The 66024-nt window shown below is 52.7% G+C and overlaps 6 protein-coding genes across 11 annotated transcripts in view; 4 read left to right on the top strand and 2 right to left on the bottom strand.

Annotated features, from left to right (window-relative positions):
• APOC3 (apolipoprotein C3) overlaps nt 1–1656 on the bottom strand; it is a 3797-nt gene extending 2141 nt beyond the window's left edge. The window contains exons 1-2 of the mRNA XM_027822882.3: nt 1575–1656; nt 309–374 (exon numbers count right to left, since the gene is read on the bottom strand). Of these exons, the coding sequence (XP_027678683.1) occupies nt 309–366 (58 nt within the window). The 5' untranslated portion in view covers nt 367–374; nt 1575–1656. The remainder of the gene's footprint in view (nt 1–308; nt 375–1574) is intronic.
• Nucleotides 1657–9916: 8260 nt separating this feature from the next.
• Nucleotides 9917–12849, top strand: APOA4 (apolipoprotein A4). Its single transcript, XM_007060463.3, has 4 exons — nt 9917–10028; nt 10493–10587; nt 10903–11029; nt 11648–12849. The coding sequence occupies exons 2-4, from the start codon at nt 10539–10541 to the stop codon at nt 12573–12575; spliced, it is 1104 nt and encodes a 367-aa protein (XP_007060525.2). The 5' UTR covers nt 9917–10028; nt 10493–10538; the 3' UTR covers nt 12576–12849.
• A 5269-nt stretch (nt 12850–18118) lies between these two features.
• On the top strand, nt 18119–22221 carry APOA5 (apolipoprotein A5). Its single transcript, XM_043533862.1, has 4 exons — nt 18119–18175; nt 19420–19495; nt 20220–20331; nt 21279–22221. The coding sequence occupies exons 1-4, from the start codon at nt 18119–18121 to the stop codon at nt 22213–22215; spliced, it is 1182 nt and encodes a 393-aa protein (XP_043389797.1). The 3' UTR covers nt 22216–22221.
• Nucleotides 22222–25050: 2829 nt separating this feature from the next.
• On the top strand, nt 25051–33897 carry ZPR1 (ZPR1 zinc finger). 3 transcript variants are annotated; one of them, XM_037882380.2, is made up of 14 exons: nt 25051–25325; nt 25496–25657; nt 26884–26974; nt 27635–27705; nt 27921–28007; nt 28108–28230; nt 28555–28608; nt 28903–28969; nt 29429–29499; nt 29989–30078; nt 30333–30443; nt 31407–31493; nt 32717–32782; nt 33297–33897. In XM_037882380.2, exons 1-14 carry the CDS (start codon nt 25203–25205, stop codon nt 33429–33431), a joined length of 1338 nt encoding a protein of 445 aa, XP_037738308.1. In that variant the 5' UTR covers nt 25051–25202; the 3' UTR covers nt 33432–33897. The 3 variants fall into 3 exon arrangements, with proteins under 3 accessions (XP_037738308.1, XP_037738309.1, XP_037738310.1); XM_037882382.2 differs by having other exon boundaries at nt 25315–25325; nt 25537–25657; XM_037882381.2 differs by lacking the exon at nt 26884–26974 and having other exon boundaries at nt 25154–25325; nt 25537–25657.
• A 1107-nt stretch (nt 33898–35004) lies between these two features.
• BUD13 (BUD13 homolog) lies at nt 35005–49172 on the top strand. Of its 3 annotated transcripts, XM_037882345.2 has the most exons (12): nt 35005–35202; nt 37454–37547; nt 39369–39453; nt 40836–40893; nt 41605–42194; nt 42997–43352; nt 43646–43754; nt 45210–45348; nt 45769–45953; nt 46373–46454; nt 46666–46735; nt 47465–49172. In XM_037882345.2, the coding sequence occupies exons 1-12, from the start codon at nt 35081–35083 to the stop codon at nt 47477–47479; spliced, it is 1905 nt and encodes a 634-aa protein (XP_037738273.1). In that variant the 5' UTR covers nt 35005–35080; the 3' UTR covers nt 47480–49172. The 3 variants fall into 3 exon arrangements, with proteins under 3 accessions (XP_037738273.1, XP_037738272.1, XP_037738274.1); XM_037882344.2 differs by lacking the exon at nt 46666–46735 and having other exon boundaries at nt 35007–35202; XM_037882346.2 differs by lacking the exons at nt 35005–35202; nt 46666–46735 and adding an exon at nt 36258–36411.
• A 33-nt stretch (nt 49173–49205) lies between these two features.
• Nucleotides 49206–58143, bottom strand: LOC102930637 (stabilizer of axonemal microtubules 1). 2 transcript variants are annotated; one of them, XM_037882347.2, is made up of 10 exons: nt 57934–58143; nt 57049–57155; nt 56824–56960; nt 56226–56442; nt 55795–55917; nt 53699–53924; nt 53009–53156; nt 51846–52031; nt 50530–50672; nt 49206–50402 (listed from the first exon to the last, which is right to left on the bottom strand). In XM_037882347.2, the coding sequence occupies exons 1-10, from the start codon at nt 57978–57980 to the stop codon at nt 50303–50305; spliced, it is 1434 nt and encodes a 477-aa protein (XP_037738275.1). In that variant the 5' UTR covers nt 57981–58143; the 3' UTR covers nt 49206–50302. The 2 variants fall into 2 exon arrangements, with proteins under 2 accessions (XP_037738275.1, XP_043389838.1); XM_043533903.1 differs by lacking the exon at nt 57049–57155 and having other exon boundaries at nt 57934–58135.
• Nucleotides 58144–66024: the final 7881 nt, after the last annotated feature.

The following is a 66024-nucleotide window of genomic DNA, read 5'->3' as shown; positions in this document are numbered from 1 at the left end:
GACAAACACCTGGCAGAGACGGTCTAGGTTCTCTGGTCCTGCCTCAGCACAGGGGGATGGGCTAGGTGGCCTCTCGAGGCCCCTTCCAGCCCCACATTTCTGTGAGTCCCTCTCTGTCTCCTGCTGCCTTGTAACTAACAGCACTTCCATGGGGCTTTCCTCCAACTCATGGGCTGCGTGATGCCCCTTCCCTCGTCCCCACCTCACCCCGCAACCTGCTCCCTCCCCCGACTCTTCCCATCTCTTGCTTATACCCGATTCCTTCCTCCCTCCCTTCCCCTCGCCCCTAGATGGGGGGCGGCTCTTACGTGCCACAGCAGCGAGCAGTGCCAGGCCCAGGAGCGTGAGGAGGAGCTGGGCCTTCATGGTGCGGGCTGAGGAGAGAGCAGCAGAGAGTGAAGGGCTGCAGGGGCCATCCCAGTGACAGCCCCCCCACCTGGCGTAATGGCACCTCCCTCCCATGCCCCCTGCCCCAACGCCCCCGGGATCCAAAGCCAGCCAGCTCCCTGCTGGGTATGGTGCAGCGAGCCCCCCTGGCTTCAGGGCACGTGCCCGCCCCCAGGCCTCTTGCTGTGCCCCTCTGGACACGTAGGCACAGCCTGCCCCGGGAGCCAGGGGCTGTACGGTGTCAGGGCCGGCGCTCACGCCCCAGCCCCACTCCAGCCTGGCACGTGGAGAGCCAGGAAGCGAGCGGCTGTCGCGAGTTGAGCTAGGGGGCAGAGCGGCCAACAGGGCTCAAGGAGGCTCAGAATAGACAGGCACCCCCTTCGGTCCCCCCACGCAGGCCCCAGCCCAGCACCACCAACCTGGGGAAGGACACTGTCTCCCCACATGCACACTGGCTCTGCTAAGCTGGGCTGGGGCTAGCCCACAGCCTGGGGTCTCTGCCTGCAGCAGCTCCCGCCAGCGCCCTGATCTCTGAGTCCACAGGCTGCAGCGTGTGTGTGCCAGGGAGAAAGGCCGGCAGCTTCCCCGGCAGAGGGGCTGACGGCCCCAGCCAGGCACAGCAGGCAGAACATACAGTCCCTTCAGGCAGACTGGGTCCCATCCTGCTCGCCCCAGCATCGCTGCTTGGAGCCGGTGACGTGGGCTGTTCCCACCGCCCCTGCCCTGCTGCCAGCCTCAGCCTGGCCGGGCACGCAGGCCCCGGAGCAGCGCTTTGCAGCTGGCTCGGAACCCACCCAGGAAGGTTTGATGGTCCTGTCTGCGGGGGCGGGGGCGGGGGTCGTGCCATTAAGCTGCACACACCTCCCGGGGGTGCAGAGTGCCCCTGCCCAGGGCAGACCAGGCAGCCGCCTGCACCCGCTGCACATGGGTCTGCACAGAGCTTAGCGCGAGGCAGCAGCTGCTGCCCAGTGGCATTGCCAGAGCATCCGACTAGGACTCTGGAGGCAGGTTCACCGATGGCAGGACTGGCTTTTCCCTGTTATCTCCTGCCCCGTTGCAGCCGGGCCTGCTTTTCCTTTGCAGTGATGCTCTGCGGCTTGAAATGCAGCTGACTCACCTCCGGTGGGTGCGAGCCCCAGCCATGGCCCCCCAGCCCCAGAATCTACCGTGTCAAACTCCAGGCTTACCTGGCTGCGTTGCTTCCTGGGCTTTGCTAACCAGCTAGTGCCCCAGCTTCACGCTTTTATACCCGCCCCAGGAAGCGGCCTCCAAGGGACTTTTGGGCAAAGGTCAGTGGGGTGGCTTGGCCAGACAGAAGAGGGGGGTTGCATTTATGGCTCACTTGCTTGCTGCCAGGCATACTCAGGGTCAGGCTGCCTCAGGGAGTTGAGAAATCCCTCAGCGAACTGGGGCCAAGGCTGTACACACACCCACACCCACACTGCAGCGCGAGGCCCTGTGGTGATCAGTGCAGAGCAGTGACAGGGCTCCCACCCCTGCTTTGCAGAGAGCCTAACTCCCTGCAGCCGCTGCCTCATCTGGCTCTCCCCTCCTGGGGGTGGGCCCCAGGTGAGTGCTGCCAACAGAGATGCTCCACTCCCCAGCCTGTCCTCAGCTCCCTGACCAGCCGGGCCCAGGGGAGGCTGCAAATCTCTATGTGGCACAAGAGTGACCTCCAGTGGCCTGCGTCCAGCTTGCATCGGCGGGCAGGGCACTGGGGCCAGCCACCGTCTGCCCTGGCTCTGGGGGCAGGCAGCGTCCGGGCTAGCTGCCCCGAGGGCCTGGGGCAGGACTGCCCTGCCGGGTGGCGTGCTAGCCCTGTGCTCAGCAGAGCGGCTCCTGAAGGCACCAAGAGCTGTGGGAGGCCTGGGCTGCTCCCCCATTGTCCTGGCTGGCGGGAGGGGCGGCACCAGCTCCTCAGCAGCGGGGAGAGGGCAGCAGGGCCCACGTGGGAAGCTGGATTGCTTGGTTACTGACGAGTTTTCTGGGCCTGGGCCAGCTACTCCCCCACGGAGAGTGGAGACCCAAGTCCAACCTGCTTCCTCCCAGGGCGGGAGAGGAGGAGCAGGGTGACTCTGTTCGGATGACCCTCTGGCTCTGGCCCAGGTGACAGCCCCCAGGGCTCCAGGCCAGTCATGCCCCAGCCACACTCACCCCCATAAGCACCAGCTACAGCCCTGCTAGCTTCCAGGCAGGGCCCCACTGCTGGAGCACGCCCAGCGGAAAGGAGCCCAGGCTCCAGCAGAGCTGAGATGGGTCGAGGTTTGGAGGGGAGGCCCCTGAGGCATATTACAGCAGCAAACAGATGTCCCAGATGTCACAGTCCCTGCCCCAGGAGCTGGCAGTTTAAGCAGATAGGCTGGCCCAGGAAGTTCCCCCTTTTCACAAGTGGGGAGCAGAGAGACTTGCCCACAGGGGGAATAATTGGTAGCTCTGGGCATTGAACCAGGACACCTGGGTTCCCCACCAGCACTGTAACAAGCAGCTCATCCTTTCTGTGTCTCCAGGCTTGCTGGGTTTGGCAGGGGAGGGATGGTATGAGCCACTTGCACAGACCAGCCCTGCCAGCCTCCCACTCCTCAGTGCAGGTTTGCATTTGCTTTGCTCTCAGCATGAGCCGGGACATCCTGCTGCTGCTGGCACCTTCCTCCCCGAGGTCTCCTGGTTCACAGCTACCTGGTGTCGTGCAGACGGGCCTTCTACAGCCAGGGCAGCAGCCGGGGCTCTTTGGACTCTGGTGGTGTCATCCCTCCTGAGCCCTGCCACGAGCCCGTCACCCCAGTCACCTTGTACTGTGAACCGGTGATAACACATCACAGGGGAGCTTCAGCCTGAGCCAGGGAGGTCAGCGGGGTGCATCTCTGGGGAAGCTCTGGGTTGCAACCGGCTGGGGGACAAGCTGTGGGGAGACATTTAAATGTGAACTAGGCAAAACTTGGGGGGAGGGCTCGCGCTGACGCCTGCAGCTGTGCCCATCTGGCGCTCTCCAGGTCTCCCTCGGCACTTCGGTCGCTTGTCTTACACTCAGGCTCCATCGCCTGCTTCTCAGGGCCTAACCACACCCTGTGACATCATAAGCGGCCGCCATGGAAACAGCTGTGATGTCACAAAGAGAGGGCTATGATGTCAGGTGGGGATACGCCTCGGGGGGAGAGTGGGGGAGCCCATTCCAAGCCCTGTCTCAGCGCTGAGCAGCTACTCTCATCCCGCAGCCCTGAGCCAAGTCTCCGACAAGGCGGGGTGCTCTACAGCACAGGGTGGGGGAGGGGAAACTCAGCAACGCAAGCAGGCAACAGCAGGACAGCGAGTGCCATCCAGGGGGTGGGAAATAGCTCTCCCCCCAGCCCACAGGCCCCCCATGCATGCTGGTCACGAAGGAGACCCATGGCTGCAGCCCCCGGGACGAGGGGCAAGCTGGATGTGTGGCCAGGGGAACGGGGCTAGTCTTGCCCCGTACACTAGCTAACTGGCCCCACAACTGGGGAAGCTCCCAGAGGGCTAAAGGCACATTTGCCCCCAGTCTCGGGTCTGAGGCCGGGGCGGCCTGTCTGTTTGCAGAAGCTCGTTTTGCCAGGTGCCCAGGGCGGTGGCGGCAGGAGGAATGCTTAGCCAGGGCACTGGCTGTGTCCCAGCCCAACGGGGACTCTGTGCTGGGTGAGGGGACCCTGTTAGCCAGGCCCGGTTGGGATCCTGCTTCTGAGCCTGGTCACTGGTGGTTGTATCCACCTTACCAACAGGAGGGGGCTCGCCCGCTCAGAGAGGGCAGAAGGGCTGTGGCCAGCAGCCACGTCACAGACATGCATGTCCAGCCTGGACTCACCTTCCCAGTGGGGGGTTGGGACAGGCCCTCAGCCTTGCAATGAGCAAGAGAGGAAAGACTCGGCACGCTCTCCGTGCTGCCCTGGGAGGGGCCCTATGGGAGCGTTGTGTGCAATTGCCGCTCTCTAGGGCTGCATTGGGTGCCCCAATGCCGGCCAGGATTCCCGGGGGCTGGGGCTGTGCTGAGACCGAGCTGCAGAGCAGCGGGTGTGTTCCTGCAGCGCCTGGCTGCGTGGAGCAATGAGGATGCTCTGGGCTGGCAGCGTGCAGGGCGCTGTGGGGAGTGCTGGGCTGGAGATGCTGTCCCAGGGGCTCGCCACTCTCCGCTGGCTGAGCCGGTGGAACTGCAGGTGAGATGGTGCCGCTCTTTCCCTGGCCCACTGATGGTTTCTCCAGGCAGATATATTTTTAGCTTTTCCTTTTTCTGGGTCCAGTTTGTTTCCAGAGAGGGGCAATTCCAGGGGTAAAATTGAGCCTCTGGCAGCTGGCTGCACAGCACCTTAGCGCACAAGGAGAATGAACTTCCTGAAGCTCAGTCTGTTCCCTGGTGCAGATTTGGACACATCACAAAAGCAAACTTTGATTTCATACAATGGTCCATAATTGTCAAGAAGAGGATGGGAGACTGGGGAGGCGGCAGGTCAAGACTTGACGTGCATCAGCAGATCCAGAGTGCAGGGGAAGGGCTGGAGAGGGGGGTGCTTTGGGTGAGGGGTGAGGTGCGTTGGCAGAGCTGGGCACAGAGAAGGGCTGGAGACGGGGGTGCTATGGGTGAGGGGTGAGGTGTGTTGGCAGAGCTGGGCACAGGGAAGGGCTGGAGACGGGGGTGCTATGGGTGAGGGGTGAGGTGTGTTGGCTGAGCTGGGCACAGGGAAGGGCTGGAGACGGGGGTGCTATGGGTGAGGGGTGAGGTGCGTTGGCAGAGCTGGGCACAGGGAAGGGCTGGAGAGGGGGGTGCTATGGGTGAAGGGTGAGGTGCATTGGCAGAGCCGGGCACAGGGAAGGGCTGGAGACGGGGGTGCTATGGGTGAGGGGTGAGGTGCGTTGGCAGAGCCGGGCACAGGGAAGGGCTGGAGAGGGGGGTGCTATGGGTGAGGGGTGAGGTGTGTTGGCAGAGCTGGGCACAGGGAAGGGCTGGAGACGGGGGTGCTATGGGTGAAGGGTGAGGTGCATTGGCAGAGCTGGGCACAGGGAAGGGCTGGAGACGGGGGGTGCTATGGGTGAGGGGTGAGGTGTGTTGGCAGAGCTGGGCACAGGGAAGGGCTGGAGACGGGGGTGCTATGGGTGAAGGGTGAGGTGTGTTGGCAGAGCTGGGCACAGGGAAGGGCTGGAGACGGGGGTGCTATGGGTGAAGGGTGAGGTGCATTGGCAGAGCTGGGCGCAGGGAAGGGCTGGAGAGGGGGGTGCTATGGGTGAGGGGTGAGGTGTGTTTGCAGAGCTGGGCACAGGGAAGGCTGGCAGAGATGGGGTGCTATGGGTGAGGGGTGAGGTGTGTCGGCAGAGCTGGGCACAGGGAAGGGCTGGAGGGGGGGTGCTATGGGTGAGGGGTGAGGTGTGTTGGCAGAGCTGAGCACAGAGAAGGGCTGGAGACGGGGGTGCTATGGGTGAAGGGTGAGGTGCATTGGCAGAGCTGGGCACAGGGAAGGGCTGGAGACGGGGGTGCTTTGGGTGAGGGGTGAGGTGTGTTGGCAGAGCTGGGCACAGGGAAGGGCTGGAGACGGGGGTGCTATGGGTGAAGGGTGAGGTGCATTGGCAGAGCTGGGCGCAGGGAAGGGCTGGAGAGGGGGGTGCTATGGGTGAAGGGTGAGGTGCATTGGCAGAGCTGGGCACAGGGAAGGGCTGGAGAGGGGGGTGCTTTGGGTGAGGGGTGAGGTGTGTTGGCAGAGCTGGGCACAGGGAAGGCTGGCAGAGATGGGGTGCTATGGGTGAGGGGTGAGGTGCATTGGCAGAGCTGGGCACAGGGAAGGGCTGGAGACGGGGGTGCTGTGGTTCAGGGCTGAGGTGCGTTGGCAGAGCTGGGCACAGGGAAGGGCTGGAGACGGGGGTGCTATGGGTGAAGGGTGAGGTGCATTGGCAGAGCTGGGCGCAGGGAAGGGCTGGAGAGGGGGGTGCTATGGGTGAGGGGTGAGGTGCATTGGCAGAGCTGGGCGCAGGGAAGGGCTGGAGAGGGGGGTGCTATGGGTGAGGGGTGAGGTGCATTGGCAGAGCTGGGCACAGGGAAGGGCTGGAGACGGGGGTGCTATGGGTGAGGGGTGAGGTGTGTTGGCAGAGCTGGGCACAGGGAAGGGCTGGAGACGGGGGGTGCTATGGGTGAGGGGTGAGGTGTGTTGGCAGAGCTGGGCACAGGGAAGGGCTGGAGACGGGGGTGCTGTGGTTCAGGGCTGAGGTGCGTTGGCAGAGCTGGGCACAGGGAAGGGCTGGAGACGGGGGTGCTATGGGTGAAGGGTGAGGTGCATTGGCAGAGCTGGGCGCAGGGAAGGGCTGGAGAGGGGGGTGCTATGGGTGAGGGGTGAGGTGCATTGGCAGAGCTGGGCGCAGGGAAGGGCTGGAGAGGGGGGTGCTATGGGTGAGGGGTGAGGTGCATTGGCAGAGCTGGGCACAGGGAAGGGCTGGAGACGGGGGTGCTATGGGTGAGGGGTGAGGTGTGTTGGCAGAGCTGGGCACAGGGAAGGGCTGGAGACGGGGGGTGCTATGGGTGAGGGGTGAGGTGTGTTGGCAGAGCTGGGCACAGGGAAGGGCTGGAGACGGGGGTGCTATGGGTGAAGGGTGAGGTGCATTGGCAGAGCTGGGCACAGGGAAGGGCTGGAGACGGGGGTGCTATGGGTGAGGGGTGAGGTGTGTTGGCAGAGCTGGGCACAGAGAAGGGCTGGAGACGGGGGTGCTATGGGTGAAGGGTGAGGTGCATTGGCAGAGCTGGGCACAGGGAAGGGCTGGAGAGGGGGGTGCTGTGGTTCAGGGCTGAGGTGCATCGGCAGAGCTGTCTGGGAAACATGGGACAGACCAGACGGTGCTTTCCGTAAATCAGGACTGAAGTGCGTGAGCAGGGCCAGGTGGTAGCCGTGTGCGCAGTGCCCCTCTGCTCTGGCTTGCTCTGGTTCCGTCACACCGCACACACCTAGGCCCCCTGCCCTCATTAAGTGACAGTCTGAGAGGCAGGAGTGGAGCAGAGCTGAGCCTTGGTGCATCCAAACTCAGACTTTGCCTCCCGCCCAGCCTTGGCAGCACCACGCTGGAAGCCAGGACTTTGACACCAGTGTCTGGTTAGCAAACACCCACAGACCATGTTGCTCAATCCAGCCCTTCCCAAAGCCAGCAGAGCAGTGGGGCATGGCCATGGGAGACTGACCCTGCTCTGGGCAGGAAAACCAAATAGCCACTTTGCCCATAAACAAACCCGCCCTGCCCTGGAACACAGCTGGAGGTTTGGGCCAGGCTAGATTTGCTCTGCACCCATCACTGGCCCGTGGCGAGTAGGGCACTGTGCCTGCTGCCTGGGGCAAAGCGTCTTGGGCCTCATCCTGCAGTGTGCTGAGCACGGCCCCTCCTGGGTAGGTCAGTGAGAGCTGGGGACACTCAGCACATGGCCAGGCCCTGGCTGAGGCAAAGCTAAAGGAAATGCTGGACAAGCAGCACCTGCATTGCTGGCCGCTATGGTAACGATTCCTAGGGCTCCCTGGCCTTGTGCAGCACGGAAACATTTCCACCTCCTGGGGGATGCTACTGGGCAGTTATTCTTTACTGGGCGCTGACGGCTTCCTCTGACATGTGCCCCTCGGCCCCTGCCAGGCTGGACACCATGCGAGCTGGGGCCGGGGGGGCAGGAGGGCTTCCAAAATCAGTTTCTTTTTGTACTGGGCTCCTGAGACCTTGTTGTGCCCCTGATCCGCACCCTGCCCCCAGCCTCCTCACACACTGGCCCTGAGCATGCTGTGGGGTTTGAGTGGGGCTGGGCCTGCGTCTGCCAAGGCCTGTCCAGTGCCAACGCCTCATACGGAAATCCTGGGCGTGCTCCCTCCTCCAGGCTCTCTGTTGCCTCCTCGCACAGGATATGCAGCAAGTCGCACTGGTCCCAGTGTTCCCTGAACCATTACACGCCCCTTCCCCCCGTGCACACACTGCGTGCTTGTGTGCAGCTCCAGGCACACAGGCATTCAACACTCGGTCTGGCTGGGCGCACGCTCCATCCCTAGCTGCCCGTATCGGACCCGAGCGTGCGGTGCTAGCACCCGCCCTGCTGGGCAGCTGGAGAATCAGGCCTGGGCTGTTGACGTTTCTTTAGCCTTCTTGGAACTGGTTTCTCCCTCCTCAGCTGGGACCCTTGATCCAGGTGAGCTGGGGTGGCAGCCCATCACCTGGCCACCTGCAGCCTGGGGAGTGGCCAGGCCTGCTACGCAGTGCCTGAAGAAATGGCCCATGGGGTGGGGGAGAGAAGGACCCACACTGAGTTTTGGAGCTTGGTCACAGTGACATCTTTTTGCACGACATGTCGTCACGCATGTCCCTCCACACACACACACACACCCACCGTTTGGAGGGTGTCTTGGAGTGACAAACAATGGGTCGGATCCCCAGCGGGTGGCAATCGGTGCAGATCAGCGGAGTCACTGCACTGCTTCACATCAGCTGCGGCTCTGGCCCAGTGGCCCCTGTGCTCTGCAATGACCTAGCGATGAGCCGAGCTGATGTCCCAGACGCCCTGGGGAGGGACTCAGCACAGAGACTTTTCATCTCAAAATCCTGGGACGGATGTATAAGAACTGGGCCCCTTGCTAGGCCATCTGGAGCCTGGGTGTGGTGGCTCTGGCAGGGTTTCAGTCTGGACAGGGACTCCAGTGCACCTGGGAGCTGGGCTCCATGAGGGCAGCGAAGCTGGCTGGGGAGGGGGCAATGAGGACCCAAGGATGGAACTGACATTAAATGTACTTTGCCCATGTTACAAGAAGGGGAAACTGAGGCACCGAGCCAGGTGATGAGCCTTGCTTCAGGGCCAGTGGCGGAGCCAGGAGGAGAGCCTGAGTGCTCTGCGTGCCTCCCCGCCCCGTTCTTACCACCATGCAGCAGCTTCACATCCCCCCTGCAAGCAGGATTACGGGCGTCTTCACAGCGATTTGTTTCAGCAGGCGCATCTGCAAGCAGTGCTGGAGACTGATGGCCAGGGGGGTCAGGGCGCAGGCAGGCTCTTTCTGGGAGCATTTTCTCAGCAGAGGCTGCCAGTGATTTTCCTGCCAGCTGAGAGTTCCCCTCCTGTATCGGCTGAGAAGACAGACAGCCCAGGACTCGGCCTGGCCTCTGTGCCTGGCTGGGCAAAATGTGCTTCACTCTTGGTCCTGACCCTGTGAAATAAAAAGCGCTTTCCCAGTGCACCCTACCAGGGCAGCCCCCTCCCAGCTGTGCAGAGCTACCTGCTGTGTTGGGCTGATGAACACACCTGTCCCCAGCTGCTAAGGAGGAGGGAGACAGGATCCCCCTCGGGCTTGGTCCATATCGGACACTGTCGGCCACCTCAGTGGAAAGTCCCAGACACGAGCCCAGCAAATGGCCCGGGCGGGGTCTAGTTCTGCATTTCCCTCTCCCGTTTCCACACCCGTTGGCTGCCGTGCCGTTGCACCTGGTTCCCTGCAGTGCTCCCCCGCTATCTCCAGCATCGCGTCCCAGCAGATAACGACACACCCGCGCACACGTCAGGAGCTTCCACGTTGGGCCCTTACTAAAGTCCAAGCACTGGGGACTGTGTCACCAGCCTGCGTGGAAGCGGCTGGGGGCTGCTGGCTGCGGTATAAATACAGGCCGGCAGGGCACAGCCGAGGAGCAGCACAGCACAGGTCAGCGGGCTGGGACGGGGAGCAGCAGGCAGCCTAACCCTTCTGGCAGGGAGCTGCGGCAGAGCCCTGAGACGGCCGCAGTGGTCCCTGTCCCTGGCTCTTGGCTGCACAGTGCCTTGCAGGGGAAAGGCTGCAGGGGCATCTGACCAGGGGTGCAGCCAGGGAGACGGGTGGCTACGGGTCTGTCCAGAGGAGTCAGTGGGTGGGTGAGATGGGCACTGGGATCCCAGCCTCTGCAGCTGTTCCCAGGTCGGCAGCAGTCATGGCTGAGCTGCGGGAAGCTCAGCCCGGCAGGAAGAAGGGGTGCTTCGGGGGGGACAGGGACAGGGGGGACTGGAGGAGGGGCAGAACCTCAAGCGGACCCTGCCCTGTGACAGCGAGGGGCTCAGCTCAGGGTGGGGGCACTGCGGGAAGAGCAGGGTCAGGGTGCACAGGGAGACTGACGCATCTTGTTCTCTCTGCAGCGTGGCTCACTTTGCCTGGCCAGTCCCTGAGCACAAACAGCGCAAGATGTCTCTGAAGGCTGCCACCCTTGCTCTGGCACTTCTCGCCATCACAGGTAAGGGAGAGCAGCCTCTCCTGCTGGGCTGGTGCAGCCCTCGGGGCCGGGGGCCCTCTGGGGCTGCCTCCTGTCCCCGTCCCAGCATGCTGCTCTGCAGAGCCATGGCCATTCTGGACTCTTTGCTCCTGCCCTGCTCGGGTTGGCTCCAGGGAGTGAGGGGGGCCTCACCTGGAGACATGGCCTCAGGCATGTGACTGGGCTATCCCTGCGAGTCTGGATGGAAAGGAAACCCCTGGGAACAGGAGGGGGGTGGGGCAGGCATAGGGCTGGCTGCACATGGCATTGAGCACTGGCGCTCTTGTTTCTCCATAGGGGCCCAGGCAGACGTCAGTGCCCAGCAGGTGGCCGATGTGGTCTGGAATTACTTCACACAGCTGACCGGCAATGCCAAGGAGACCATGGAGCAGATCCAGCAATCTGAAATCAGCAAGCAGCTCAAGTGAGTGCACTGGAGAGCAGGCCCCTAGCCCCCACGGGGGAATGTGGGTGGGTGACGCCGGGATCCGTAGGGAGGGGTGTGTTGGCACCCGTGGGAGGGATGGGACCTGAGCAGTTCCTGGGGCTGGCACAGGTGGAGAGAATAAAGCTCTGGTCCCTGTTTCTCTGCACTGGCTCTAGGAGCTCCAACTAGAATAAACAGTAACACCAGAGCACAAAGTAGCCATGAAAGAGAAGCCAGCTGCCTGACGTAACAAGGGCTTATGGTCTGCCAGACCCACTGCCCCTCTAAGCGGGAGAGACCCACTCTCATGCAAACCAATGGGGACAACAGGCTTGCAGGGAAACATCGCCTCCCCCCAAAGTCAGGAGCAGGGTAGCTGGAAGAGATGGGGTTCCCTAAAGGCACTGAGAGGCAGGTCTGCAGCCAAGGGCTGCTCCAACAGGGGTGAGAGCACAGAGATGGGTGCCCTGGAAATGCCGCTAGATGTGTGAGGTGTAGTTGCAAGGGCACAGGGTAGGGGACAGGAGCTGCGGGGGGGGGGGGCAGTGCTTGAGTGGTCAGTGAATCAATGAAAGACACTCAAGGTGCTGAGCTTCATTTCCCCTGCTCCCGCAGCACCCTCTTCCAGGACAACCTCCAGAACGTCAACTCCTATGCGGGGGACCTGCAGAAGAAGCTGATCCCCTTCGCCACCGAGCTGCATGCCAAGCTGAGCCAGGACTCGGAGAAGCTGAAGGAGCAGATCCGGAAGGAGCTGGAGGACTTGCGCCTCAAGCTGTCCCCTTACGCTGACGAAGTGCACCAGCAGATCAGCAAGAACATCCAAGACCTGCAGCTCAAGCTGAGCCCTTATGCCGAGGAGCTGCGTGGCCAGGTCAACCAGAATGCGGACTTGCTGCGCAAGCAGCTGGCCCCCTACGCCCAAGAGCTGCGGGACAAGCTGCAGGAGAATGTGGACAGCCTCCAGGCAGCCCTGGCCCCCTATGCCGAGCAGCTCCAGGAGCAGATTGACAAAAACGTAGCAGACATGAAAGAGAAGCTGGTGCCCTTGGCTGACGAGCTCCAAGTCAAGATAGACCAGAACATGGAGGAGCTGCGCAAGCAGCTGGCCCCCTACGCCCAGGACGTGCAGGACAAGCTCAATCGCCAGCTCGAGGGCCTGTCCTTCCAGATGAAGAAGGGCGCAGAGGACCTGCGGGCCAAGCTCTCGGAGAGCGCGGAAGAGCTGCGCCTAAAGCTGAACCCTTACACCGAGGAGCTGAAGGAGAAGCTGCGCACGGATGCTGAGGGCCTCCGCCAGTCCCTGGGCCCCTACGTGGAGGGCCTGAGTGGGCAGATGGAACAGAAGATTGAGGAGTTCCGCCGAACCGTGGGCCCCTACGGGGAGGCCTTCAACAAGCAGCTGGTGCAGAAGGTGGAGGAGATGAAGCAGAAGCTGGGCCCCTACGCTGGGGAAGTGGAGGATCATCTCAGCTTCCTGGAGAAGGACGTGCGGGACAAGGTCGCCGCCTTCTTTAGCACCATCAAGCAGATTGAAAATTGAGGGGGTCCCTGAGCAGACTAGGCTTCGCTTCCTATCACCACCTGCTCACCCTCACCTCCACTGCACAAGACAAGCCGCTGTCTACCTCAGAGCCGGGGCGAAGAGCACGGGAACCAGCCCCAGGACAGGCTCAGGGCATGTTGGCTTTTCTGCAGCTCAGGCCACAGAGCGGGAAAGGGACCCGGAGCCGTGAATGCCAGGGGACCTGCACATGCTAGATGACTGTCTGTCTGTGCTGCTACTGACTTTCCTGCACTTGCCCTCACTCCAAAATTGCACCTACTGTATCTGCTGAAATAAAACTGCAACACAGCAATGCACATGGCGACTCTGTCCCTCTCTTAGCCTGACCGATAAGGCACTCATTCTGCTCCTACTGGTTCTGCAGAGGCCATAAGTTCTTCCTTGGGAGCACGGGGGTGGAGGGGTGGGGAGAGAGGTGCTGTCCCTTCCAGCTCTAGTGGCTTGAGGAAGTGCCTGATTTGTTAAATTAATGAGCCAAGTGCACTCCAGTGAGTCTGAACAAGAAACTGGGGGATAAACTAGGCTGGATGAGGGGAGACTGAGAAAGATTGGCTGGTCTTTCTTTCTTTCTTTCTTTCTTTCTTTCTTTCTTTCTTTCTTTCTTTCTTTCTTTCTTCTCACCAGTTGAAAGCCCTATGCTGGGATGTCCTCTGGATACACCTGGGTGATTGCCAATGGGAGGGAAGCAGGGTCTGGGCAGTGGGGGATGGAAAGGGACTTGCTCCAGGCAAGGTGGTCTGCATGGTCATGAATAGTGTGGGGCGTGGGGCTGGGTGATGGAAGCAGGGAGGGGAGGTGTGCACAAGACAGTCTCTCTGTTAGGCTGTGGTCCACACATTGAGCTAGTTGGAGCACACTTGCTGCAGTGTCTGGGTACTTTAAATCCAAGGGGAAACACTTTCAATTTGGATTAACCTTCCCCTGGCTTGCCCACCTGAGAGTGACACCCTTACAATCGCCTCCTGAGCCCTGGCAGCCACCAGCCAGCTGTGAGCTCTAGTGCATCCTCCACTCTGCCTCACCCCACTTCCCTGAGCAGCAGATCCTGTGTCCCAGGGTCTCCCAGGGTCCTCTTCTGTCAGGCTAAGACTCTTGCCGCCCTGGGAACAGGGAACTCTGGTTTTCCCGGGCCCCACTTCCTAGTCTAACAGCGTGTCATTCATCTACAGACAAGGGGCCAAACCCTGCACTGGGGTAAATCAGTGCAGCTCCTTTGAGGTCAATGCAGTTATGCTGCTTTGCATCACCCGAGGACCTAGTCTGAGGGACCATGGAGCACCCCCAGCTGAGGGAGCTTGGTTTCCGGACACATGAAGGGCTGCTAGCTACAGACAACTGTGGTGCTCCCTCTCCAGGGGGGAGAAGGGACTGCAGGCACCATTGTGCATTCATCTCCTTGGCCGAGGCTGCTAACAAGGAGCTAGTTAGTGCTGTGAGTGATGGAGATGCCTGTCCTGCAGCAGAGACCCACCCACCCGTTTGTTTCAACGAGGCCTCTCAATGGCCAATGCATGGAAACCATTTTGGGTGCGTACCAACCCGTGGTCGCTGTGATGCTGTAATCTAGAGGGGTGGATTGCCTACCCTCCGGAGCCATCCAGTCCCCATGGCCGGCGTGATAGTGATGGAGCAATGGAAGCGAATGCGTTGCTCTGAATCCAAACTATATAGCCACATTCCCAGCTTCTGAACAGTCCCGAAACAAGGAGGTGCCTTCATAACTCTGGGTAGGTCAGCCCAGCTCTGTAGTTTTGTTGGCCTCTGTGTGTGTGAGTGCGTATGCATGTGTGAGTGTGCACTGGACTTCTTACGCTGCACTCTCAGCAATGAAGGAGGAGCAGGGCTTTGTCTCTTTCAGACACCCCAGGAAGGAAGCCGCTGAAGCAGGTCAGTTTTATCTTACAGCCTCATTGATTTCCTCTGGGGTGCTAATCTGACGCCTGTGGGTGGAGGACTTCTCCTGCTGGCTGCTAGCAATCCTCAGGCCTTTATCATCATCATCATCCTCATTTCTGCAGGAGATGGAAGCGAGGGGAAGCTTCATGGCATTGCACTGTCTTTAGCTCAGACTGCCCCTTGCCTCTCTAAGGACAGTCCTGCTAAAGTCCAGGCCAGCGTGGTGCTAGGCAAACAGCATATAGAACGGTATTGTGTTATCTAGCTCCCACTAGGCATTCCCGTTGCCCAAGGGCCCCCAGAAGCTGGGCCTATCTATTAGCATTCCATGAGGAGGGTCAAACGGGGAGTAAGGTGATTGGCCCTGGGGTGGCAAGGAGAGGGCTTTCTTCGGCAGCAGCAAGCTAGCTCAGGCAGTTGTGAAGACGAGTCACGGTAACCCACGTCCCCTCTGAAATAATGGTTGGATTTCTGCTGAGTGCACAACCCACTCCCCAAAGTGACTCTGAATCTATTAGTCTTTAAGGTTGTTTTTGTGGATACAGACTAACACGGCTACCCCTCTGAAAAGTTACACCGAATCTGTTGTTTTGACCTGCAGTCAGGCTGCTTTCACAAACGAAGCAGTGTTAGGCTGACTCTGTATTTGCATGGGAGACTCCAAGGGACACCTCACTGCAGAGGGAAAGAGTGATGCAGGGGCCCCAGTAAGCTCCTGCTCTGTGTTTGTACAGTGCCTGGCACAATGGGGTCTCAGTCACTACTGTAATACCAGCACTACAGACCAGTTATGTGGTTTAGATACCTGCGACTCTCAATGACCTGCTCCTGGCTGGGCTGCCCTGATCATTAGTGCCCACACCAGCCACCTTCATCCGTCAGAAACACAAGTTAACTCAGCACCAGAATCGATTTCATGAGGTGCAGGGTGCAGGTGGAGCCGTAGGAGAGGGATGTGGACGTGGGGGCAGCAGGGCTGGGGCACGAGGGCAGAGAGAGACAAGCCCACGCACATCACTGAAGGATGGGGAAGGCCTGTGGGAATGGCGCATGAGACCTAGGCTGTGAGCTCTGTGCAATGCCCAGCACAGTGAGACTCTGCTCTCAGGTGGGGGTCTCTGCGGTCTACACTCCTGCATCAATAAACAATAAACATCTTCCCTCTCTGAGCAGCTTTTCGGCTCTGGCAGGTAGAAGCGGAAAGTTGTCCCCAGCTCCTGGCTCTTTGGTGGCCTCGTTCCAGTTCCCAGTGGCCGGTTCTGCATGTCACCAAAAACACCAGCCTCATTCTCTGCACTAATTGGCCCCCTTGTGGGCAATCTCAGGAGTGAGGCGAGGGGCTGAATGGACCCTGGAGACTGAACGCCTCTCGCAGCCCTAAAGGGGTCAGTGTGAGGCTCTCTGTTAAGGCTGCGGAGCTTTCCCAGGGCTGCTCCTGTCCTGGAGATGTGGAGAGGACCTAGATCCAGGCCACCTCGCCCCAGTGCTACAGTCACATGAAAAATGTTTTAAATGGAATAATAATAATGGAAGAAATTGACAGACTAGGGCCAAGTTCCTCTGGGGGCTGGAAAGTGCCCTATTAGAGGGAGTTATAATAGCATCACGCAGGAGCAGCTCCCCAGCTACCTGTCCAGGCTGGACAGTGACTTCAGGGTCAGGTGGAGAGGAAAATGGGGGTTCAGCACAGCCCTGCGCCCTGTGAGCCACTCCTGTTTGCATGGCTCAGGGGAGAGAGGTGAACTTTGGTGTCAGAGGAGGGACAGTGACTGCCTGGAACTTCACCCTTGCCTCAGGCTGGACTTTGCCAAATACGTGGTTTGTCACCTCCTCTGATCTGCATGCAGATAACATGTTGTCACTGGGAATGAGGCTGAAAACATGAAGTACCCTGTCTGCTTGTTTCCCAGAAGGGCCTTAGGTACTAATGTGATACAAAAGCTAAATGAGGTAAAGGTTTGCAGATCAATTCTCGGAATAAGCAAATCAGAGGTGGAGTGACAGCGTCTGGGGGGTTTACTCCTGTCACTGTTTACAGAGTTTGGTTCATTTCCCTCAAAACAAATATTTTCAAGCTTTTTTTTCTATTTCACATGCAGTGCCAGCAGCCCAGTGCTTGTGAGCAGCCCTGCACTAACACACCAGTGTGCCCAGACCAGAGTTCACCAGCTATTACTTTGCTTTGGTTTGCTGTACCAACCTGAGCCCAGTGGAAGCGTATAGATAACATATATATCTTAGTAGTAGTGCATAGTCTAGAAGTCAGCTTGGAGATCGAAGCTGTTTATGTTTCACAGTTTATGCTGCACAGAGCCCCGTGGCTCTGCATCTGGTTGTATTAGTGAAGCTCAGGTAGGATCCTCATACACCTCCATGGATCACCTGTGTGCTGGAGATGTCTTGGAGCCATCAGGCTGACTACTCTTGCTGGCTCCTTCCTGCCTTGCCTGGCTGTGTTCGGTGTGCTGCTGGTCACTGCTTCTACATCAGTACGGACACAGGGGGATGTCAAATGGGGTGACGGGTATGAAATGACCCTCCTGAGTGCTGGGCATTTCCTAACCTGCCAGCCTCAGGAGAAGCTCTGGGCGGAGAATCTGAAATGCCAGTCAAAGGCTCCTAGAGCCTGGGGCCCACAATTTGTTCTGAATGTTTGAAAATGGCTCAGTTTTCGAAAATGCCCTCAAACGTGGATTTTCACTTTAAACTGGCCCCACTTTCACTCAGCATGGCTGTTTTTTCAGTGACTACCATGCTTTTTAAAATACTGTTTACAAAATTTGAAATTGTTTCAGCGGTTAAAATACATGAATAAAACATGCAAAAAAGTTAAATTTGGGGTGTTCTGGATGGAAAAATAGCCATTTTACTGAAATTGGGCAAAAGATGAGCTGTCTGGGTTGTGAAATGGCTCAGGACACAAAGACACCATTTTCCCAAATCTTTTCCCCCTTTTGTTATTAATTATTACTATTTCATATTTATATTCACTAGGCTCCAGCTGGGATCAGGGTCCCATTATGCTGGGCATTGTGCAGACAGACACAGAGAGGTGGTTCCTGCAAAGAAAACCTACTGTGGCTACAGCTCCGGACTGGGACTCAGGAGAGCTAGGTTCAGTTCCTTTCTGTCAGAGACTCCCTGTGTGACCATGGTCAACTCACTTCATCTCTCATTGTGCCTCTGATTCCCAGTTGTAAAGTAGGGACAATAGCCCTTCCTTTCCCCCACCCTTTGTCTGTCAGTAAGGTCTTCAGGGCAGTGACAGACAGACTCTCACTATGTGTTTGTAAAGCATCCAGCACAATAGGTTGTCTGGCACATACATTTCTGTAGCATGCAAAGGGTTAACTTTGTTTGTAAGCCACTGGGGAGGGAGGTGGTTGGCTGGGAAAGCTGGAACTGAACTGGTCTGGCAGATGGGTGGGGTGAGGTTGGTGAGTGATCTGGGAGAGCCAGTCAGATGACTGGTACTCACGTCATCCCCTGAGAATGTCTTTGAACCTCCACGTTGTATTTACATGGAGTGAGGTCCAAAGCCACTGGCTCTGCAGAGGCATATGGCACCTCTTGTCACCTGAGCACTTCTGCCTAATACAGATCCATATATAAAGGAGCAGCATATGACGGGGTCCAACTCACAGAGGACAGCAGGTGAACAGCAGCTAGGTAAGGTGCAGGTGATACAATTCATTAATTCTGCAGCAGCTCAAGGCATTTTCCGGGGAGTGTTGTGTAGAAGTTAGAGCAGAAGTCTGTGAGCCAGGACTCATGGGTTCTATTCCCACCTCTTGAAATGTTACCTAGTGCTTAGGGACACTGGGAGTCATGTTTTCTGGGTTCCATTTCTGCATCGGGGGGGGATATGGTTTAGTGGTTAGAGCAGGGAACTGGAAGGACTCCTGAATTCTAGACCCAACTCTTTCACTGACACACTCTATCTAGGTCACATCTCTATGAGCCCTAGTTTCACCAGCTATAAAATGGGATAACAATGCCGATCTACTGTGTGCTACAGTGGCCTGTGATGCTGGATTACTTAGATTGCAAAGCTCTTTGAAAGCCTTGGATAAAAGATGCTTTAGTCAGGTATAGTGCTCTTGTATGGATTTCCACAAGGGCATAAACCTGTGAGGTGTGGGGGTGGTCTCACGTTAGAGCACCCTAAGGAGTTTGGAAATGAATCTCTATCAGGGCTTTAGAGTTTTCCATGACGTCAGTGGACGGATCTGTTAAAATGGTTTTCCCTGAGGTTGTTCCCAGACACCCAAAGCTGCCTTCTGAGTTATTGTCTTGAACACAGTGCCCAGGGCAGAGCTGAGCTCTCTGATCGTTTGGAAAAACTAATTTCAAACCAACGGTGATATTGACACAAAGGGGTGATTACCATGCACGAGTGCAAACTGAGGTCACCTGTGCTCTTGTCACAAGGACCACTGAACTTGGGTTATTATTTATTTATGTGTATTATGATAGTACCTAGGGAGCCCTAGTCATGGACCAGGAATCATTGCTTATGTGCATCATTTGCTCCCACTCAGAGGCAGTTTATCTTGCTGACCAAGGGGGCCAGTTTTTGATACCCTTACTCACACTGAGACTACCTTACACCTTGAGCGATCCCGCTGAAATAAAATCAATGAAGTGGTCAGGTGCTACTCAATGGGAGGGTATCAGAATCTGGTCTCTTTGACTGTATTTTACATTCACTATCTGGATTTTGTGCCATCCAGCTGCAATTTAAATCCCCACCTGAAATGTGTTTGAATCTAAAGAGAGTCACTGCAAAAAGCAGCAACCCAGAAAGAAGATCCAGGCATTGGAAAATGAACCTGGCCCCACCCATGAACCGATAAAGTGAAGCCAAAGCCTGGGTCGTGGCAGGAACTCCACTAACTGCTTTCTGGTTGGTTTCTCTCCGCAGAGTCCCCGCCCAGTGACCAGACAGACCATGCCTCACAAAGCTGCACTTCTGGCTTTGCTCCTGGCCACCTTCTCAGGTTGGTGGTCTTCTCTATAACAATGTGCAGGGACTCAGTTCCTGGCTCTAGACATGAAAGGTGAAAGGTCTCCCTGCCCCGCTGGAGATTCAGCCACACGGCAGGGGTCCCCGGCTGCTTACAAGAGGATGCAGCTTAGCGAGATAGTATTTTGGAACAGGAGAGGACAAGTCCATTGACCCATCTTGCCCCAAACGAGAAAGGTGTCGTAGTAAGATGGCTCAGTCACAGGTCCCCAATGTGTTGCTCCTTTGATGCTCTCGCTGTACCCCAAGGCAGGGTAGCTCTGACCCTGTCACGGGAGTCTCAGGCACTGTTCCTTTGACTCTGCCGCTGGACCCAACATGTGTCACTGGCCTCCACTTTCGTTGTGTCATGTGAGTCAGCCCCCCGACGAATCCTTCTGGTTATGCTGGGCCTGGCACCCAGAACTCCCACTGAAGTTAATGGGGGCTTCAGCTCTGGAAATCAGGGCCTTTATTACTTTGGGGAGGGGGCGCCCCTGGGACTTGTCAGTGTAGAGAAGACTCCTGATCATCCCAGGGATAAAATGTTGTCTCAAGGATTACAGACTGTGAGCTCCATCAGTTTAAGACCAGCTCCCAACACTAGGTCTTCCCTTCACAGAGCTCCTCCATGCCACCTCCCTGCTACCAAGCTCATGGTTTGCCACCAAGGCTCTCCCGAGGTCATTCTGTTAAATGCTCTTGTTCCACCCATGCAGCTTCTCAGGCTGAACAGGCGAGGAATGGGTTCTGGGATTACCTCAGCCAGCTCACTCACGACAAGGACAGCATGGCACATACTCAGAGCATGAAGCTGGACCAAGAGATCAAGTGAGTACCTCATTCTCTGGGGTTAAAGAATTAGTAGGTAGTACCCTGAAGCCCCTTGCCCTGTCAGAGACCCAAGCACATCTGGCTCTTGCACTATGCCTTCCAATTGCTTCCAGGCTGATTGGTTTATTGATTGATTTTTAGAGAGGTATAGTGTCCCTAAAACCTTCATATATATATAGGCATTTTGGCAATTCCAAAAACAAATAACAGATGTCGTCAGTTGACTCAATACTATCCATGCTCCTTATGTGGCTGGAGATCTCCCAGCTGGCCCTACCCAATAATGACTGAAATAAAACAAAGAAAAGCCCAGTGGAAACCAAAAAGTGATTCCTGCAGCTCGGCGAACATGAGCTCTGGCCCAGCAGCCAAGACCAGGAGTGAGGACGGCAGGCAAGGGCTCTCTGCTGCGACAGGGCAGCGAGACTGGCGTGGCTAGTAATATTGGTTAGCCCAGCATCACCGCAGGCAAGTGCTATGCAAACAGCTCTCTGAGGGCTCTCTCCCTGTACTCCTCTATTGCAGTTGTGATACCCCAATTCAGCTCTGCCAGTGACCCTCATTCCTGACGTACGTCCCCTCCCTGCTGTTTACTCAAAACCCACATCCCAGCTCTGCCAATGCACCTCTTTCCTAATCTATCGCACTACCTGCTTGCCTCTCCTGAGCTTAGACTCATGACGAATTCTGCCATGCAGTTTTTGTTCTATGGGCAAAGTCCACAAGGGACTAATCTAAGATGAGACCCACCAGACTCATCTTCATTTATGACGCAAGGCCCAGGTCTCAAGGGGTGAAAAGTTAGTGCTTTATATATCCTTGAGAGCCCCCTTTCTTAATGCAGCGCTCAACTGTACAGCCATTATTTCTAGTAAAGTGACAAAAGTGCTAGGACGAGGAATCAGAGCTCAGGCAGTTAAGTGTGCGTCTGTTGCTTCTTACAGAAAAGTGAAAGAAAGTATCCAAGAAGGAGTCAACTACATGGGAAATCTCCTTGAGAAACTGGCCCCACTTAACAGAGGACTTCAGCCACGGTTCTACCAAGACTCCGACAGCCTGCGAAGGCTCATCAGGAAGGAGCTGGAAGACCTGAGGGTGAAACTGTCTCCTTATGTGGATGAGGTGCACCAGAAAATCAGCAAGAACCTGGAAGCACTTCGCTTCCAGCTGACCCCATTCACCGAAGAGCTCCTGGACCAGGTCTTGCTGAAATCTAGGGAGCTGCAGCAGCACCTCACCCCAACTCGAGACATGAAGGCCCAGTTCCTGGAAGGCGTATATGAAGTTCAGAGGTTTGTGGCTCAGTATGCCAATAAAATAGCCTTTCATACTGACCAAGTGAAGGAGGTCTTCCATCCGTACGCTGCCAGACTGGTGACTGAGATCCACCGCAACATGGAAGAACTCCATAGAAACGTCACCCCACACACCAAAGTCAGCCCAGAGAAATTCTATCAGTACATCCAGGAGCTCTCTGAGAAGCTGACCCAGAATGCCAGGGATCTCCACCAGAAGATCCAGAGGAATCTGAACCACCTCAAGGAACAGCTGCGCCTTTACCCCAGTGGCCTCAGGGAGCACATTGCTGGCACTACTGTAGACCCTAACTGGGCTGTGGACTCCTACATGGAGGGCCTGGCTCAAGAAGTGCAGCAGAGAATCGAGGAGTTCAGAAGGGACACGTTCCTCCAGATAGATGACTTCACCAGGACCATTGACCGGGAGACAGAAGAAATGAAGTTCAAACTATCTCCACTGTCCTCATACTCAGAGGAGTTTCAGGACAGCTCAGCACCTCTGGAGGATTTGCATGTCCGGCTTGACTCTCTGTGGAAGGATATTTCCCAGAGTTTAAATGAGAAAAGCAGCGATTTACAATGAAATCCTGTACCTGTGTATAGAGAGGGGTGTGCGTGAGTGTTTGCGTGTGCTAGTGTGCATGCTTAAACCATGCCAGTGGGAAAGAAAAACTGTCAAGAAGTCATGTCCTACTCTACTGCACTGTTGGCTAAGGACACCTGTGGCCATGACTTGGACAACTATAACAATAACATGCCATCAACATGGCTCCTCGTGCCACATAAGTACAGCTCTGTCCAGTTGCAGTGCTAGTCCAGAGTTCTCAAATCTGATGGGAGTTCAGCCAGCCCCTCCATCATTGCCCAGCAGTCCCCTGCGGCTGAAAAAACACTGCAACCTGCTCTCTCTTAGAAAGATAAAGCCACAAAGTCACCTTCTGTCAGAAGGATACAATCCTGTGACTCCTTATCAAATCATTTGGCAGGTTTCAGAGTATCAGCCGTGTTAGTTTGTATCCGCAAAAAGAAAAGGAGTACTAGTGGCATCTTAGAGACTAACCAATTTATTTGAGCATAAGCTTTCGTGAGCACGAAAGCTTATGCTCAAATAAATTGGTTAGTCTCTAAGGTGCCACAAGTCCTCCTTTTCCTTTTATCAAATCATGCAATTTTACTAAAATAATTCCACAAACCATCTTTGCTGCGGTCTTTTGAAAGCCAAATGGTCAGAGTGCTTATCTCAGCAGCAGGAAAGAGGGAATAAGTACCACACCTGTAATTACCTAAAGCAGTGATTCTCAAAATTCACTGCACCATGACCCCCCTTCTGACAACAAAAATTACTACACAACCCCAGGAGGGGGGACCGAAGCCTAAGCCCACCCCAGCCCTGCCGCCCCGGGCTAGGGGAGGGGGGCAAAGCTGAAGCCCAAGGACTTATGACCTGGGCAGGAGGCATGTAACCGTAGCCCCATGGGCTTTGGCCCTGGGTGGTGGGGCTCGGGCTTGGGCTTCAGCCCCGGGTGGTGGCTTTGGCTTTGGCTCGGCCCTAGGCCTCAGCAAGTCTAACAACAGCTTTGGCCCCAACCCACAATTTGAGAACCTCTGACCTATAGCATACACTATATATGTATATATGTATATAAATATACATTTAGATATATGGCCCAGTTTTATAAACCTTACTCACATTGACTTCAGTGACACTACTCAGGTGAGTAAGTACTAGTCAGTGGGAGTAAAAGGTCCAGAATCTGGTCCATACTGTATATCTTTGGATTAATACAGAGTTGAAATGTTGAATTATTTTTAAACTCTTGAAGCTGGACTTCTAGACTTTAACCATCTCCAGTGTGTTACTAGAGTGAATAGTACAAGCTGCTAGTGTACTGCACCCTATGTAGGTTACTCCGCAGTGTTAACCCTTTCCTTGCACATTCTGTGTATATATAAAATATCCCTCTCTATAGTCACAGCATTTTTTATGGAACAGTTGATGGGAAAAATTCAGGTGTTTGGATGTTGTAAGTCACTGCCACAACAGTACTGAGAGGCCATTTGCTATATCAGTTTTATAGTTTCTTCCCCTGCAATTTAAACGACTGTCAAATCTGCTTCAATAAAGTTACATGTTAGATTTCTTTGGAGTTGGTTTTTCCTTTTTTTTCTGTTGAAATTGTACAATGAATACATTATCACAACGTGTAGACTTTTAAAGGCTATGTAGGAGTCACATTGCTTTGTCTCTCTCTACTACTTTGTGCTCAGGTATCTGGGCACTCGGTATAACACAAGAACATAAGAATGGCCATACTGGTCCATCTAGCCCAGTCTCCTGTATTCTGGCAGTGGCCAGGGCCAGATGCTTCAGATGGAATGAACAGAACAGAGCAATTTACTGAGTGAGCCATCTCCAGTTGTCCAGACCCAGCTTCTGGCATCAAAGGCTTATGGACACCTGGAACATGGTGTTGTGTCCCTGACCATTTTGGCTAATGGCGATTGATGGAGCTATTCTCCATGAATTTATCTCATTCTTTTTTGAATCCAGTTATACATTTGGTCTTCACAATGTCTCCTGGCAATGAGTTCCGTAGGTTTACTGTGAGTTGTGTGAAGCAATTCCTCATGTTTGTTTTAAACCTACTGCCTATTAATTTAATTGGGTGAGTCCTGGTTACAGTGTTATGAGAAAATAACACTTCCTTATTCACTTTCTCCACACCACTCATGATTTTATAGACCTCTATCATATCGCCCCTTAGTTGTCTCATTTCTAAGATGAACAGACCTAGTCTTTTTAATCTCTCCTTAAATGGAAGCTGTTCCATACACCTAAGCATTTTTGTTGGCCATTGCTGTACTTTTTCTGATTCAAATATAACTTTTTTGAGATGGGGGCTGCATGCAGTATTCAAAATGTGGCTATACTAGGAATTTATATAGTGGTATTGTGATATTTTCTGTCTTACTAGCTATCCCTTTCCTCGTGGTTGCTAGCATTCTGTTCGCTTTTTTGACTGCTGGAGCACATTGCGCGGACGTTTTCAGAGAACTATCCAGAGTGACTCCGAGATCGCTTTCTCGAGTGGTAACCGCTAATTTAGGCCCCCATCACTTCCCTAGGTCTGGCTGGGATCATGTTTTCCAGTGTGCCCTGCTCTGCCTTTATCAACACTGATTTTCCTCCGCCATTGCGTTGCCCTGTGATCCGGGTTTGCGAGACCCCTTGGCAGTCAGCCTTGGACTTAACTACCTTGAATAATTTTGCATCATCTGCAAACTTTGCCACCTCCCCGCTCACCCCTCTTCCCAGACCATTCATGTGCATCGTGTGCGCTCCCCCGCCCCCCCATCCTCTGTGCCAGGCGGAGGCCTTCGCCCGACCCTCAAGCCTGTGTGGGAGTAGCCCTGCGTCACGTGACCTCGCCGAGGCGTTCCTCCCCCCCCACGAGGCCTGCGGAGCACGCGCCCCCCCCGCTTTAAAAGGGGGGCGGGGCCCGCCAAGGAAGTTCCGGGTCAGAGGGCGGCAAGGAGGCGGAGGCGGAAGCGGAAGCGGAGGCGAGCAGCATGTCGGGGATCGGGGAGCTGGAGCCCGTGCGGGGCGGCCCCTTGTTCCGGCCCCTCAGCGCCGAGGACGAGGAGCAGCAGCCGGACGAGATCGAGTCCCTCTGCATGAGCTGCTACCGCAACGTGAGGCCGGGGAGCGGCCGCCCCGGGGCTCGCCCCGCGCGGGGGGCGGGGGCCGGGCTGGGAGCGGGGTACAGGAGTCCCGCGGGGGGGGGCGGCTCCCCTGCCCGGGCGTGAGGGGGGCACCCGCCCCGCCCCGGTGGGTCCATGTTCCCTTGGCTTTGCTCTTCCAGGGGGTGACCCGGCTGCTGCTCACCAAGATCCCCTTCTTCAGAGAGATCATCGTCAGCTCCTTTACCTGCGGCAGCTGTGCTTGGTCCAACACCGAGATCCAGTCGGCGGGGCGGATCCAGGAGCAGGGGGTGCGCTACGCCCTCGCTGTTACTGCCCGGCAGGTGAGCCATGCCCCCCCCCGCGTCGGCCTCTCCGGGCGGGAGGGGGCGGCAGGGCCAGACCTGGTGGTGGGGAGAGCCTTCACCCGCTGCTGGGTGGAGGGTGCCCTGGCATTTCTGCGGTCGCCTAGTTGCCGCCTGCCGCTTGCTGGCCTTGTCTGGATCAGTCAAAACGTAATTGCTGAAAACCAGCAAAGCTGTCAAAAGCCTCCGCTTGGGGGATACCAATGGCCTGACTTTAAGCGTTCAGCACTTGTGATATAATAGGAAGCCCCTGAGTATCTTGTTGATAGTGGAGACTGAATCTGGGGCCTCATGCTATGAAAGCCTGAACACCTACTGCCTGAGCTAGTCGACCCACTTCTCCTAGTCAAGGTTGTAGCAGGTTCATCAACCCGTGTATTGCCCAGCCACTGAAGGGGGAAGGAGTGCCCCACTGGATAAGCACAGGGTACGCTTCCACTGCCTGTTGAAATTTAGTGGCTGATCCTGGGCTGTCTGCATCTCTGAAGACCATGCTTGTGCCTGTGCATCCTGACTGAAACTATAGTGCGGGTTGAAAGGGATGGAATGTAGGTAAGCAGGTTCTAATCAGGACCCTAGGACTGTCACTACTTGTGGATAAAGCACAGCTGTCCTCAGAGTATAATATGGCAGCAATTCTGCTTGTCTGACTACTGTAAAGTAACTAATATTTAATGAGGCACTATCAGCTGCTCATTAATGGGATGCTGACTCTCTGGGAAGTACTTTAGTGTAAGGTGTCCACACAGCATGCTAAAACAGGCTGTTCTGTGGAGACGTTGTGAACATTTGAGGAAGGGAGAGCCAGTCAGTGGATCAGTGTTTGCCCTGATGCATGGCATCTATTGTCAGAAAAGATTATTGTTTTTGTCAGGTTCATTGATGCTTTGATGTATCTGCACTTACAAGGTGGGCAGAGGAGATGGGGCTGGCTTAAGGTGGCCACCACTGAAGTGTAACTTACACTTAAGTTCATAAGTTGAATGGGCAAATAACTGGTGGGAGAGGCAGCCCAGGGAAACAGTGAGTGGAAACATTGGTTTCACTGGCTCTGTGTGCGAATGATCTTCTAGTGGGAGGATGCTACCACTGTGTTCCCAATGTGCTTCTCAGGGTTGAATTCATTCTTATTTGCTTAGCATGTGTAGGGTTCCTGGCCTGTTGTAGCTTTGTTTTTAATCTTTCCTATACATTGTTCTGTCCAGGATATGAATAGGGAAGTGGTGAAGACAGATTGTGCCACGGCTAGAATCCCAGAGCTAGACTTTGAAATTCCTGCTTTTTCTCAGAAAGGAGGTAGGTATGTAATCTGAGCTCGTTTGCGGCTTGGGGTGGCTGGTAGCCATTTAGCGGAGGTGTTGGTACAGCAACAACTTTTGGCTACTGGAATAGACTGCTACCCTGTATCTGAGTATGACCTAGCCTAGACCAGGGTTTGGATCTGGGGGCATAAACTGATTCACACCAGTACAGTTTTACTGAGATGACTGACTGGATGATGGATGGAGGTGGGTAGAGCTAGGCTCTGTGGTATTACTGTCTTGTACTCTGGACCCCAATTTATCCTGCTGCTAGTCAGTGTCTAGCATGGAAAGCTAGCTCCCCCAAATCCTGCAGTGTCTTGGAGACGGTGTCACAGCCTAGCCCTGAGGCGCCTCTTCCTTCATGAATGCTTCTCATGTTGGCAGCAGCAGCTTCTTCTGTCGGAGGTCTGGGCTTCTGTCCACTGACATGTGCATGGTGAATCTGCAGCTGGATAGTGCTGCCTGAGTAGGGAAGAGACTAGAATTACCAGGCCAAAAAGCAGGAGGTCTTAAGAGTTCTTGTTTTCCCATCTGTGGGAATAAATAGTTCTAGAAAAGATTGGTGGGCTAGGGATGATAAATTTAGAAGATTAACAACATTGCTGTAGTGTACTTAATACTGTAATTAGGTCTGCTTTCTCCCTCTATCAAGCTCTTACCACAATCGAGGGAATAATTGACAGAGCTGTCGCTGGCCTGGAGCAGGATCAGCCAGTCCGCAGGGTAAGGTGCTTTAAGAAGGTAATATCAAAACAGATGTCCGCTTACGGATTACACTTGTCTACAAATTCTGTAACTATCACAGTTACGCATCCCCTACTAGATGACGAGCTGAGAATGCTTCTTGGCTTGGCATTGTTGGCCTGTGACAGGCCTATCTGAAGGTCTAGGCTGGTACCAAAGATCTGATCTGATCTTGAGTGTCTCTCCTTTCACAGGCAGCAGACAAAGGTGTGGCAGGAAAAATAGATGAGTTTATTGGCAAACTCAAGCAGCTGAAGGAAGTGGATTCTTCTTTCACCTTTGTAAGTATTAGCAGGAGGGTGGGGAAATGCATCTCCCCCTCTCTTTGGGGGCAAAACAAGGAGGATTCCTGAAGACTTTTCTTATACTTCCCTCTGTCAGATCATAGACGACCCCTCAGGTAATAGCTTTGTGGAGAATCCTCGTGCGCCGCAGAAAGATGATGCTCTTGTGGTTACACATTACAGGAGGACTGCCCAGCAGGATGCTATGCTTGGCCTGGAGGTATTATGTCTGGGTGGGGAAGGTGTCTTAAAGTCAGAAGTGAGGGGAGGCCTGGCAGGTGTTAGTTCTTCCCTCATTCCTGCCCTCCGTGGCCTATATTCAGGTGCTAGCCTTCCATAATGGAAAGGAAAATGCCCCCTTCCGATCCTAATCTGTGTCCTCCTTTATATGCCAGAGGGAATGCTGCTGAGTAGCAGAGGCATTCTTCTCTTCCATCCTGTCCCAAAGAGTCTGTTCAGAGATCCATGAATGGGAAGATGTATGAGATATAATTATCTGAGCCTCTGTGTTGGCATACTGATATTGGCCTCTATGCTGTTTCAGACAGAGGAGACTGATGAGAACCCAGCTGATTCTGTGGAGGATCTGAGGAATGAAGTGAGTAATGTTCCTGGTTGGCCACCTGGAGCTCTCTAACTGGATTGCAGCTGTGTCCTGATTGCTCTGAGGAACATATGGTAGTGGGCGCACACATAGGGATACAGATACCTAAACTGCCCCATTTGCTGGACTAATTTTTTCCAAGCTACAGCGATCAGGGCCATAAGTATTGAGATGGAAGCTAAATTCATGTATTGCTCCCGGTTACAGTAGTCTTTGGTATCTGTCTTTAGGCAAGTAAGTGCCCATAGTGCAACAGATCAGACCCTTCAGCGTGTTCTTGTATTGCAGGTGTTGCAGTTCAACACAAACTGTCCTGAATGTAATGCCCCAGCCAACACTAACATGAAGCTAGTGCGTATCCTTCTGATGGGACGGTGTGACAGGACAAGCTGACCTTTTCCTGCTGTGCCGAGAGGGGGTGGTCAGTATTGTGCACAGGCCTAGTGCTTTATGGCTCTGTATTCTGCCAGAGAGAGGCTTAAATGTCTGACCCAGGATAGCAAAGCCTTTGACTCTGGAGACCTATCTAAGAGCTACTTATGGCTTGGAAACAAGCTCATGTTTGAATCTCAATGCATGATCCCATTAAATAGGAACAAAAGGCTGGAAACCTATTGGTGCCTACGAACAGGACTCTCTGAATTGGTGCTCAGCACCTGCGTTGGCACTGACATGCTAATCTCCTTTGACTGCTCTTCTGAACAAAGTTGCATCCTGTCGTCGGGAAGTAGCTTAGTCCTGTGTAAGGAAGACAGAAGTTCTTTGTCTTGGAGGTTTCTTATTTCAGGCAAACTTCCGTAACGGTCTGTCCCAGAAATTCCACACTTCAAGGAAGTGGTCATCATGGCTACAAACTGCGAGGCCTGTGGGCACAGGACGAATGAGGTGAGCTGCAAAGCTGACCATGTCTTCTTCAGAACATGCCAGCCTTCTCCTGTGCTCTCCAAAGGGATGGACTTTTCTGTCTGTCCCCTGCCTGCACCCCACTCCTGATCATAATCTGGTTTCCTGGATTAGCTATCGGACAGAGGAGACTGGGGGAGATGGGGGTTTGTTAAATGTCTTTTGTAGAAAACTCGGGTGGGTAGGACCACAGCAGCTGAGTGGCTAGCATTGGAACAAATACCTGCAGCTGTAACATGTTAATCCACTAAGTAGCTGACTTGGATGACTAACTCTTCTATCCCCCAAAATCTGTCCTAAACCTAAGGTTGAGGTACTGACCCTAAATGACCCTAGATCTGGCTGGCCCAGTGCAGAGTCTTAGATGCAAGACATACACACCAACTCTTAATCCTCTTGCCACTCCAGTGTGCTTTAAAGTATTCTGAATGCTTTGTCACTTGTAAACTAACTCTAACAGATTGTTTCTAGGTTAAATCTGGAGGAGCAATAGAACCGCTGGGTACCAGGATCACCCTTCATGTTACAGACCCTTCAGACATGACAAGAGATATACTAAAGGTAATTTCTTCCTTCAGATACCTGATAATCTTTAAATGTGTGTGTGGCTACTTCTTGGGACCTCTTCTCTCAATTTGGCCCTACTGATGAAGGAAGTGGGGTCTAGCTGGGGCTTCTGGGATTTATTCCCAGCTCACCATAGACTTTCTGCGGTCTTGGCTCTTCACCTCTGAATCCCTCAGATGGAAGCTGCTCTCTAGCACATCACCCTTTTGGATGACCTGGAAATAAGCATACCATGTGTCTCTCTGCAGTCAGAAACGTGTAGCGTGGAGATTCCAGAGCTGGAGTTCGAGCTTGGCATGGGAGCGCTGGGGGGGAAATTCACCACTCTGGAGGGGCTGCTGAAAGATATCCAAGATCTGGTGAGTGGTGTATATTAAGCTCCCGTTTAGCTGAGGTTTGTACCTGTAGCTGCATTTGGGATGCATAGGACCCCCCCCCCCCCCCCCCCCCCCCCCCCGCCAATGAACCGACTCTAAATGCTGAGAACCTGTAGCTTCCTGTAGACTTGGGTATGTAGCGCAAGTGTGCAGCACCACTGAACAGTCATTCATGTCATGCTGCTGCCTTCACTCGCCCTGCCTGGAGAGGGGGGAGCACGTCAGCCACAGTGGCTTTCATGCTCTTCTGGGGAGAGGTGGGTTGTCCTTCAGAATTCCTCTTCCTCCCTCCCCTTCTCCATGTTTCACAGCAACTGTTCTTGTAGACCCTGCTCCCCTGAGCTAGTCAGTGCATCTCTCAGAGGGTTACTTGGGAGCAGCATCAATCACTCCCTCCTTAGACTCTGGATGTGTTGCCATCCCAGCTTCTCTCCATCTGAATAACTGAGGGTAGCTCTGATATGTGGCATAGCTTAATGCCTGCTCTGTTCTCGCGCACTGATGCCCACAGGAAGGCAGGCTGTAGAAGTGGGCTTCTGAGGCCACAGTAGATGGAACGGACAGTGTCCCTCTGCCTTCAGAACCTGATCTAGGAGCTAAAGAGATCTCAGCACATTGGTTCCAGCTCACTCTGTACAGGGCCTCTTCACTGTAGATGTTGATTCTTAAGACACCCCGCTGAGCTGAGGACTTCCCCTTGACTGATGTAAAGATAGGAACAAGCCCTTTGTGTCTAAAGGAAACAAGGTTTCAAAAGCCTCTTATGGGTTGCCTAGAGCAGCATGCTATCATAGCCAGCTGCCAACTCCTATTAACTAGTCACTTCCCAGGGCTCCCCAAATGCCCTGGGCCAGGCTGGGCATCGCTCACATGCAGGTACCACGAAGTATTCTGCAATAGTAACTCAGTGTGGCAGAATCTGAAGGAGCCTGTTTTCTGTTGCAGATTGTGAAAAACCCCTTCACTCTGGGGGACAGCTCTACTCCAAGCAGAGTGGAGAAGCTCCAAGAGTTTGGCAGGAAGGTGTATCAGGTTAGTAGCTTTGGTGTCCTATTCACACTGAACCTGGCAAATGACCTGGTCAGATGTGTTCTTTGGCAGCATTGCTGCAAATCTGAAGTGTGTAACTTTGTGGAATCTCAGCAGGCATGTAAGTTTCCCCTCCTTACGCTGCCATCCTGTTTGGTTCCCACCTTCCACCAATGTCCTGTGTAGCCATGCTATAAGCCTTCTGCAGGGAGGGGGCTTGTGGCTCCTGCTTCAGGACCACTGATGTTGCACCATATATCATTAGGCAGGGAGCATCCCCTAACACAACATGCTTACACGCAATGAAGGCAGTAATCCTGAATGAAGGCAGTAATCCTGAGGTCAGTTGCCCTGACCTCAAACCATCACACAAACTAGACTAAAGATGTTTAATATCCCTCCTCTGGCCACCTAAGTGTTGGGCAGAGCTTTCCTGTCACTGAAATGAGACAAACCTGCCATGCTGCAACACAGTCCAGGCCAAAAGGGGCGAACTGTCCATGTACTTTGCGCTAATGCTCTGTGGCACCTCCGTGCCATAGGATCTCCAAATCTAGTACATATAACTATATACATCATGGACATAGATCACATCACTGGCTGTACTAGTATTCTGATAGTCAGTGTTCAGAAGAGTAATGTAATAGGGCTTTAGCTCTGTCTGCCAGCATGCAGTGATTCAACTGATGGGGGTCAAGATGGAGCACTGCATGCTGGGAGATCAAGGCACAGCCATATTAGCCATATTATCCAGTGTGGACAGCTGTGAGAAGCTGCACTTCTGTTTGCAGATTACCATTGGCTTGTGTGTTTCCTGGATGATGGAGCTGGGACACAAACTCTTCATTTGTTACACCAGACTCCTCAACCTTCAAATGTTGCAACTGTTCACAATATGAACAGGGACTAGATAGCATGACAGCAGTGCTTTGCTGCTTCCTATGCCTGGAACTCTGTCCAGCTCTAAGCCTCCTCACCTGAAGCATGTCCTGTCTTGAGTGAATGCTGGTATACACAGGAAATGTTCTAGCTGTCTGTAGAGCACTGCGCATTCTTAGAATGGTGTATAAGGTGTCTGTAGCTCCTGAGGTAGCATTCTCTGCAAGGTTGAGTGTGATGTTGACAACCTGCAAGATGCAGCAGGGACTTGGATTTTAGGTTTGATTGATCACTGCTCAAATGGAGCATGTGGGGTCCTGGCTGTTAATCTGTCTCCATTTCCTCAGATTATGGAGGGTCACATGGAGGCTCACTTCATTCTGGATGATCCTGCAGGGAACAGCTACCTTCAGGTAGAGTATTGAGCACTTATGATGAGACTTCCCTTTAGGGTCTTCTGAATGCAGTAATCCACAGATGCACCCCCCACCCAATGCTATTCAAAACAACCAAGGAACCACTTTGGGGGTGACCTGAGGTGGGAAGAGAATTGGTTTTTCACCTCCATGTACCTTAACGTCGGTCAGCTGCATTCCAGGAGGCGATCCCAGTGGTGGTGGTAGGAAAAAAGCAGATACATGGTTCTTCAGGGGCTGAGAGTTAAGAGCCTAAGGTCTGTTTCTGTCTGCTATTGACTTGTGGGAGCTTGGGCAAGTCACTTGATCTCTCTGCCTCACAGAACTCACTTCTAAAGGGGGCTGACCCTTGCCTTCCTAAAAGGGAGGGTAAGGCTCAACGATTATCTGTAAAATGCTTTGTGATCCTTTGGCTGAAACTTGCTGGAGAAGTGCGGCGCATGTAAGTATGCGAGGCTCTGACCATACCAAAGCACAACTAACTTTCTTTCTTTCTCTCTTTGAACCAAAGAACGTCTATGCTCCAGAGGAAGATCCAGAGCTAAAAGTGGAGCACTATGAGCGCACGTTTGCACAGAATGAGGAGCTGGGCCTCAATGACATGAGAACTGAGGGCTATGAAACTGGGCTGACCTCTGAGCGGTAGCAGCACATGGAGGGACAGAAAAGCCAAACTCTTCTCACTAAGTTATTACTATTGTAATAGGGCTAAGGACCTGGCCTATCTTGCACTGGAAGCAAGCTTTTTGTGCTTAATTTACACGTGCTTAATTTACCTTTTGGAAGTTAGCAGGTGGGCAGACCTTAAAGTCAAAAGTTGAGTGTTTAATTACCTTATTTTGGAGGTTTATACTTGCATAAAGAAAAATGTAAAAAACCTGTTTGCTTGGGTTTCAGTTGTGTTCTTTGTCTTCCTGTGCATGCACTAACTGGGATCAGTAGAACCCCTCCTCTAGCAGCAGTTGGTGCTAGATCCTTGAGTAGCAGCTGGCTCTGCAGCTAGTGTCTCCAGACTGATTGTACACTTCTGTTTTTAAATGAAAACTACCCTCACCTTCTCTACACTGTGTTCCAATGTAAAGTATTAATTAACAAAGTGTTGCTTTTGAATAGTTCCATGTCTCATTTTTGTTTTTTTTGTGTGCATGTTCTTAAGCTCACAGCTGAGAACTCCAGGCACAGAGAAGCTTGGGTTTGAATCTTGGGAGGAAAAGCTAACAAAAAGTGACAGGTTTCAGAGTAACAGCTGTGTTAGTCTGTATTCACAAAAAGAAAAGGAGTACTTGTGGCACCTTAGAGACTAACCAATTTATGTGAGCATGAGCTTTCGTGAGCTACAGCTCACTTCATCGGATGCCACAGTATGCATCCGATGAAGTGAGCTGTAGCTCATGAAAGCTCATGCTCACATAAATTGGTTAGTCTCTAAAACAATTAGTGGTGGAGCAACACAATCGCTGATTATGGTTAATGCTTAACCAAGTGAGGGGTTTGGCAGTGTAGAGGCAGTTCAGTGTACTCTGAGCTGTGCTCAAAATAAAAAAGGAATAATTTGACAATAGATGGGTTTGTCTAACTTTCAGCCTGAGAAAGTGGGGCAGCTGTACTGCACTATTATGCTCCACTTGCAGCATTAAAGGGGAGGCTGCCTTCTTATAATTAAGGCTATGATTTTTTCATGGAGGTCATGCAAGTCACAGAATCGGATTTCAGCCCTTGGGAGCTGGAAGCTCCCCCTGGTTGTAGATGGCAGCCGGCAGGGGCCCTCCACAGCTCCCTACCCGCTGCGCGCACCCTGCAGCTAAGCTCCCTATTTTGTCCTAAACTTTTTTTTAAAAAGCAGAAGTCAGCCAGGTCCTGACCTGCTGTGAGTTTTAATTTGTTACAGGGGCCCTGTCCCTGCCTCTTACAAAAAACACCCCCACCACCCTCTCAACCTTCCTCGTCCTGCAGTTGGGCTGCGTGGCCCCCAGTTCCCGATCCTGGTTCAACTCCAGCCCAAGCCTCCAGCAGGGCCCCGGCCTGACGGGGTCTTTTAATGTCCGGACAGGCAGTTTAAATATTTTACCCCCCTGTGGCCTAGGGCGGTCCCTGCCCCCAGTCCCGCTCCCCCGCTCAGCGCGCACCAGCCGGCGGAGACCAAGGGAACTCCTCGCTGCAGGAGTCCCGTCTCGCCCGCCGGAAGCGCCCGCGCGCCCCGCCCCACGTGCGGCGGCCGGGGCCAGGCGGTTTCCGGTGCGCGCCGCGCGCCGTTTTGTCCCCGTCGCCGCCCCGTCCGCCCCGCGCCGCGCCGCCATGGCGGCCCCGGGCCTGTCCAAGGCCGAGTACCTGCGGCGCTACCTGGGCGGGGCCGCGGCCGGGCCCGAGGGCGGCAGGCGCAAGCGGAGGAAGAAACCGCCGGGGAGCGGCGGCAGGGGGTGAGTGGCCCCCCGCTTCCGGGTCCCCCCCCGCTTCCGGGTCTTCCCCGGGGGCCCCCTGGCTCTGGGCTCCCCGGCACAAGTCCCGCCCCCAGGGCTCCTCGGGCCCCGCGCCGCTGCCCCCGGGTCCCCGAGCTCCGCAGTGGAGCCCCCCTCCCCGCCCTAAGGGGTCCCCAGGCTCCCTTAGCCCCCCCTCGCTCCCAGGGACCCCCTCTCCCGCCTCCCCGCCCTAAGGGGTCCCCAGGCTCTCCCAGCCCTTAGCCCCCCCTCGCTCCCAGGGACCCCCCTCCCCGCCCTAAGGGGTCCCCAGGCTCCCTTAGCCCCCCCTCGCTCCCAGGGACCCCCCTCTCCCGCCTCCCCGCCCTAAGGGGTCCCCAGGCTCTCCCAGCCCTTAGCCCCCCCCTCGCTCCCAGGGACCCCCCTCCCCGCCCTAAGGGGTCCCCAGGCTCCCTTAGCCCCCCCTCGCTCCCAGGGACCCCCCCTCTCCCGCCTCCCCGCCCTAAGGGGTCCCCAGGCTCTCCCAGCCCTTAGCTCCCCCTTGCTCCCAGGGACCCCCCCCCCGCCCTAAGGGTCCCCCTGGCTCTCAGGGACCCCCCTCTCCTGCCTCCCCGCCCTAAGAGTCCTCCTTGCTCCCTTAGCCCCCCCTTGCTCCCGGGGACCCCCGTTGCTCCCAGGGACCCCCCCTCCCGCCCTAAAGGTCCCCCTGGCTCCCTTAGCCCCTGCTTGCTCCCAGGGACTCCGCTCCCCACCCCCCCGCCCTAAGGGGTTCCTAGGCTCTCCCAGCTCTTAGCTCCCCCTTGCTCCCAGGGACCCCCCCCCCCGCCCTAAGGGTCCCCTGGCTCCCTTGGCCCCCCTTGCTCCGAGGGACCCCCCTCTCCCGCCCTAAGGGTCCCCTGGCTCCCTTGGCCCCCCTTGCTCCGAGGGACCCCCCTCTCCCGCCCTAAGGGTTCCCCTGGCTCCTCCAGACTTTCCCCAGGCTCCCTGACCCCCCCCCCCCCCCCCCCCCAAGGATTTTCCCCACAGCGCTTAGGGATGTGATTAAAGGGTTGAAAAATGTGCTGTATAGCAACGATTCTCAACTAGGGGTACGCCAAGGTCCTCCAGAGCGTACATCAACTTATCTCGATATTTGCCTAGTTTTACAACAGGCTACATAAAAAGCCCAGACAACGACTTGTTTACGGTGCTCTATAGACTATACACTGAAACGTATGTACAATATTTATATTTCAGTTGATTATCTTACACTTATAAGATAAAAACGAGAAAGTCAGCCATTGTTCAGTACTGGTGTGCTGTGACACATCTGTATTTTTATGTCTGATTTTGTAAGCAAGTAGTTTTTAAGGGAGGTGAAACTTTGGGGGTACGCAAGACAAATCAGACCCCTGAAAGTGGTACAGTAGTCTAGAAAGGTTGAGAGTCATTGCCTTACAGTGACAGACTGAAGGATCTCGGTCTATTTGGCTTAACAAAAAGAAGGTTAAGGGGTGACCTGGTTACAGTTTGTAAGAACCTAGATGGGGAATAAATATGTGATAATGGGCTCTTCAGTCTAGCAGAGAAAGGTAGAACTGGATGTTTTTCTAAAAGATCTGCTCTAGGAATTATTGTGGGAAAATTCCCTGGTCTGTGCCATATAGGAGATCCAGTTCTCAACCTGTTTACCTTTGTGGGCTGCATCCAATACTACCTGCGTGGCCCATAGGATGTCACATGGGCTGCTGCTCTGTGCTGATTGGGACATAAGCGGCCCATGGCCTGCAGGTTGAGAACCTAGATCATCACAATGGTCCCTTCTGCCCTTGGAATCTATGAATCTGAGAGACCTCCCCCACGTCCACTCTGAAGGATACCCAAGTAACCCCTTAACCATGGGGGCCCACCAGGCATCTCCTCCCCTCTGAGACCGGAACCCTTGTGTCTACCCCTATCCCCAGTGTGTGTTTGGGGCTTGGGGCTTGTGTAGCTTTTTTTCTTGCTCCCCCTGCCCTGTTCACTGCATATGGGGAGAGGTATAGCTAGAGCATAACCCCCAGGTGGCTGATTGGGGGTGGTTGGTCTCACAGCAGTAGACTAGGGGGATGCAAAATGCAACTGCCGTGTCTCTGAGGGTCCTTTCTTTGCCTGCCACCTGAGTTGCGTACATTGGACACACATGCCCCTTATTGCTTCATTCATTTGCTTTGTACTCACTCCCCTGAGCCATGGTCCTTTCCTAATGCCACTACCTTTCTCCCCCTCCTCTCAGGATGCGAATAGTGGATGATGATGTGAGCTGGAATAGCATTTCTGCTGCACAAGAGAAAGAGGAGGAGGAAGAGGATGAAGGGGATCTGCCTGTGGTGGGTACTCAAGGGTCGGGAGGCTTGTGCTATCAAAAACCAAATTACTGATTTTATTGAGCACCCTTACAAACTTCCTGCTGTCATCATGGGGGGAAACACTTGCCAAGCAGTGCCCGGGGGAATGGCTGCCTGTGTAAGTGGACAAAGTGAATAACTTGTCTGGTTTAACTGCAGAGAGATCTCATTAGCATCCTAGAAAGAATGATACTTTGCATTCAGATTTTTTATATATGCATTGCGGTAGATCTAAAAGCTTAAAGCAGACTAGAGCCTCGTTCTGCTAGGCCTTGTACAACCGTCAGCAAAGGGAGCATTTGGTTTCTAAGCTGTTGGTGATAGGGACTGTTACTTACTACATCTCTGTCTTACATTAAAAAAATTAACAAAACAACATTATAGCAAAAGGAAAGAGCAGCTGACCCTGCAGTGCTGCTGTTCTGTGAAGATGTTTCAGAAATAGGAAGTAAAATTGACCAATAGCATAAGTGGGTGCAACTCTGTTGGTCTTAATCAGTGTCAGATTTGTCCCAGAGCACATGTGAAAGATGTGGCTGCACAAGGGCTGTGTTACACTACACGTCCCATAGAGAATCCAGGATGCGAGTGTCTAAAAGTAACTGAAAAGCACTTAGAGACCATTATGCTTCATGACTCATGTCCCTCTTCTGGGGTAATTGCTTCCGAGAGCAGAGATTCTCAACCTTTTTCCCTTTGTGAGTCCCCCCAGCATGCTATAAAAACTCCCCGGCCCACCTCTGCTGCAACAGCTGGTTTTCTGCATATAAAAGGCAGGGCTGGCGTTAGGGGGTCGCAAGCAGGGGAATTGCCTGGGGCCCCATGCCACAGGGGCCCCTGCAAAGCTACATTGCTCAGGCTTTAGCTTCAGCCCTGGGTGGTGGGGCTCAGGGACCTGGGCTTCAGCCCCATGCAGTGGGGCTTTGGGTTTCTGTCCTGGGCCCCAGCGAGTCTAATGCTAGCCCTGCTTGGAGGCCCCCCTGAAACCTGCTCAAGGCCCCCTTGGGGGCCCCGGACCCCTCGTTGAGAATTACTGTGCTAGAGCATATTCTCCTGTGCTTTGTCTAGTTCAGGTTCCAATGACACACTGTAAGTAGACAGACTGTAACTAGCAACTTTTAGTAGGATATTATTGAGTTAACAATCATATTTTTAAAAGCCTTTGTTTGAGTTACTAACAGCACCTGAGATACTGAAAGATTTTTAATGAGACCGATCAGTTTCACTTACTGCTTCTTTTGCGGTAGCTCATCTTCAATGTCTTGTGAACAGATACTGTTTAGATTTAAAACTTCCCTTCAAACAAATACAAACAAACAAAGTTCCCATTGGAATTGATAATTTTTTTTTTTTTTTTTTTGCTAATTCCTGTTTTTGAGCCAAATCTAAATTTTGATCTGTGACTGGTTGGCATGGTGGGTCTTTAGAGATTGATTTTTAAATGAAAAAGAAGCAGAGGAGAGCTGTTCCAAAACAAAAGCAACAGATGAGAGAAATATTTGGAAAGTTTTAAAACAACCTCTTGTAATGAAATCAAATAAGCCTGTGCAATTGATATTGTGAACTAGACTTTGCAACTTAAGTAGTAAGGGATGTGTTCTGTTCTAGAGTGACAGAGAACAACCCAGCATTTAATACGTAGTCAGAGGCTTTAGCAATATTGTATGTTTTGATATCAATGTACCGGAAGTCTGTGCAGCAGAATAATGGAGGTTTACAGGCAAACCACATTAGTTGCCTGAGTGCGTTTATTTTTGAGAGTAGAAAATCTCTTTGGTTGTAACACTGCTACGTTACATTCAGGTGGCAGAGTTTATTGATGAGCGTCCAGAAGAAGTGAAACGGATGGAAGAATTCCGGACAAACAATAAATGGAAGCTTTTAGGAGGTAAGCTTGGAGTGGTGGTTGTGGTTGTTTTAGCCCCAGTAAAGTTTTCAGCTTGGTACAATACCCACAAATGTAGTAAGTCCTTGTTCCAAATAATTTACACTTAAAGATAGATATGTAGGAAATAGGAAACACTCTGTAACCCAGAGATGGAGAAGTCTTAGGTTTTATAGGGTTTTCATTCCACATTTCAATACATATGTCTTATGAGCCTGACAGAAGAAAAGAGCTTTCAGGAGGAACTTGACCAAAGAGAAGTGGTTTGGCTTAGAAGGGGTGTTCCACAGGAAAGAGGCAGCATGGAAAGTTGCACGTGGAAAGTGATAGAAGGAAATGAAGAGAGATTCAGGACTGGCATTTTACAGAGAACAGAGGGGCTGATGGGATACAGTGGGACACAGGATGAGATGCGGATGGGGGGACTTGTGAATGGGTTTGAAGATAAAGCCAAGACCTTCAGCTTGACTTCAGCAAGGTGATGCCCTGCAATTGTCAGGTTGTCATCGATGGAATTGAGGGTGAAAGTGAGCATGGTCATCATTTGCAGAAGATGTGAGGGCAGGGGCCCTCTTCGTTGATTGCAGGGAGCCCTGTCTGACTTCATCTAGGGAGCACATCTGGGCTAACTTTCCATTCCCTTCCCCTGAATGTATTGCCTCTGCAAGCTGAAAAATAAAACACCAACAGAAAAAGCATGTACCTCACAAGTCCTGAGATGTGCTCTCATTTTATGGAGAAATCATGGGACTGGAAGGGACCTTGAGAGGTCCTCTCGTCCAGTCCCCTGCACTCATGGCAGGACTAAGTATTATCTAGACCATCCCTGACAGGTGTTTGTCTAACCTGCTCTTAAAAATCTCCAGTGCTGGAGATTCAACAACCTCCTTAGGCAATTTATTCCAGTGCTTCACCACCCTGACAGGATGTTTTTTCTAATGTCCAACCTAAACCTCCCTTGCTGCAATTTAAGCCCATTGCTTCTTTTCCTATCCTCCGAGGTTAAGAAGAACAATTTTTCTCCCTCCTCCTTGTAACAACATTTTATGTACTTGAAAACTGTTATCATGTCCCCTCTGTCTTCCCTCGTAGGTCATGTTTTCTAGACTTTTACTCATTTTTGTTGCTCTTCTATGGACTTTCTCCAATTTGTCCACATCTTTCCTGAAATGTGGCGCCCAGAACTGGACACAATACTCCAGTTGAGGCATAACCAGCGCAGAGTAGAGTGGAAGAATTACTTCTCTCGTCTTGCTTACAACACTCCTGCTAATACATCCCAGAATGATGTTTGCTTTTTTTGCAACAGTGTTAGACTGTTGACTCATATTTAGCTTGTGGTCCACTATGATGAGAATCTAAGTGATGATCTTTTCTTTTTTTAGATCAGAATGAAGATTCACAAAGCTCAGACCTTTCTCTAGCTGCCAAGCCTACAGCAAGGTATGGGGCTTTGCCTGGGGTTGTGCTTACCAGGTTCTTTTTTATTTTGTATAATACTTTGTTTTCAGTGTCGCCTTTTTTATCACAGGGTCTCACAGTACTTTACAGTTAAGCCTTATGATGTAGGAAAGGGATATATGAGGATTGCTTTATTCAGTCCTAAAATGCATTCACCTCTGGGGGAGAACGCAGTAACTGTCTATTACAGTGTACAGAAATACTACACAACACTTTAACACAGGAAGCAGATTTATTCCATAGTCATTTAAATATGTAGGGAAAATGTTGGTGACTGCGTGCTGCCAAGCAAAGCTGGAATGTGATGAGGACAGTAGAGTTCCCTCGTTTTCATAACAGCCTTGGGATCTTTATATTCTCGTATGACTCCTGAAAACATTCCGACTGCCCATAATAGTGGAAGGGGCTGAAACAGATTTTAAGTATCATGTTGGTCATAAAGTGATTCTGGTAGAACTTAAATGCCAACCCAGCCGGAGCTCAGAGGGCCCAGGTATAGGAGCCCTTTTGGGGTTTTTGTGTGGTAGTGACAGATCAGAGGTGACAAGTTCAGGAATTACTGTGTGAACGTCTGTCTGTGAAACTGAAAACCAAATGTGAATTGGTAACCAGCGCTCCATTCAGGAGGGCTATTAACACCCTTTAAACCCCACTGGCTGCTTTACAAACCCCTTGTTTTGTTTTTATTTCCAGTTCAGAAACCACAAAACAAAAGAAAATTAAACACTCGTCTGAACCATCACCTCCCAGGAGAGGTCGCCATGATTCGCCTGAGATCTCTCCACCCAGGAAGCAGCGTCATGATTCTTCAGATGAGTCTCCATCCAGGAATCAGCGCCGCGACTCGCCGGACCTGTCGCCGCCCCGCCGGGGCCGCCGCGACTCGCCGGACCTGTCGCCACCCCGCCGGGGCCGCCGCGACTCGCCGGACCTGTCGCCGCCCCGCCGGGGCCGCCGCGACTCGCCGGACCTGTCGCCGCCCCGCCGGGGCCGCCGCGACTCGCCGGACCTGTCGCCGCCCCGCCGGGGCCGCCGCGACTCAGTGTCAGGAAAAAAAAGCAACAAAACTATGGACAAATCGCTACCAGGAGGAATCCAAGGAGAGCGATCTAATCTGAGATCCGGCTTCCCACACAAGTCCTCATCACATCATAAGCGGCAGATAACTCCCGATCTTTCACCCCCCAGGAAGAACAGAGACAATTCTGACCTAGCCACATCACCATGTCAGAGAAAGAGAACTGGATCACCTAGTGGGCTGAAAAAACAAAGCAGCACAAGAGGTGAGTGTGTATGAGATCATCCAGCGCTAGCCGGGTGCTCTTGGGAACAGCAAGTCACTCAAGTTCGTGTTATTTCTAAACGTTTGTCAGGCCCCAGTCTGTGACCATGTTTGCACACTGCTGCCAGTCGTGGGATTTGGAATCAGTGTTTCACACTTTCTCTTGGTAAGTTAAAGATGGTAGGACTTGGACTTATCTTACAACAAGTACAAAAATCCCCAGTAACGAACATTTTGTAATGGTAAAGCTAAGTCTCTCAGTCCCGTTCTGCACAGACTTAGCAAGGGGTTAAAAATCAACTCCAAGTGCTTATATCAGAGGCAGATTTGAGTAAAAGGAACCCCACGGAAAGAGAAGAATATTTCAAACACGAGTTAGTGAATGTTAACAATCTCCTTTTTCCCTGCACGTGAAGAAGTGGCCTTAGGGACAGCTGACCTAGCCCATGCTGATGGGAAATAGCCTCAATCAGGAATGAAGCTGTTGGAGCAATGCTGATTATACGTTAGTACTTACCAGTATTTTTATAGGTGTAGAAGAGGGATTTTCAAAATAATGTCCAGGACCAGTTGGGGCTGTTCTTAGAGTGTGATATAGAGTTCTAAAAGGAGTGCCCAGGCAGGGCTTAGCTGTCTGTGTACCCTGTTATCACATGGCATGTTTAACATCTCTTCTGGTTTCCAAAACTGGCTAGTTTAGCTCTGCAGAGATGCACCACAGACGCTAGCGTGTCCAGGCTTTTACAGGGCTCCAAACTGTATTTCTTCTGTGATTATAATTTGATATCTCTATATTATTGCAGGCGTTTCTCCAGCCAATAAAAAGCCTAAACAGGCTCTGTCGCCTAAAAGGCGCAAGAGGCATGACTCTGATTCTTCACTGCCACGGAAGAGTTCCCAGGATTCCTCTGATTCTGACCTTTCCCCTCTTCGGAACAGTCGCAGACCAGGCCTGCTACACCATGACTCCCACTCCAAACTCTCTCCTCCCAAGAGGAATCAGAACACATCTTCGGATTCTGATTTATCTCCTCCCCGAAGGAGTCAGGCAGCTGGAAAGAAACTCCACAGTTCAAGGACCTCTCCTGGCCTCTTGCCTCCTCGTCGAGGCCCAGATTCTAAAAGATCTTTCCAGGGGGAGAGAGGAGAGGATCAGAGGGTAAGCTTGTAAGGTATACGTTTCCCACACTGCCCTCCTTACCTGCCTCACCCCGTCCTGCAGTGAGCATTGCTAAGGATGAGTGATTAGCTTTGTCCTCTGGGCCCACTCAGTCTTTGTGTGTCTGCTGAGAGTGCCCACAAGGGGGCCAGTTATTGCCCTGGGGAGGGAGGTGGCTTGGTGATACGGGCATTTCTCCTAAGAACTGGACTGAGATCACCAGCTCATTACATGGATGGGCCTCCACAGCCTTCAGCTAGTGATAATGTGTGGTATCCCTTTTGGATTTGCAGGCCAACCAGATGCTGTCTGGGGGTAAAGCTGGCTTGGTGTCAGCTGATCTGCTGCGGAGAGAACAGCAGGAGCACAGGAGACATGACAGAAATAACAAACACTTGGAAGGTAAAGAGTTAATGAGACTATAATGGGCATCAACCTTCTTTCAACCTACAGCCTGGTTCCTACTGCTTTTTTTGTGCTAGTCATAGGGGTTTTGGGTGTGGTGGGCCCTGGCTGAAGTGATTCTGTGTGGGGTAGCATCTAGGCACTCTGAAAGGCCTTCGAAGGGCCTGTTATAAGCCCCTTCATTTTCAGTTTAAATCGATTTTTACTAAAAAAGTCCCAGGTTTTACAAAAAGTATTCACTTTTTTTTCTCATTTTCACCATACTTTTGTATCATTCAAATACATAAAAAAATAACTTGTTTTATTAGGAAAATACAAGACATTGCATGAGATATATGTATTACGATAATACAATACTCTGCGTGTGTGTACATGCAAAATTACTTGTTGAAGTAAGGCTACGTATTAACCTAGATAAGGTACACACAATAAACAAACAGGCACGCATGCAAGCTCTGAAGTGCGTGTGTGTGCATCCGAACATACTGATAAATCTCATGCCGACCACGTACACATTTCAAGCTGTTAGCAGCTAACGGTTTAAAGATTTGACACACTAAAATGGGAAGAAAACTAAAATCTATATCAGAATACATTTCAGAACACAAGGAAGTATTCAAAATTTAAAAAAAAACCCAAAATCAGGAGAAAAGGATGAAGTTGAGTGTATGCGCGGCAAATGGTGTAGCCCAATTATTAAATGTAAATATTTATAGGTTAATAGTTCTAAGTCTACAACGGTAAACTGTTTATTCAAATGAAAAGTTTTGCTTGGGGATTAGCAATATATTGTTTTCTTAAACTCAGAAGTGGCATTGTGTTTTGAGTTGTTTTAGTTCTGTAGCAAACCACATTGAACGGAATTCAAAGCATTAATCCATCTACTGAATACTTTTTTCCCATCTTTCTGTTCACCAAAATAAACCCTGATGCTTACCTAGAAACATTATTAATAGTTTTTTGCACTGATTTTCACCTGTTTTTGGTGTTGTGGTAATAAACACTGATAAATTCCTGGGAAAAATTAAATAAAAACTGAAAACAAAGGGCCCTAGGCCTGTAAAGTAAATGAAATGTAAATGGTGGAACCCCCCCCACCCCTGAGCACTGCTGCCCATGAAATAATAATAGAGAGGGCTGAAGCTTTTGGGACTTGCATCAGGGTGCTAGGCAGGCTCAGGGAGCACTTCTTAAGAGAACAGGGTCAGACTGAGATTTGAAGAGGCCTACCTACAAGGACAGTTGTGGTCAGTGGCTAGAAACTGGTGATTGTGGTTCTATCGTTACTGGTTGGTGACCTTTTTCTGAGGCTGGAATACTTTAAAAACAAAAAAATATACATCAAACAACCAAAACACAAGGCTGCTGAAGTGCGTAGAAGTGATTAACTGAATTGATTGAGATCTTGGAAATGTTCTAAAATGACTAACCTGCAACTTCTCATGTCTTCAGATGAATCCCAAAATGCTGAAACAGTCTTTCGAGACAAGTCAGGCCGCAAGAGGGACCTTATGCAGGAACGACTTGAACAGCAGAAGAAGGCGGAGGCGAAATCTGAGAGAGATGAGCTCTATGCCAAGTGGGGCAAGGGGTAAGAAGCCCCAGAGTTCAATAGCAAACTGCTCAGTCCTTCTGTTCCATGGCATAATATCCCCTCCCCCTAATGATGTAACACCTCTGTTTCCAACAAAGATGGCTATTTTGATGGTGGTTTGAGTGATATGGATGCAGGCCCACTTGTGACTGGAGTGAGACCACTGGACTCTTTTCCCAGGGAGCACTGACCAGGCACTGAGATTCTGGATTTGAACCTGTGACCTGGACACCAAATGTTCTCTGTCATCTTAGAGATCTCTAGAATCTTCCTGTCCAGCACTGGTGTGTGGATTGTGAGTGCCGTACACGTGTTGGTAGCACAGGATTGCAGTCAGCCAAGCACACTGAGCGAGCAATAGGATGTGCCCTGGGTCTGACTTGCTCTAACATAAGGCTTCGTATGTTTCTTTTCAAGCCTGGCTCAGAGTAGGCAGCAGCAGCAGAATGTGGAGGATGCAGTAAAGGAGATGCAGAAGCCATTGGCTCGTTACATTGATGACCAAGACTTGGATCAGATGCTTCGAGAGAAGGAAAGAGAAGGGGACCCCATGGCTAACTTCATTAAAAAGAAGAAAGCCAAAGAGAGCAAGGATAAGAGAGGTTGGTTTGTATTTGTTATGGCAGTTCAGGGCTCCAGTGATTGCACTGGTGAACAAGGCTGCTGTGAATAAATACACAGCACAAGACTCACCGTAACAGATCAGTCTGTTTCTGGTGGATGTTAGTGCAATAGTGGTAATAACTCACTGTACTGTTGTTGGCCAGCTGTGGTCTGATTGGCTTAGAGACCAGGTGAACAACAGTGCTATGGTCTTATGAACCAACAGAGTTAAACTAGATTAAAGGCAGTATTTGGAAGTTGCCTCCATGAATAACGGTCAGTGCTCAGCGGGCTGGCTGGCTGGCTGGCTCAGCATTCAGCGCTTGTGTGTGTACACTGGTTTCAATTGATGTTAACATAACCACATGGTTGGGCTGAAATAGTAATGGATTATATTGCTGCTTTTCTCTGTCTCTAGAGAAGCCCAGGTACAATGGACCAGCACCTCCCCTGAACAGGTTTAACTTATGGCCTGGGTATCGCTGGGATGGAGTGGACAGGTAGGCATTCCTGTTAAGTTTGTGGCGGTAGAGGTAGTAGATGGGCCTCTGCCCTGAAGAGCTTACCCTTAGCTCAGGGGATAACCCAGACAAAGGCATGGGGGAAGCATGCTGTACTGCCTGCACACAAAGGCGTTTGCACATAGTCTCTTGGCTTAATGAGCTTCCAAAGCTTTTTTTTTTTTTTTAAATGATGTGAATTTCATGCCAGAGTGAGGTGCTGGCTCAACGCCCCGGAAGACCAGAGTCCTCTGTTGACCAGCACAAGGGGAGCAGCCTGGGTAAGCAGCACTGCAGGCTTCTCGTTAGAGCTGCTTGAATTTTTGGGGGGTGAAAATGGCTTTTCAGTGATACCGAAAAATGTTTGCGCTGGCAATTTTACAAATCGTTGGTCAAATTGAAATGACCAATTATTGGGTTTCAGGTTTTTGCAGGTGCATGCCCCTTCCTCTTTTCCCCTTTCCCATCCTCCCCCTCTTTTTTCCCCAGTGAGGTGGGAGGAGGACCCCAACCGGTCTTTTTTGTATTGAATATAACTTTTTTTTAATTTTTTGATGAAAAATCAAAAACTTCCATGAAATGTATGTTTTTAATTTTTCACAGAAAATACTTGCCATTTTCTTACCATCTGTGCTTTCCACACCCTGCTCTCCCCCTTGCTAATATGCCTCAGTGCTGACATTTGCAGACCCTTGCTATGGTGAGCTGAGAGACCAATCTCCATAATTTGTCCGTCTTGCCAATGTGGGGATATGTGGCTTTTGCAGTCAGGACATCTATCGTTAGAAACTGGAAGGAGTCCCACCTAATTTGCTGTACAGTGGCCACTGAACTGCCACCAGATGGCACCAGCTGTTGTTAACTACGGATGGAGCTGAAACTGAGCCAGCAATCTAGAAATGGAGGGGAGCTTGAGCAATCTGGTCATTCCAAAAGGTTTCATTTCTCAGAAGTAGCTTGGTAAAGTATATTGTGCACCAACCCACACTCTTGTTGATGTTATTTTGTAGGTCCAATGGGTTTGAACAGAAGCGCTTTGCCAGGCTAGCCAGCAAGAAGGCAGTTCAGGAGCTTGCATATAAATGGAGTGTTGAGGACATGTAAACAAATCAGAAAACCAAATGGAAGACTGCTCCTGGCTCCCTGGCGGGGAGGAAGAGAGACCTCAGTACACCTAATGCCGTTGCAAGAGCTGTAAGAAATGGCTTATTCTTCCCTGAACACCTCTTCTCCATAGCATTTAGTGTTAAAGTGGACTACCTGGGGATGACAAGGCTGCCTCTAAAGGAAAGTTCAAGATGTTCCTGGAAGAGGATGAAAACAGGTCACTCTGTCCAGGCAGGCAGAGAGGAGAAGGAGGAAACTTTGGGTCCCTTGAGCACAGAGAAGAACTTCTACAGCTTTACTGCGAGCAGCCAACAGGTTGAATGCAGAGGCAAAGTGCAGTGTCCTGCTACCTGCAGGAGCTGTTCTGCTCTCTTGGACCTGCTGTGAGATGCAGAAGAGACACCAGTTTCTGGCATTAATATTTTTTTAACGAATTATATATAAATACATTTGTAACCCTATTTTCAGCCAAACTCCTGGTCCCCTGGAGGTGTTTTTGGGATCTGTTGGTTTTCAGTTGTGTCCCAAATCTCAGGTGCTTCTCTGGGGTGCGGAGAGGATTAAAGAAAACTACTTCATAGAATAATTATGCTTTGCGTGTCAAGATTGTAAACCAAAAGTTGAGATTTCAGCTGTGGGGAGCTCAACAGGTATTTGTAGGCAGTGGTGGCAGCTCGTGCTTTAATACCATCAGCTGGCTTGTCGCTGTTGTGCCCCAGAAAGTCTGCCTGATGTCATTGCTAAGGAGCCTGAAGTGGCTTTTCTGTCCCGCAATGTGTGGATTCCTCGACTGGCAGTGAAAGTTGTAAAGCAGAAGCCCCTCTTGCTCTTAGCTGTGAGCTAAGCTAAGTAGACGAATATTTCCTACAATGCCTTGTTCCATATGGTGTAACCTCACTATCTGGTCCCTTCCTAAATGGGGTTTTTGGAGAGAGGGGTGTGGGGGAGAAACTCTTTTGTTGTATTTGACAAAAAACCCATCCTGGCTAAAAGCTCTGGCAGTTGGTCTGGGTTAACTGCTTATGGAAAGATGCAGGTAATGGTGGGTTTAAATGTACTACCCTGAATGTGATTTTCTTTTGAGTATCTGATGGCAAGGGGTTGGTCTCTATCGAGCGGTCTGATAGTACCAGGCTAGCTTGGCAGTTGCATAGTCACAGCCTTGCTGTTTGCATGTTTGTTTAAACCTGAAATCTAACTTTGAGAACAGGTGACCGCTCTGCCAAGACTCTGAGCCACAGTTAAGGGAGAGACAATGTGGCCTGGTCCCTCCTGTTGAGAAAGCACATCTGATCTCACAGGCAGCTGGAGTTTTCTCTTGTTTACTTTGCAGAGAGAAGGTGTTGAATGCCCCAGCTGTTTCCATGGAAGGTCCTTGCCTTAGTAGCAATCTGGGTCTTGGGATAGGAATTAGGCTCCCATGGTTCTCATGCTGCATGAGGGTGCTGGGTGGGAAGTATAGTGCAAATGTTTTCTTAGGAAATGTGATTCTTGGGGTGGTGCTTTCTCCTGGTCAAAAGGTCATGCTCCTTTTTTATTTAACAGGTTAAATTTCTAGCAGTCCTGTAACCTGGATGTACAATTGTAAATAATAACTTTGTTTTTTAGCTGGCTCTTTGTGCGGGGTGGTTTTTTTAAACTTTAAACCTGCAGCGGGGGTTAAGTTGTCTCTCAGGGGTGTGGATTTTTCAGACCCCTGAGACAAGTAGCTCTACCGATTTAAGTTCCTGGTGAAGACCAGCTCCAAACACAAATACACGTGTAGGATAAATGTATGCATGGCACAGACATCATATTATAATCTTTCACAACAGTTACAATTAAGTTTGAATTGGTGATTAAAAAAAAATTAACCCTTGGATTTTTTAAGTCAATGTAAGTTGTAGGCCTTTGCCCTCTTGAGATAGACGTATGTAAATATACTTTTGTTTTTGTCATCTGATTTTTCTGATAAGTCACGTGCTGCTGGTGCTCCTCTGTTACTCCAGCTTTGCAGAAAACTACTGTTTGGCGTTGTTCAGATAAAGAGAAAGTTGGAAACGCTCCTTTTGCTGAGGAATGCATATCTGTCTAATCAGGACCATTTAAGTGCTAACACTAAGCACAAACAATTTTTATTATCTTTAAAATAAAATGCAAAATAATAGGCTAACGTACTCTGAAAGCTAGTGTTAAAATATTAGAAGTTATTAAAGGTAAAATTCCTACAGAATCCTTAAACAAACAGGAAATACAATGAAATTAGGTACAATTATTGTGTAATTTCAATGGCTATTACATTTGTATTGCTATATCTTAAGAAACAAATACCACATCCATGCACAACAGCCAGATTAACAGTAGCTATTCTGAGTGTGCATCTGCACTGTGATCGGAGGTGATTGCTTACCCGCGCTAGCTTTAATCTCGCTAACCTGGCTAAAAGTCAGCGAAGACATGCAGGCTGTACAAGCCTGCCAAGAACCCTTGGTATGTACATGTGTATCTATTCTGTGCTGCTGCGTCTTTGTTTTTAGCCACGCTAGCTAGATTAAAGTTAGCGTGTGTACTTCTGTGTGAGCTGCAATCACACCTCTGCAGTATAGGCACACTCAGTCTCAGAGATTTTAGATGATGCCATTTTAATGTTGCTAAGATGCACAAAAAACAGTTTATCAAATTGTCTAGTTAGTAATTGTTTGCCCATTAGCATCCTGGGGACAGAGTTGATTTGGCTGAGGGACGTGGATCTACACTGCATATCAGGCTTTAACGGGCACAAGAGAATTCATTGCTTCTCTTCCCTGCTGCTGTAGCTGGATCAAGTACATTTGCAAACGACAGACTGGGGGCGGGATTGGCCTGAAAGAGAGTGTGGAGAATCCAGTTACGTGGATGTATGCCTAGTGCAAGCGAAGCCGTTGTTGCATGGCAGCAATCAGAATGCTGCCATGGCCTGCCTGGACTCAGTCACCGAAAGAAGCCATACCTGTAAGACTCCCTGTGGACGGTGGAGAAATCCTGCTTTCCCTGTGCTCGGATTGGTTTCTGCTCTGGTTTGCAGTTCTTCACCTTCTCCACTCTCTGGGGCAGGAACGTGCTGTGTGTGGTAGTTTGGCTTTCAAACTTGGCCTAGAAATCCAAACAGTCACAGAGTTCAGTCCCTTTTTTTTGTATTTTACACTGCAAGGTGTTGGGAGACGCTATCAAAGTGGCGCCCGCCCCAACCATGGCTACATTAAACATGAGCCAACTGCTAACTAGAGATACCGGCAACTTGTCAGCTTCCTTTCCATTCTGAATGCGGAGCAGAGGTAATTACATTTGAAAAAGAAAGAAATGGAGAACGATAGGAAATTGCTTTTAGGAAATATTAAAATGTGTTAGCAAGGAAGCAGGGTTTTTCCCCTGTTGTTGCCACGGTCAGTTGTAGATGCTCTGTCACTGCCAGTGTCAGAACAGATGAGGTAAGGCACTTGTAAATATACAATAGGCTGTGCGAGGGGCAGACAGACATGGCCTGTCTGGATTCTGCCGTCTATATTTCTGGATGTTCCTGAATGCTGTTTGCTAGGGGGTCTGGGACATAAAGTAGCATGTGTGTGCTGCCAGGGTAGCATTCAAAATACCCAGGTTTAACTTGGTGAATGTTTGTCTAAGGGCTGCTTTCCTCCACCTCTTGCTGTCTCAGATGTGCCCCTCTTGGGGGGAGCAGTAGACGACCTAGACTGGCTGGTGGCAGCAGTAGGGTGCCCAGCTCCAGCCCTACCCATTGCAGCAAGAGGGCTGTCTTTGTTCCGGTCATTGTTTCCTCGCTGGATGTTTGTTCCAAGCTCCTGTTCCACTCCCTCATTCCCTGCCCACCAGCTTCCTCTTCCACACCACTTTGGCCCAGGTAACAACTCCCTTCCTCACCTCCCATCATGTTAGTGCCACACTTCTTCTTTTAAAGGTGATATCTGCAGCTATCCCGCTGCCTGTGTCTCGAATCCCCCTGTGTCTCTCCATGTGTCTATTCAGATAATAAACTCTGCAGGACAGGGACTCTGCATGCCTGGGGAGTCCGTGCAGCACCTGCCACGGTAGGACCCTGACTGAAATTTGGCTGCTGTTCTCTCAAGCACATTATCATTCTTCGGACAGTGGCCTCTGTCTTTATGGTACCCTGTGGAATTTGTCTGGTGTACAAGGCTGTGCTGAGGCTATTGGATGCACTCTGCTTTCACAGGACTGTCTGTGTTGTGTGAGGGTACCAGCCATGGGCAGCCCTTTAGCAGGAGCTGTCTCCTGACCCCATCGTATTACCAGAGGTCGGATGTAGACTCCATCGTGGGGGTCGCCTTGCCGGATTCGGGGCTGGACTCCCCAGTCTCTGAAGAAGAACTTGTGGACTGTGGAATCGTCAAACTTTGCAGGGAGGGATCTCAGCACCATGGGGGGCCACTGGATGGTCTCCAGAGGCCTGTCCAAGGGCAGAGGAGGGTATGAGAGCTGGAAAGAGACAAAGAGAGAGTCAGAAAAACAACCACAAGCTTTTTATAGTACTTTTCATCTCTAGATTGCAAAGAGGCAGAGCCAGATTTTCAAAAGAGTTTTGCACTTTGTAGCTCCTATTGAGAACACTGCAGAGTTCTCTTTTTTTAAAAGTCTGTCCCTTGGTACTTAGAGAACGCGGCCTTGGGAAATGCCACTTGCTGTTCCAGGTGTGGAGCTGGGAGTGGAATGGCTGAGTGCAAGATTTACACCAATGGTTTACTACTGGGTCACAATGACACCAGGGCAAGAGGGAGCCAGCCCATTTCTGCCATGCAGGGGCAGGACAGGACAAAACTGTGGAAAGTGACACTGATACCCAAGGGTTGGGGGGGGGGGGGGGGATTCAGGCAGAGTTCCCTCCATCTCATTTTTTCTTTAGCTTCCTTTTTTCCCCCCTGGCAGGATCACTGCAATAGGGGATTCTCTGTCCATGCTGCACAAAGCAATCACTGCACCCTCGGCACAAAAGCCAAGGGGTGCCCAGATACTGGTCCCACCTGACCCTGCACACTGGCTTAGAGTTACTGACTTACTGAATGAATGCAAAATATAATTATCCTGAACTTCTGGCATGGCTTGTCCAAGAATCTCCAAGCAGTTCATTAATGGGAACTGCATGGGCCACACCCCTTTATCCCTTTACAAATGCTGGCTAATTAAGGAGATTTTCAAAGCCTCCCAGCCTGTGGGGCGAAGGAGTGTCACTGTTCCCATTTTACAGACAGGAGGGGAAGAAACTTGCCCAAGCTCATAAAACAAGGCAGTGACAGAGCTGGGAATTAACCTAGGCACCCGGACTCCTAGACCTTGTGCTCTAATCACTAGATTTATTCCCACTGTGTCAGTGAGAATCATCTTTATTCATTCACTGAAATTAACTTTGCTCAAAGAGTCCCTTGATGTCCATATAACCCCCCTCTCCTTCCCGTTACCTTGGTCACCGTGTCTCCACTGAATTTTCCATCCCACTCTCTCCCCAAGTCTGCCAGCTCCTCTTTCAGCTTGATGAGGCTGGCACGAGGGTATCTGCGGGTGTCCCAGCCATGGTAGCTTTCCCTCTGCACTGTCTGAAAATCTGTGCTGGGTGGAAGAGGGAAACACTTCAGCTGCAAGGAGGTGAATCAGGTGTTCCTTAGAGCTTTGCACCACCAGCCATCACTGTGCATCTCCTGCGTTCTATTTGTGGCTGTGCCAAGGACTTGCTGTGCAACCTCAGGCAAGTCACTTCATCGCTCCATGCCTTAGTTTCCCCATCTGTAAAATGGGGTCAACACTGAGCTCCTGCGTTTGGTAAGTGTGTGCGTTAATATCAGTGAATACCCGCCGGGCACTGTTCACTTGAGGATCTCAAAGCCCTTGGCAATGTTGTTTATAGGAACAAAATCCTGTTTTCTTCCTCTTCCCAAAACTTGTTGCTGGGGTTGGATGCAGCCTTCTTCTGACTGAGAGGAGGGGAGGGCCCTTGTGCTAGCTCTCTGTCAAAGGCTCAGCTTATCTGCTCTGCCGCCTGAGGGATCCACAGCCCCCTTGCTGCAATGCTGAGACAAACCCCTCGTCTTGCCTGGGGTTTCCCCATTCCCATAAAACCCTGCCCATGGGGGTTACTTGGTGGCTGCACTCACCTGAAGCCCTGGTTGATTGCCAGGTTGTCCAGAGGAGGCTGAGCAGGCCAAATCCGTGCAGGTAACAAGCTGCATGCTGGGAAATCACTCTGGTACTTGGTCATGTATTCCACCTGTGTTCGTTTCCTTGCTGGCACTACTCCCTTATCGCTTGACTGGGCTACCCGCTTCCCTAAGGGCACAGACTGGTAGGTGCTCTGGTGGGTTGTCGTCATGTCATGATCACCTAGCAGAACAGAAAGCAATGTACTGTCCCATGCCGTGGGGTTGGGGGTTAGTCTTTGGAGGGGCTACCCCTCTCTATAGGAGCAGGGTTTGGCTGGTCCACCAACCCTAGTGAGAGGGTCTGCAGAAATCAAGAGCATCCCATGTCTTAGGCCAGATTAATAAAACGATACATCTCACAGCTGGTCTCAAACTTGTTGGACAGTAAACTCAGGCTGGAGAATGGGGAAGCTTTTCCAAGTTCTGGTTTGGAAAGTACCCCAGAGAGAGCTCAGCCCAGGCTTTCAGTGTCGTCTCAGCACTCTGACAGCCCCTGGGCTGGCAGCTGAGAAATGACATGGAAACGAGCCCCCCCAGCTGGTAAGCTCAGCTCTGCCATGCTCGTTAGTCTCTGAAACTTTGTGCTGCTTTGTGCGTATGGTACAGCCCCATCCCGGCCTTCCTGCGTAGTGTCCTCACACCTAGCCATGACCAGCCTCCTGGGGTGTGTCTACCCTGCAAGGGGCAGTGAGTCTCAGAGCCTGGGACTTCAGGGCTTGTGCTACAGCGCTAAGAATCATGTGGAGCCGTTCAGACTTGGGCTCAGAACCCGAGGGACCGGGGTGAGCACCTGAGGTCAAGCCGCAAGCTCCACACAGCTAGTTTTAGCACCGAACGGGAGCCCCAGTCCGTAGACTTGCTGCCGCTTGCAGTGTAGATGTACCCCTAGACTGGGGGCTCTCAACCTTCCCAGGCTACTGTACCCCTTTCCGGAGTCTGATTTGTCTGGCGCACCCCCATGTTTCACCTCCCTTATAAACTACTTGCTTACGAAATCAGACCTAAAAATACAGCTCTCTCCCAGCACACCAGTACTGAACAATGGCTGACTTTCTTGTTTTTACCACGAACTGTAAAATAAATCACTTGGAATATAAACATGGCACTTACATTTCAGTGTCTAGTCTATAGAGCCGTGTAAACAAGTCGTCGTCTGGAGGACATTTTAGTTCGTACTGACTCCACGAGGGCTGTTTATGTAGCCTGTTGTAAAAGCAGGCCAATATCTAGCTGAGCTGATGTACCCCCTGAAAAACCTCGGTGTTCCCCTGCTTGAGAACCTCTCTTGCCTTAGACCAGTGGCTCTCACCCTGTTTACCATTGTGGGCCGCGTCCAATACTCCCTGTGTGGCCCTGCGGCTGTCACATGGGCCGCAGGGTGGGCACTGCTGCCCGAGACTGTATCACCTGGGAGCCGCTGGGGCTGGAGGAAAAGGGCCCTGTGGCAGGCTGGCCGGTCGGCCCCGTAAGGGGAGCTGGGCTGAGCCCTGCTGTGGCCCGGCGGATGTAGCCCCAGCTGAGGGTGCGATGGGGACAAGGCGAAGGATGGGTCCCGGGTGCCTGGAGCTGGCTGCACACCGGGTGCAGAACGCAGCTGGGAGGAGCCCGTGAGAGAGGAGCGGGGACAGGCTTGGCAAAGGCAGCCCTGAGTGAGCTGGGAGAAGGGCCTGGAGGAAGGGGGTACCTGGGGCGATGCAGCCCGCGGCCTGTCAGGAAGAAGGTAGGCACGAGCGCGAACCAGCGGTGAGCCCCAGGAGGGGCCAGCGGGCCTGGGGAGGGCAGTTCTATGAAAGTGGCAAGGCCAGGCAAACCCTGACCAGGAGGATGTTTGGGGGACGGGCCTGTGCCCAGCAAAGCTGGTTAGAGGGAGCCATAAAACCAGCAGGGCCATGCTTGAAACGAGGGAACGTGTTGGAGACGGGCTTGCTAAGACGCCAACAGTGAGCGCAATCCCGGCGAGGGCGGCTGCGTGCTGCAGAGCCTATGCGGGGGCAGCCCTGCTACCGGGCCCATGTGGATGTGGGGCTGGAAGCTTTCATCCTCTCTGTTACCTTCGATGGTGAGCTGAGCCTGGAGGCCTTTGACCAGCTCTGGTCTGGGGACGCGTTTCTCCGTGAACTCTCGCTGCGTGGTGCTTTCCATCTCGGCTGTCTGGTCAGGGGACAGGAGAGCGCCTGGGGTGGAGAGAACAGGGCTGGTGCTGCTCAGTGTTCCCAGCACACCGGGTCGGGCTGAACCCTGGGTTTCGGGCGTGTTCCCGGGCACGGAGCCCAGCACAGCCCAGCCCCGCAGCAGGCACTGTGGGCCCGGTGTCTGGCATTGGAGAGGCCCTCCTGGCTTCTGTAGCGCCGGCGAGCACTCAGGGCACTATCCAGATCCAGGACTCGGGGGTGGGGCACGTGGACTGCGGGCACCCCAAGTTAATGCAGCCCCTTTGGCCGATCTCAGCCTGGGGGGCGGGGCGGGGCGGTCCCAGCGGTACCTGCCAGGGCTGGCGGCTCTCCATAGCAGGCTGGGCGTTCCACTCGCCATCCCTTGTAGCTCTCCTTGGTGGTCGTGGTGTGGGGGAAGCCGGAGCCGTCGGGCTGCCTGTGAGTCGGGGGCCGCCGGAGGGTGGCCACGACCGGCTCCCTGGGCGGGAAGTGGAGGCGGTACAGACTCTGGCTTTGGAAGGGCTCCTCTGGGCACTGATACGCCTCCTGCAAAACATGACCGCCCCGTGCTTTGGGCTAGAAAGGTCAGCCTGTCTCTTCCTCGTGGGGCGGCTGGGCCCACGCCACTCCCAGGGAGCGACCCGCTGCGCTAACCCGGGCCCAGTGGAGAGCGGGCAGTGCAGCCCCCGTTGGCGCTGACTGGGTTCCAGAGCGTCCAGCCGCAGAGGGCGCCTCCCCTTGAGAGGGGTGACGCGTGGCTTAATTCACAGAGCCCCCTTGGCCTGCAGGCCTTGCCAGGGCAGGTGTGTGGGTGGGGTAGAGCCCTGGCCTTCTCAATGGGGTGGGGGAGAGAGGGGTTCTTCTTCCCCTCTTGGGAGAGGGGGACGGCAGGAACCTAGCCTGGATCAGCTGCGGTGCTGGCGTTACCCGGACGTGCGGCTTGGTCCTCTGGCCCAGCTCCCAAGGGATGAACTCTGCCCGCTGCGTGGTGCTGAAGGCCATGGCTGGGGGGTTGGGGTGTAGAGGGGTGCGGAGTGGCCTCTTGCTACTTCGAGGATGCACGTCTGGAGGGGAGGAAGAGTGAGGAGGTGACTGGGAGGCACACGGGGCATGTGTAAAACTAGGGAGACTGCTTTGGTTCCCCTCGCTTACTTGGTGGCTGGGTGTAAGTTGCCTTGTAATGGGACAGCTGGGGCCGCCTGCAGTCCTGAGGCGCTGGCCGGCTCCGCTTCTTGCAGTTCTTGTGGCACTTGTGTCGACTGAGTGTGACAGAGAAGCAACTGAGAGAGAGGAACTGAAACCGGGCTCCCCTCCCCTGTGGGAGCCTTCTCCACATCCAGCCTGTGTGCCCCAGGGGAGGTGACTGCTCAGGCAGCCGGGTCTGCTCACTGGGAGCTGTGTGCTGGGCAGCGGGGTGGCAGCTGCTCTGCAGCTTTCAGCGCCCCTGAGAACTGCTCCCCTCCACCTGGCATCTCTCAGCGCTTCTGGGGAGACGGATGCTATTGGTCTCTCCTGTGGTGGAGGTAGGAGCTGGAAGCTACCAAATACTGTGAAATGACCCTGCCCCCCCGCCTGCTACTGCCCAACTCCCACTACCAACACGGCTCAGGGCACAGCTGCAGGCCTCTGTCATGTTCTGAAAAGAGGTGGTTAAAATTTGTAAGTCCCCAGGGACATGGGTAAATGCTACAGAATACATCCATGCACACGCACGTGGATGGTCTGTGGGGCCGAGACTTTCTCATGCCTCTAGGTACCGCTGCAGTACAAGTGATGATAGCTCTTTGTAAAGCTGCTCCATACTAACACCGAGAGAGAGACAGCCCTACAGCGAGAGATGTAGAGCAGGCTGCTGTCCTTCTCTGTGCTGCCCATGGCTTCTAGCCTGCCTGCACTCCTCAGTGCCAGCAGCTTTTGCTTAAGATCAGGGCTAGTGTGCGTGGAGTGGGGAAACGAACCAATTCTTGCTCTAGAAGCCTTAAGCAAAAATACACAAAGGGCGTGTGTCTGTCTGTGCCTGTTCGGGCGCTCACTTACCCACAGTCGCAGAGTTCACAGAGACAAGCGAACTGCAGGGACTCCATCTCCCAGGCTTTGTGGGTCAGGCAGGCGGAGGGAATCCCTCCGCCCCCACCCGTGAGATGCAGTTACTGGTTCTAGAGATGACGGGCTACAGGGCTGGCGGTACGGACCCAGGAGTGCTCTGAGCAGCTGCTTCTGGGCTCTATGGAGTCTCTGTTTGGGCTGAGCTTAGGGGTTTAGTGTGTGTTGCAGGTTGCTATGGTTCCTGGTCTCCTGCCTTTCACCCGAGAGTGATTTGAATGTGAATGCCGCTCTAGCAACCCCACGAATGCCAGGTTACTAGGAGCTTAGAGGAGGGGAAGGGCTGCGCTGTGTTTCCCAGGCTAGGTTTGTAACTGAGACAGGATTGGGAGCAGCAGGGCTCCACAGGGCCGCTAACAACCATGGGAAAGTACGCAGTCCTTTGGCAGGGGACAGTCACTCACAGGCGGGGGCCCCTAGGTGCTGTGCACACCTGGTGAGCTCTGGGGCAGGGGCCTGTCTGCATAGTGAAAGGAAGGGAGGGGAAAACAGGCCCAGAGAGAAGTGACTTGCCCAGCAGAGCTGAGGTTAGACCCAGGGCTGCTGACTCCCAGGCCGGTACCTTCCACGCTGCTTCTCTAACGCTAGCTAGAACGTCCCCCAGGCTTGGGGGACTCTGGAGAGCCACTGGCCAGCACTGTTCAAGGCGGGTCTGCATCTCCAGAGCCAGCTCTTTGGCATGGCTTCAGGAAGCTGCCTGATCTGGCCAACGGCTTCCCTGGGGCCGGAGCTGCTGAGGACCCGTTCAAGGCTGAAGTCGCCACCAACAAGAAGCTGGCCAAGCCAGCACCAATTAGCCGAGAGGCCAATCAGTGTGTTAATTGAGTGTCATCAGTCATTTAATTGTTTGAAGCACTGTTTCATTAACAAGTTGAACGGTCCTGGCAGATGTTAATGGCAGGATGCAGAAGAGTCTCCTTCTCACTGATTAATAAGGGGGTAACTGCTCAGTAATTGGAGACAAAGGTTATTTTTATTTGCTTTTGGGTTCACGTTTTCAAGCTTTTCTCCACAGCCATGAGCAACAGGAACTTAGCTGTCTGTCTGTCTGTCTTTTTTTTTTTAAAGTGGGATCCTCAGCTAATAACCTGAGTCCCAGGCTTGGGACTTTTTAATAATAAATTTACAGTGTTGCCAGCTCTCAGATGTTTTATGAGTCTGACAGTATTTGCTGTTCTTCTTAACTGGACTGGATCCGAGAACAAACAGAACAGAAAACCATTCTCTTCCAGCCCTGGAGACTTGGCCAAGTTGAACATAGATCATCTCTCTCTCCCCACCCTTTTGAGCCCATTCCCTCAGGAGTTTACCAAACTCCCAGCAAAATGCATTAAAAACCCCTAAGTTGCCTCGGGGGCTGGTCTCTTCCGAGTCCTGTGAAGGTGAAGGAGCAGTTCAGTGGTGCTGATGGACACAGGGCTGCCCACCCTCTCCGGTAATGATGTTTGGTGAGCGTGTGTCTATATAATTTACTTGCTGTTGTGACTTGACCCTGCACAGAATGTAATGGGGTCAGTCCCCGACCGCCACCCACGCCCTGCTGCAGGAAATACCCATTTCCAGCTGCTCAAAGACAGGCATATCTCCTCTGCTTTAATTCCAGGCCCTCTCAGGGCTGAGGGAGAATGTTGGTCTCACCTCCCAGCTTCTATCGGACTTGTTTGGCTTTCTAAGCATTTCTGAAACCAGCCCTGGCTGCCCAGTAGCCAAGCCGGATCCTACACTCACCCAACGGGGGTTGCTGTATAACAACAACAGCCCCACAACAACAAACCACCACCCAACAGGCAGCCCAGCCCTCAGAAGCCGCTGTGCGGTGTGCATGGCCCGTCAGCGCCAGTGAGCAGCCCTACAGCCAACCAGCGCGTGACGCGAGAGGGACAGCACACATTTCAGGTGATGACTCAAGTATTAAATGATGCAGCTAGAAAAAACAGGGAAGCCCCTGAAATCTCTCTGGATTCCAGCTGAATTTATGACCAAGAACTAGTTCCCTCCCCGGCACTGAAGAATTGGCCTCGCTAGCTGTTAATTCAGGTGCTGAAGCTAAAGGCTGGGGCTGCTGCAGGGCTCAGTGACATATCTCACGGCAGAGCAGGGCCCAGGAAGGGGATGGCTTGGCCCACACGCCAGGCTGAGCTGGGGAGGGCAGGGAGGGAACTTGCACTCAGAAGTGGACAGTTGCTGCCCGAGGGGTTTCCAACATGTGCATGAGCCTGTCCCATCACACCTTTCTGAGGCTGTTTTGGTGGGGGGCTGACCCCAGGGTGAAGCAAGGCACAGGAGGCCCCATGCAACTCCTACCCCACCCAGGAGCTCAGGAGGGGGCATTATCCCATCATGGGGGGAAGTGCTGACAGCAAGGGGCCAGGAGCTGTCCCCTGCCTGTTCTGAAAGCCTCCGTCAGGACGGGAATCCTCCATTCAAACACTTCAGGTGCTTCCTCCAAGCTCAGTGCACTGTGCTCGGGGGGGCTGCAGGACAGGTGGAGCGTGCCTTGCTCCTCTGTGCCGGGTGCTCTCCTGGCTGCTTTTGGGGGGTGAGGAGCCCTGCTTTCCCCTCCCCCAGTTAGTTTCCTTGCCCCAGAGAAGTAGTAACAATGGCTGCTGCATGGAGATGCCTCTCTCCTCCCTGCCTGGCGGTGTGTGTGTGTCGGGGGGAGGGCAGCTCCTGAGGCCTCTGCTCCCCCTGAGCCAGGATGGGTGGGGCTCCTTGAAGCCCTGTTCCCTCTGGAACCCATTTCAGTGCTCAATCTTCACGAGCCCCACGTGGCTCTTGCCAAGTAGCCCACGCCTCCATTATTGCACTGGGCGGTTTCCCTCACAGATGACCTTGGCTCCCCAGGCCGGAGGTGGGTTGCCCGAGGGTGCTCCCCGCTAATTAGCTGGAGGTGCAGAGCTATATTATAGTCTCAGTAGTCGAGGTGCTGCGGGCCCACCAGAGGGCACTGTGACACCAGCTATCTGTGCCCTGGGCCTGCAAGGGGCTGGGAGTGGGGGGTGAGTGCGAGTCTGTCATTGCAGCCCTGCCCCCTTGGCACCACTGGCCTGGAGTGTCTAACCAGCCCTAGAGCCACAGCTTGGGGTGGGGGGTCACAGCTCCCCCTGTGCAGGGTGGCCAGGTCCCATGGCAGCATGGGCCTTTCCGCAAACACCTGGCATAGTGTTATTTAAAAATACAACTTCCATGGCCATGATGTCCAGCGCTCAGCCCTCCTGGGATGGACGGAAAGGGCTTTATAGGCTTTCACCTCCTGGGCTCTATCTCCAATTTAGAGGTGGGGAAACTGAGGCACAGAGTAGTGGTCTGCTTGGGCCTGACCTGGATCTAAGCCCACCTGAGCTTGAGAGAGTTCTGTCATTTTCCACCCCAACACAAACCTGAGTTGCCCCTGGGGTTGGTGTGGCTGCATGCCCCACTCCCTCCAGAGCGAGAGGCGCTGCCGTTCTGGACCTAGGGCAGCGAGGTGGCCGTGGCTGGCAGGAGGGGGGGGCACGTGGCTGCCCCAGGCTGATCCCAGGAGGAGGAAAGCTGCCCTGAGAGGGTCTGCTTGTTTTCTCAACACTTGTGGCTGGGTTCGGGTCGGGTGACAGGGTTCTAGCACAGAGAGGGGAAGTGACTTGTCACCCAGCAAATCAGTGGCAAAGCCAGGGCTTCTCACTAGCCCTCAGACCGGTCATGCCTGACTGCTGTAAGTGTCCGTACACCTGCTGCGCTGGGAGAGGCAGCGATGGGCTTCCAGCTCTCTGGCTTCTCCTTCTGACCCCTCTCTTCCTTCCTGCATGAGCATGAATCTGTTGCCCGAGAGCTGCCAGGCAGGAGTGGTGGAGGTTCACGGCCCTCCCAGGATACTTTTGCTCCCCTAACACAATACCAGGTAGCTGATATTACAGGTCATTTGCCTTCAGAGAGTGAAAAACTCCCACCTGACAGTGTCATTAATCAGGTGGCACTGAACAGAGCTGCTAATGTTTGTGCTTAATTAGTGCTAATGCAGCTGGGGGCCTGGGGATCATTTGAGGGAAGATTTCACACACACCCCTCATCTTCCTCACTGGAGTTGGCAGTAGCTTGCCCTGCGGTACCTTAAACGTGGTGTCCTTAGGAAAGTGTCCAGATCTTACATGTCAGGCTGGAATCAGGGCAGGGCTGGGTCCCAAACCAGTCCCCTAGATCCAGTCACCTCTGGATATCAGGGATATTTGGATCCAGAATTGAGGCAGTTGTGTTATCATGCACACCTGCTGTATTCTTTGTGAATCCTGCTCCCCACATTTCCACCTCAGGTGTGTGATGTCATCCCCTCCCCGTCCAAAAAGCCACAAAGCATTATGGGTTGGTCTGTGCAAAACAGAGTGGCCTGCATTTCTTTATTTGCAGATGCAGAGTTCTGTTTTTACAGTACCCACGTGCTTTGGATCTGGTTTTTGCTGTCAGAAGGCCCTGGTCTGAGAGAGCTGTGCTGGGCTACAGAACAGAATGGAAGTCAGATCAGAATGTGCAGAAACAGATCACTAATGGGTCCCTGCTTCAAACAGCTGTGTTGCTGAGTGCATGGTGCCTGTGTGCTATAGCAGTTTTAGGCATGCATAGGCTGTGTGTATCCTTGTTGTGTGCTTTACTGTGTCTGCATCCATTGTTCCCAGGGGTTGTGTATATCCATGCTACACGGTGTTCATTCCTAGCTCCCTCTAGCCATGGGATGAATGACACCAGCTGTTGCAAAGTGGTGGCCTGGTGAAATGTTTGAGGGACGACCCCTTTCAGTGGCCGTTACCTGAGGATATCTGGATGCAGGCCAGAGACGTGCTCATGCCGGAATGTAAGTGGATGGATTCAGGTGGCCTGCAGGGACACTCTGTGAAGAACCCTGGTTCTAATGAGCCTTAAAGAGAGACGCTGTGCTACCAAATGGCTGGCTTGGCAACGTTTAGGGTTCCCACATGGACAGGACATGTGCCTCTTGCTCAGCCAGCCAGGCAAGCAGATGTCCACTCTCGCCAGGCTTGTATTTCAGGGGTAGTTGCCTGTGTCCAGCGGGGCAGCGGGTGGGTGAGCCGTCCTGGCGATAGGGATGGTAAGCTACTCCCTGATTATTCCCTTGGGAGGGGTTTGCAACAGAGGAGGAGGTCTGGGGTGGGGTGAGTGCATCACATGGCAGTGGGGTTCTTCCCATTGACTGCGGTGGGCATTGGGTCGAGTCCCTAGAGCACAACAAGGAGCTGGGGGCTGTACAGTGTTAGAGGGCTTTCTCTTCACCCCCTCCCCTGGTTCTTGTCATGCAGACAGAGAGCAGAAGAGCAGAAGTCCGAAGTGCAGGCAATGCGATGTTTATTGGGGTTAGTTCCAAGCAAGCATGTCCAGAGCTGTATACGTTGGCAGAATCTATTTCCCAGTGTTTCCCTACCAGCTCTGATGCCACAGAGCCTTGCCTGTGTCCCCATTCCCACCTCCTTCTCCTTAGCAGGCCCAAATATACCTGCCATGCACACCCCTAGACACGCCCCTGACAACTTACAGTCATGTTCTGTTTTGGAGGGTCATGAGTCTGGGGTCTTTGTCCCACCCTTCTTTTGTATCCCATGGGAGGGGTAAGGAGTGAGGTTGTGTTCTGGCCAAGGCCAGGCTTTTCTTTGGCTTTTAGTGTTTCTTATGCCTCCCCTCCTCCCCCCATCTCCCTTTTCCCCTCCTGGCTGATTGCTTATCTTAGGCTTGAGAAAGGAGCCAGGCAGCCTTTCAGTGTATGCTCATATTACACTCCCATCATTCCCTCTAACACTTTAGTTCTATCCCTTATCTCTTCCCATTATACTAGCAAACCCATCTGGCCAGGCAGAAGCCACACACACAATGTCTTTGTCCTTTGTTTACACATATTAGTATAAGAGAGAGAATTTTGGGTTTGACTTTTGGATACTTTTATCTCAGGTGGACAAATAAGCCTAGCTACTAACCTATGGTACTTCAGCTGCCGGCCTCACCACTGGCTCTCCCCAGCCCAGCAAAAGGGCTTGTGCCTCCCACCTCCTTGTGCCCCAATGACGTGTGGGTGTGTGCAAAGGTGCTCAGGCTGGGCGAGTGGCAAAGGTTAGAGCCCTGGGTTCTAACTGGAACCCAGAGCCGCAGAGCATTCCAGTGACCTTGGCTAAATGTCTAGCTCCTCATAGCCAACATACCCAGGGGTTCCCATCAGGCTGGGTTTGGCCCTTAATCCTGCCATGTTCCATGCAGTTTTCTGTGTCTGCATCATGCCCGGGAGGCCTCTAAAAGGCCATCAAATCCCCATGGGATGTCTTGTAAGAGGGTCCTCGGTTTGTGTCCTGCTTGGCTGCCAGCCTCCATCCCAGAGCTGTTGGCTGCAGCGAGGCTGTAAAATGCCATGGGAGCCTCTGGGATAAAGCAAACAGCACCCAGGAGTGGATCCCTTTATTATTGCTTCTAGAAGGGCAGTGGCCCCGGTCTTGGCGTCACAAGGAGACTTTGATTAGCTTAAAAAAAATTAAAATCTTAATTTAATTTAAAACACTGTCATTCACAGTCATGGCAAATGCTGAGCAGACTAATTATTATGCAAATTAGGCAGATAGAAAAATGATTAATAATTGCACAAATTAAAAATTATTGTAAACATCCTGTGACTAGTGATAAGTCCGCACGGAGTGCGTGTGCAGGAAGGAGCATTGCTTAGCCGGCTCCTGAATCCCGATTTTCTCATTAGGGGACTTAATTAGCAAATGACGCGAAGGAGCCAAGCAGCAGTTGTGTGGTTCCGGGCTCAGGACAGGCCAGCGTTTGGTTTCAGATGATGGGGGAGAGGTGCCAGCCTGGGCATTGCCCCTGCCAGCGTGAAGCTTGAATTTCACAGCTGAGAGCTCAGTTCAGTCGAACACCCGTACAGTAACTTTGCTGCTCAAGGGCTCAGCCAGGGTTGATTGGCCCCAAAAGGTCACTGCCTTCACTGCGTCCTGTCTCTTTGCAAAGTCCCTGAGACTCTGATGGGAATTCCCCTTCAGCGACTCGCACAGCCGGGTTTGTGCCTTTAGAATAGAAGGAATCACCCGCTGCCCTGCCATACCCCACCAGCAAGCCCAGTGCTCCCATGTAACTCTGCAGTAACAAACCAATTGCCCAGGCCTGGCATGGACTGGGGATGAACAAGGCAAGCGTCCCGCCCACCCCCTTGATGATGACCTCAACCCCGTGCCGAGGGTAATGCGCAGAGAGGCAAGTTGGGTCTGGTCTTTCTGCTGACATGGCCAGCCATGGTGCCTATTGGGCCAGGGGGTCTTCTGTTGCCTACGTTCCTGCAGAAGAAACTGAGATTAGGGGAGGGTAGATGGATGATGGATGGACAGAGAGACAGGCCAGGTGGGGTGCACAGAACCCTCCACTGCGGATGTGCCTTTTGTAGGCTGCATTTGAGACAGGACCTGGAACAACCCACCCCATGTCTGGGCAGTGAGAGGGATCGTTGAAGGTGTAACTCTGCTACGGGCACGGATGCTCCTTGTTGACGCTGTCCTTCCAGCGAGAATGGGATGCAGAGATTTTTTTATGCCAGTGGTGGAGGTGGGAAGGTCTGGGAGACACTAGGTTCAGCCCAGAAGATAAATGCACAGGTGAATGTGTACCAGGTTGCATGGGCCCCTCATTGGCCACCTTGGCAGAGAAAGCCCACGGAGCATGGATTGCCCTCATCTTCCCCCCCACACACCTCAGCCCTGTCAGGACTAGGAGGGAGGCTGTAGGGAAGCTTGCCCCCAGTGCTAAGGACCGAGCTGGAGCCTGGGGCTTTCTGGCTCTTCTCCACCAGTGGGTGATGGGGAACTTCACAGCGATGGGGCTGAAGGGGAGGATCCCAAGCCCCTTGGAGCATTTGGGATTGTGTGTGGACAGGGCAAGGCTGTTTTAAGGTGGGGCAGAAGGCCACCATGGATCCATGGGGCACACTGACTGCACAGACCCCCTTCCAGGGATAGCCCCCGGGGCTCAACCTGGGAGGAGAGGGTCAACTCACAGGTAAGG

Source organism: Chelonia mydas, chromosome 22, assembly GCF_015237465.2.
Source record: "Chelonia mydas isolate rCheMyd1 chromosome 22, rCheMyd1.pri.v2, whole genome shotgun sequence".
In the NCBI taxonomy this organism is placed as follows: Eukaryota; Metazoa; Chordata; order Testudines; family Cheloniidae; genus Chelonia; species Chelonia mydas.
This window is presented reverse-complemented; position numbering and strand designations above follow the sequence as displayed.

Excerpts from the sequence above, each read along its gene's own strand:
- APOA4 (XM_007060463.3), top strand. The coding sequence starts at position 10,539 with ATGTCTCTGAAGGCTGCCACCCTTGCTCTGGCACTTCTCGCCATCACA. Across the intron at positions 10,588-10,902 it reads GGCACTTCTCGCCATCACAG|GGGCCCAGGCAGACGTCAGT; the intron begins GTAAGGGAGAGC and ends GTTTCTCCATAG. Across the intron at positions 11,030-11,647 it reads GAAATCAGCAAGCAGCTCAA|CACCCTCTTCCAGGACAACC; the intron begins GTGAGTGCACTG and ends CTGCTCCCGCAG.
- APOA5 (XM_043533862.1), top strand. The coding sequence starts at position 18,119 with ATGACGGGGTCCAACTCACAGAGGACAGCAGGTGAACAGCAGCTAGGT. Across the intron at positions 18,176-19,419 it reads AGCAGCTAGGTAAGGTGCAG|AGTCCCCGCCCAGTGACCAG; the intron begins GTGATACAATTC and ends TTCTCTCCGCAG. Across the intron at positions 19,496-20,219 it reads GCTCCTGGCCACCTTCTCAG|CTTCTCAGGCTGAACAGGCG; the intron begins GTTGGTGGTCTT and ends CCACCCATGCAG.
- ZPR1 (XM_037882380.2), top strand. The coding sequence starts at position 25,203 with ATGTCGGGGATCGGGGAGCTGGAGCCCGTGCGGGGCGGCCCCTTGTTC. Across the intron at positions 29,500-29,988 it reads GTGGGCACAGGACGAATGAG|GTTAAATCTGGAGGAGCAAT; the intron begins GTGAGCTGCAAA and ends GATTGTTTCTAG. Across the intron at positions 30,079-30,332 it reads TGACAAGAGATATACTAAAG|TCAGAAACGTGTAGCGTGGA; the intron begins GTAATTTCTTCC and ends GTCTCTCTGCAG.
- BUD13 (XM_037882344.2), top strand. The coding sequence starts at position 35,081 with ATGGCGGCCCCGGGCCTGTCCAAGGCCGAGTACCTGCGGCGCTACCTG. Across the intron at positions 35,203-37,453 it reads CCGGGGAGCGGCGGCAGGGG|GATGCGAATAGTGGATGATG; the intron begins GTGAGTGGCCCC and ends CCCTCCTCTCAG. Across the intron at positions 37,548-39,368 it reads ATGAAGGGGATCTGCCTGTG|GTGGCAGAGTTTATTGATGA; the intron begins GTGGGTACTCAA and ends CGTTACATTCAG.
- LOC102930637 (XM_037882347.2), bottom strand. The coding sequence starts at position 57,980 with ATGGAGTCCCTGCAGTTCGCTTGTCTCTGTGAACTCTGCGACTGTGG. Across the intron at positions 55,918-56,225 it reads AGAGCCGCCAGCCCTGGCAG|GCGCTCTCCTGTCCCCTGAC; the intron begins GTACCGCTGGGA and ends TCTCCACCCCAG. Across the intron at positions 53,925-55,794 it reads GGCTCAGCTCACCATCGAAG|GTGATCATGACATGACGACA; the intron begins GTAACAGAGAGG and ends CTGTTCTGCTAG.